At 43.1% G+C, this 69948-nt stretch overlaps 3 protein-coding genes across 8 annotated transcripts in view; all 3 read right to left on the reverse strand.

Annotated features, from left to right (window-relative positions):
* The window catches only part of PDC (phosducin), a 100961-nt gene extending 97861 nt beyond the window's left edge, over positions 1 to 3100 (reverse strand). For 5 of the 6 annotated variants that reach the window (XM_035123987.2, XM_060276664.1, XM_060276662.1 and 2 more), the window contains exon 1: positions 2952 to 3096. The gene's annotated coding sequence lies outside the window, so the exon portion shown is untranslated. Of the gene's footprint in view, positions 1 to 2951 lie in introns of all 6 variants that reach the window. The other variant, XM_060276665.1, reaches the window with a different exon arrangement.
* A 20191-nt stretch (positions 3101 to 23291) lies between these two features.
* On the reverse strand, positions 23292 to 36368 carry LOC118089145 (prostaglandin G/H synthase 2-like). The gene is made up of 9 exons (XM_035123561.1): positions 36257 to 36368; positions 32526 to 32669; positions 31040 to 31183; positions 30307 to 30488; positions 28870 to 28953; positions 28269 to 28515; positions 27042 to 27328; positions 25210 to 25357; positions 23292 to 23695 (listed from the first exon to the last, which is right to left on the reverse strand). Exons 1-9 carry the CDS (start codon positions 36327 to 36329, stop codon positions 23292 to 23294), a joined length of 1713 nt encoding a protein of 570 aa, XP_034979452.1. The 5' UTR covers positions 36330 to 36368.
* An 11454-nt stretch (positions 36369 to 47822) lies between these two features.
* LOC118089253 (prostaglandin G/H synthase 2) lies at positions 47823 to 59302 on the reverse strand. Its single transcript, XM_035123754.2, has 10 exons — positions 59059 to 59302; positions 56802 to 56918; positions 56567 to 56710; positions 55654 to 55797; positions 54746 to 54927; positions 53986 to 54069; positions 53391 to 53637; positions 52301 to 52587; positions 51827 to 51974; positions 47823 to 50930 (listed from the first exon to the last, which is right to left on the reverse strand). Exons 1-10 carry the CDS (start codon positions 59108 to 59110, stop codon positions 50527 to 50529), a joined length of 1809 nt encoding a protein of 602 aa, XP_034979645.1. The 5' UTR covers positions 59111 to 59302; the 3' UTR covers positions 47823 to 50526.
* Positions 59303 to 69948: the final 10646 nt, after the last annotated feature.

Raw genomic sequence — 69948 nt, forward strand, 5'->3', positions numbered from 1 at the left:
GGGACAGATTAGATCACACCTATTAGATGATAGTACCAGCAACTACAAAAAGCTAACTAATCCAGTGATCGGTAGCTGCATATAAAATTATATGTCACAGCCACTTGCAGTGTAGAAGAAACAGAAACAGAGTTCAGATATATTCATTGTGTCCCTGCTCACAAGGAAGGCTCCAACCTAATGTGATGGCACTAGCCAGGTTCAAAGGATCAACACGAAAGCCATGGAAGGGCTAGATTCAGATGCAGGCCCTAACTCTGGCCCTGCCAAGAGGACCCTGAGCAGGTATCAGTGAGACTACAACTCTGACACTCCCAAGGAACCAACCACTGCCTCCTCTAGGACCCTTTCCTGGAACATTGCTGGCACTGGCGAGAAGTAGGAGAGAAGTAATGGAGCGTAGATGCAGGGCTAGACTCCAAATAAGAAGGCTGGCTTTTTAAGCTCACCATTCTCAAGCGAAGAGAATGAGATGCGGTAATGTGGACTTAGAAGTATAGAATGATGCACGTGGGTTTCAGGCACTGTTGGAGCAAGTTGTGTCCAGGACAGCTGTCTATCAGCTCCATCTGGTACGCAGGCTGAGACCCTACCTGCCCGCAAACTGTCTTCCTGGAGTGGTGCATGCTCTGGTTATCTCCTACTTGGACTACTGCAATGCTCTCTACGTGGGGCTACCTTTGAAAGTGACCCAGAAACTACAATTAATCCAGAATGCGGCAGCTAGACTGGTGACTGGGAGTGGCCGTTGAGACCATATAACACCAGGCCTGAAAGACCTACAATTCAAAGTGTCGGTGCTGACCTTTAAAGCCCTAAATGGCCTGGGCCCAGTATACCTGAATGTGTTTGCTGTCATGTTGCCCACAGCAAGTGTTGATAACATAAAAACATATGCACAGATCTTGAGCTACTCATCTATATTTGTATGGGCACCCCACGCCTATTCATTTTCCAGATACTTTTACACTAATGACATTTTAAGAAGCAGATATGCACATGATATGTTACTTGTACTCTATACAGGGCCGGCTCTAGGTAGACCCCCGGTGGCGCGGTGTGCCAGGGCGCTGGGCCGGTAGGCTGGGTGCCGCGTGGCGAAGCCGCGCGGAAACCATGCTGCGCCCTGCGAGGGCGGGGGCACCGAAGCGATCTCCACCCCTCAGCACCAGGGCGGCCGACCTGCTCGAGACTGCCCTGCCTCTATATGTTTGCTGTAGTGGTGTTAAAATAAATGTTTACTATGTATAGTGTGAAGCTGTGCCCAATGTGCTCTTCAATGGCCCATTGGTTTTGCAGTTCTGTCATTCTGATGGCCTGTGTGCCAGAAGATGCCCAGAACATCTGCTGACCTCTCATTCACCCCTAGAGAAGGGAACCCCACCTTGGAAAACCCTACCCCCGCCCATGGCTCTTTCACAATCCATGATCTGAGCATTTCACTCCTTTTCCTAATCTTTTTTTTTCACTCTTAAAATAAATAAATAGCCTCGTTACTGTTTAAAATAACACACGAGACTGTTGTGTAGCAGCAACAGACTCTGGAATGTTTGATTAATGGGGCTTGTATTCAGGGTTTAGGCACTTGTGCAAATTACAAACGTGTAACTTGACGAATTAATGATTGGCAATGTTGACGTCAATTGCTGCTTGAGGGGGTGGGTTGGGGGGAATCCAGCCAAGAAATGTAGTGATTCAGGCAGTAATCATGACTTGAGAAAGTTAAGAGGCGTTCCTCCTAAGTCTGTAAAGTCTCTAAGAGGTGACATCCTTTCCTTGAGCTGAAACCTTTCTAGGGTAGATCTAATTAGTGCACATTCCAATAAGGTGTAATCCAAACAATCCAATGTAAACTGACACTTACACTATGGAATGTGTGTTGGCTCCTGTTCTTTGTCTTGGGCTCACACTTCCAAGAACCGTTCCAGGGAGAACTTGGTTTTTAATGACCTGCAGAATGACTTCCATGCAACCTTTCACTAGGTCAGCTATATTTGTCTCTGCCTTGTACCAAGTTAAACCATTCAACCTCCCAGGTCACTTGTTTGCATCAGAGCCCAGTGACGGAAGCCTGAAGCTGTATTGAGGCAGCACCAGGTGTTGAAATCTTGTGCCCCTAACAAAGAAGAAGAAGAAGAAGAAGAAGAAGAAGAAGAAGAAGAAGAAGAAGAAGAAGAAGAAGAAGAAGAAGAAGAAGAAGAATTTATTACCTACACCCCGCCCATTTGGCCGGGCCTCCCTAGCCACTCTGGGCGGCTTCCAACAGGATATTAAAAGCACAAGAAAAGGTCAAACATTAAAAACTCCCCTAAACCGCCCTTGTGTCTCGCATGCTATGCCACTGCTTCCCATGACTGTTCTATAATCATTCCCTTAATAATACGTAAGATTCAACAAAACTGTCCCTTTATCATCCATTTTCTTCTCTTTTTCTTTTGGGTTTGTTGAATGATTGGCATGAAAGGTGGGGTGGTATTAAAGGTACAATTTGAGCTATCACAAACCAAAATGAGAAGAGTGTCCCTCTTTATGTGTTCAAAGACTGATGTCAAAAGACAGTGTTAATGACCATCAACTTTCAATATTTCCAGAATTGTTTTATGAAAAATATCTGAAAAGAAGCAGTGGTGTTTCCACTATTACAAAGAATTCTGGAGAAATACACCCAGGAAAAAAAAATCTCTTTCAAGGGTGAAGAACACAATCACTTGCTACTTATGCCTGTCAAAAAACTAAATATGAGGAAGGACTTTGCAGGGCTAAGGCTGTGGTTCTGGAAGGCACCAAAATTTTTCCCCTCCCTGCAAAACCCCCTACCTCTCTTTAAAACAAATATTGGTTGAGCGCTTCCCTTCCCAGCAATGAAAGTCAGCATTGCCGCAGGAAATTCAATATGAAACAACCTAGTTAGAAGGTTCAACGGATTTTTCAATAAATGAGTAAATGCTGACCTGCATTTGCTCCATGAACACGTTGCCTCCAAAAATAATATCCCGTTACTGAAATCTCAGTTTTGTTTCCTGGCATCCCACAGCAGCAGAAGTTACCATTGCATCAGTGAGCGAAACACAGGAAACTCCGACGGTGGTTGTAGGAACAGAGTGCCACAGAATATAATGAATGATGCATTGTTTTGTATGGAGGAGGGAAAGCTACGGCGCTCTTCTTGCTTGTAAAAAACCTGTCCTTTAAGAAATTAACCCATCCAGATCACCTCCTTCAAAAACACTAGCTTTGGTGGGACATACCCTAGACCAGGCAGACGCAAACTCAGCCCTCCGGATGTTTTGGGACTACAGTTCCCATCATCCCTGACCACTGGTCCTGCTAGCTAGGGATGACACATGAAAGCAGTGCTATTTTTCTAGAAAAAGAGGTGCCAGAACTCACCATGAACCATGTTCTCTTATAATGGCAGAGGCGCCCACCTGAGAGGTGCCGGAACTGAAAAAAGAAAAAAAAACCTGGATGAAAGGTAGTGTGTTTAATTTTTTAAATAATTAAACAAAAAACAAATGCTTTTGGTTTTGCTTTTTTGTAAAGGCATCTTAAATGTTTGGTCTTTGCGCACAGGGAGGTAGACTATCCATTTTAAAAGCAAAAGCAAGAATGAACGAATTCTTGAGATTAATGTAGATTTTACAGCGCTTTCTATTTGGTACTTGTATGAATATTTGCCTAAAGAGCATCTTGACTTTTTATTTATGCTGAATACCTCAACCCACTAAGATTATTTAACAGCAGTATTCACTGAACAGTTAAGGTCCAAAGAGCATACATCATTACTGAATTATGAAAAGCTAATGTTTCTGATGAGGGACGCGGGTGGCGCTGTGGTCTAAACCACTGAGCCAAGAGCTTGCCGATCAGAAGGTTGGCGGTTTGAATCCTCGCAACGGGGCAAGCTCCTGTTTTCCGGTCCCAGCTCCTGCCAACCTAGCAGTTCGAAAGCACATCAAAGTGCAAGTAGATAAATAGGTACCACTCCAGCGGGAAGGTAAACGGCGTTTCCGTGTGCTGCTTTGGTTTGCCAGAAGTGGCTTAGTCATGCTGGACACATGATCTGGAAGCTGTCTGCGGACAAACGCTGGCTCCCTCACCCTTTAAAGTGAGATGAGCACCGCAACCCTTTACCTTTACTAATGTTTCTGATACTTCCTTTTCAGTTGCACAGTAAGCCCAGCAGAACATTTGCCGCTGGATAATAAGAATGCGAGATTTTACTTTCTTGGGCTCCTTGATCACTGCAGATGGTGACAGCAGTCACGAAATTAAAAGACGCCTGCTTCTTGGGAGAAAAGCAATGACAAACCTAGACAGCATCTTAAAAAGCAGAGACATCACCTTGCCGACAAAGGTCCGTATAGTCAAAGCTATGGTTTTCCCAGTAGTGATGTATGGAAGTGAGAGCTGGACCATAAAGAAGGCTGATCGCCGAAGAATTGATGCTTTTGAATTATGGTGCTGGAGGAGACTCTTGAGAGTCCCATGGACTGCTAGAAGATCAAACCTATCCATTCTTAAGGAAATCAACCCTGAGTGCTCCCTGGAAGGACAGATCGTGAAGCTGAGGCTCCAATACTTTGGCCACCTCATGAGAAGAGAAGAATCCTTGGAAAAGACCCTGATGTTGGGAAAGATTGAGGGCACTAGGAGAAGGGGACGACAGAGGACAAGATGGTTGGACAGTGTTCTCGAAGCTACCAGCATGAGTTTGACCAAACTGCGGGAGGCAGTGGAAGACAGGAGTGCCTGGCATGCTATGGTCCATGGGGTCACGAAGAGTCGGACACGACTAAACGACTAAACAACAACAACAACAATAAGAATGCGAGTGTGAATCGGAGCAATGAAAATATGGATGAAGTGGGAAGGGGTCACTGACGACAAACCTAACACAAAGGGGCAGAGATTTGTACACTTTATTGAGGAAGACATTCATCTTTCCATACAGCTGTCTAAATTCCACAGGTGATATTTGTGTCCCTGAGTTACACATTAATAGTTGAGAACTGATCGCCTCCCTGATATTTGCAACAGCTACACATGAGTAGTTTTAATGAATGAAGACTGTAGTGATAAACGCTTAGCTGACGCAGGCTCAGGCAGCTCCATTAAGTTTCTGTGCAAAAGTTTCCAGTAGCGTTTTCTGGGAGCCCGGTTGCAGGGAGAGAGGGGAAACTGAACATACCTGTTCTGGTTGGTGCATTCTGGTTCGTTCCCTCCACATATTAAGCTTCCCTGCCAGGCAATGGTTAACAGAGAGGTGCAAGGAAGCTGGTGCTGAACTGCAAGTCACCGCTGTCACGTCAGTATCCCAGGTGCTGCTACAACCCTCCTACCTCTTTCTTTAGGCATTATGGGGTGTCTAGATTTTTTGCATCCCATGCCTTATGCTGCACCGTCTTGCTCTTAAAGGAGGAGTGGCTGATTGGCTTGGTCTGAGAGCCACATTTGCCCTTGGCCAGACCTCCAGGGGCCACATACTGGTACTAGGCATGATCACAGGGATGCGGGTGGTGCTGTGGTCTAAACCACTGAGCCTCTTGGGCTTGCTGATCGGAAGGTCGGCAGTTCGAATCCCTGCAATGGAGTGAGCTCCCGTTGCTCTGTCCCAGCTCCTGCCAACCTAGCCATTCGAAAGCACATCAAAGTGCAAGTAGATAAAGAGGTACTGCTGTGGCAGGAAGATAAATGGTGTTTCTGTGTGCTCTGCTTTCTGTCACAGTGTTCCATTGCGCCTGGAGCAGTTTAGTCCTGCTGGCCACATGACCCAGAAAGCTGTCTGTGGACAAACGCCAGCTCCCTCGGCCTGAAAGTGAAATGAGCACTGCAACCCCATCATCGCCTTTGACTGGACTTAACCGTCCAGGGGTCCATTACCTTTTTAAAAAAATCTATGTTCCCAGAACCAAACCAGCCAGGCACCCTCTGCTGGAGTCCCTGGATTTGTTTAACTCTCCCTGTCAAAAGGTGGAAACACCTCCTCAACCTGTTGAGGAACCCCACTTCTCTCCACTGAGAGTAATTATAAAGTGATTAGCTGTCCAGGGGTCCTTTAACTTTACCTTTAGGCACACAGACTTGCATGTGCGCACATGAACACACACACACACACACACACACACACACACACACACACACACACACACATTAACGGTGCAGCGCACACACTAGCACCGGATTTAAGGTGGCATGGGTGGCACAGGGCACTGAGGCAGGGGGCATCATCATCATCATACCTGGATGAGCCTGGATAGCTCAGCATGGTGCTGATAACACAAAAGGCTCAATCACCATCTAGGAGAGCTGCATATTCCTGCATTGCAAGGATTTGGACTTGATGATCATCAGGACCCTTTCCTGGGAATGTAAGACAGTGAAAAGCTTCTGGGAAATGATATATAATGAAATGAAAAAAGATGTTAAAATATACATTTATTAAAACAAACAAACCAGGAGCTTTTCTACTTGGTATTATAGGAGAGGATGTTAATAGACAAGATAAAAAAATGTTTTTATATGCAACAACAGCAGCACGAGTACTATTGGCACAGAAATGGAAGCAAGAAGAATTAACGACGATGGAAGAATGGCAGATGAAGTTAATGGACTACACAGAATTGGGTAAGATGATAGGGAGAATTCAAAACCGACGGGACCAGAAGTTCTTGAAAGAATGGAGTAAATTTGAGAAATATTTGAATGACAATTGTAAACAACAAATTTTGCTTGTAGGTAGGTTTGCAAGAAGTTTTGTAAGGAGAACTCTATGAAATATTACAGAGAAAATTTAGGAGAATTAAAATTGGTTATTGGTTATAAAAAGTAATAGTAAAGTATGGAATACAAGAAGAAATTAGGAAGATTGGAAATCTTTAGACGTGGTTGATGGAAGTCCAAAAATATTGTCATAGCTGCCAAGTTTTCCCTTTTCTTGCGAGGAAGCCTATTCAGCATAAGGGAAAATCCCTTTAAAAAAGGGATAACTTGGCAGCTATGATATTGTATAAGATATGAATGTTAAAATATGTGTTAAATTTTTTATGCAAAAACATATATATATATGTATGGATCATCAGGGTCTTTTCCAGCTCTGCAGTTCTATGTTTCTATATTTATACGGGTACCTATGGAGAAGATACATTAAAAAAGCAACTGTATCAAAACGAATTATTGTGAAAATAAGAAATATTTTTCCTACTATAATAATTTCCCCTTATATAATGCATTTTTGTATTTTATTTTCACCAACATATGCATTGTTTCTCACAATGTGCACATTTGTTAAAGTAATATTTTTATTGTTTTCCATTTTGTAATATTTAAATACATCCTTATGGTTATCTTAATTTTTTGCTCATGTGAATATAAAAAGGCAATAATCATTAACTTTACAAGTCTTTTAAAATCAACCCTGCTAGTGTTGTTAATTGTTTAGAATTGTCCTTCAAATATTATTATGTGCACATTTTGGTGTGTGTGTGTGTGTGTGTGTGTGTGTGTGTGTGTGTGTGTGTGTTGGAGCACTGATTTGAAAAATTCATAAAGCGCAAATTTCAAAGAATGGCTGCATGTCCGCATATTGATTCAGGAAGTACAAATTAGATTGGTTCACTGTAGCCGCATTTCTCAATCATATTTCTATTAGTGTGCTCTGCTAGTCACAACTTGACTACTGCCAGTTTAAGGGGTAAATAAGGACTGGCACATAGGGCAAAGCAGCATGGAGACTCAGGTGTAGAGCATCGTCTGTTTCTACTGAGTTGTTGTTGTTTAGTCGTTTAGTCATGTCCGACTCTTCGTGACCCCATGGACCATAGCATGCCAGGCACTCCTGTCTTCCACTGCCTCCCACAGTTTGGTCAAACTCATGTTTGTCGCTTCCAGAACACTGTCCAGCCATCTCGTCCTCTGTCGTCCCCTTCTCCTTGTGCCCTCAATCTTTCCCAACATCAGGGTCTTTTCCAGGGAGTCTTCTCTTCTCATGAGGTGGCCAAAGTATTGGAGCCTCAGCTTCAGGATCTGTCCTTCCAATGAGCACTGTCAGGGCTGATTTCCTTCAGAATGGATAGGTTTGATCTTCTTGCAGTCCGTGGGGCTCTCAAGAGTCTCCTCCAGCACCAGAATTCAAAAGCATCAATTCTTCGGTGATAAGCCTTCTTTATGGTCCAGCTCTCACTTCCATACATCACTACTGGGAAAACCATAGCTTTAACTATACGGACCTTTGTTGGCAAGGTGATGTCTCTGCTTTTGAAGATGCTGTCTAGGTTTGCCATTGCTTTTCTCCCAAGAAGCAGGCGTCTTTTAATTTCGTGACTGCTGTCACCATCTACAGTGATCAAGGAGCCCAGGAAAGTAAAATCTCTCACTGCCTCCATTTCTTCCTCTTCTATTTGCCAGGAGGTGATGGGAGCAGTGACCACGATCTTGGGGTTTTTTTATGTTGAGCTTCAGACCATATTTTGCGCTTTCCTCTTTCACCCTCATTAAAAGGTTCTTTAATTCCTCCTCACTTTCTGCCATCAAGGTTGTGTCATCTGCATATCTGAGGTTGTTGATATTTCTTCCGGCAATCTTAATTCCGGTTTGGGATTGTACTGGGTACCTGCTCCATAAATGGCTGTTTCAACTGGAAGTCAGAAGAGGGCTAAATGTCATTCTTAGCTCTTTGTGTGCAATTTACTGGCCACGGGGTAACTTTGTCATGACACCAACATACAGGAGATTCCTCTGTGGCTACTATGCCCCCAGATTACCATTAGAATAGACCTTGAGTCATGTTTGATATAATCCTAGTGGTCTAGAAGAGAAATCTCACAGCCATATATAGCAACTAAAGACATTATTTTGTAACACCGCTAATGCTTGCTCATCCTTTGAAGTTTCATAATCAAAGGTTATCCTCTTGGCTGTTGTTTCAACAGAATACCTGTTCAAATCACCTAGAAAAAGACTGTGTTAAATCTTAAGGCCCTGTAAAAACCCTAAACCACCAATATGACATTTCCCCTCTAGGCTTTTGCACTCTGACATGGATGGGTTGAAGCAGTGGTTGACAGCTCAGAATGTTGATTTTCCTGGGTTTTATTTTTTTTTAAATGGCTGGTTTATAGTTTATAGCAGAATTATGTAAATGTCTGGAAGTTGGAGCTACCCCACCACCCAATTTATCTCGTTCAAACATCACTAGCATTGCTTAAAATGGTGTTAGAGAGAGAGAGAGAGAGAGAGAGAGAGAGAGAGAGAGAGAGAGAGAGAGAGAGAGAGAGAGAGAGAGGGTACCATTGGTAAAGAAAAAAAGGTTCTTTGCTTACATTTCCTTCATATTTACAAGGATGGCTTCGGAATCTAAGCCTGCATGATGGAAGCTTTTTTCATGGCTGCCTCAAGCAGGAGAGTGAGATGAGAGAGAGAGAGAGCAATGTTTAGTAGTAGTAGTAGTAGTAGTAGTAATAATAATAATAATAATAATAATAATAATAATAATAATAATAATTTATTATTTATACCCCGCCCATCTGGCCGGGTTCCCCCAGCCACTCTGGGCGGCTTCCAACAAAATATTAAAATACATAAATCCATCAAACATTAAAAGCTTCCCTAAACAGGGCTGCCTTAAGATGCCTTCTAAAGGTCTGGTAATTGTTATTCTCTTTGACCTCTGGTGGGAGGGCATTCCACAGGGTGGGCGCCACAACCGAGAAGGCCCTCTGCCTGGTTCCCTGTAACTTGGCTTCTCGTAGCGAGGGAACCGCCAGAAGGCCCTCGGCGCTGGACCTCAGTGTCCGGGCAGAACAATGGGGGTGGAGATGCTCCAGGTATACTGGACCGAGGCCATTTAGGGCTTTAAAGGTCAGCACCAACAAGGCGTATTATTATTATTATTATTATTATTATTATTATTATTATTTAAATCTGTATACCAGGCTTCTTCAAACTCGCCCCTCCAGATGTGTTGAGACTACAGTTCCCATCATCCCTGACCACTGTTCCTGCTAGCTAGGGAACATGGGAGTTGTAGGCCAAAAACATCTGGAGGGCCGAGATTGAGGAAGCCTGCTGTATACTATCCATCATCGGGAAATTTCAGGATGGTTCATCACATAAAAGTATAAAACACATAATAAAAACAAGTTATCCCCCCGACTATCTAGAGATGCCAGGGATTGAACCTGGAACCTTTTGCATGCGAAGCAAATTCTCTGCTTCTGAGCTATGGCGCTTCCAGTAACAGGCCAGCACAACTTTTGATTCATCAAGCCCAATGCAACCCATTGAACCTGTATGGTGGACCACCAGGATCTCCACCGCCTTGCATGGCATTGCAGAATCATGGAGCTGCCAAGCATTTGGGAAGCTACATTGCATGACTAGTTGGGTGCATTGTGCTTGGTGAGCAGGCCTGGTCTAGTACAACTTGCCTCATGTTCTAACATCATGATTCTGGGTGTTTCCCTGCTCCCGCAATGGTTGGTACTCTCAATGAAATGAGGTCAGTGCATGGGACGCGCTGTCCTAGATATTATGGGATAGGGAGATTCGGCATGGGGCTGCTTGTGTTATTTACTTGTGCTCTAACATAAAATTTAAGGAGCCAGGAGGAATTCATTTTTAGGTTTCAAATATACTAGTCCCCTCTATATAGGGTGATTATAAAGCTCCACCTGGTACGCAGGCTGAGACCCTACCTGCCCGCAGACTGTCTCGCCAGAGTGGTGCATGCTCTAGTTATCTCCCTCTTGGACTACTGCAATGCGCTCTACGTGGGGCTACCTTTGAAGGTGACCCAGAAACTACAACTAATCCAGAAGGCGGCAGCTAGACTGGTGACTGGGAGCGGCCGCCGGGACCACATAACACCGGTCCTGAAAGACCTACATTGGCTCCCAGTATGTTTCCGAACACAATTCAAAGTGTTGGTGCTGACCTTTAAAGCCCTAAACGGCCTTGGCCCAGTATACCTGAAGGAACGTCTCCACCTCCATCGTTCTGCCCAGACACTGAAGTCCAGCTCCAAAGGTCTTCTGGCGGTTCCTTCACTGTGAGTAGCAAAGTTGCAGGGAACCAGGCAGAGGGCCTTCTCGGTAGTGGCACCCGCCCTGTGGAACGCCCTCCCATCAGATGTCAAATAAATAAATGATTACCTGACTTTTAGAAGACACCTAAAGGCAGCCCTGATTAGGGAAGCTTTTAGTATTTGATGAATCATTGTGTTATAATATTCTGTTGTAAGCCTCCCAGAGTGGCTGAGGAAACCTACCCAGATGGGCGGGGTATAAATAACAAATTATCATCATCATCATCATCAAAGGTAACGCAAATCACTTGCTACCCTCACAGGGACAGAAACGCTCTACTGTATTGCAAAAAGGCGATAGGCAGGGTGGAGAATGCCTAGTGCTAGAGAATAGAGTGATTTTGCCAACGAAAGCATATCTCTCCCACACCCTTCCAGGTGCAGCGGAACAAACAGCAATGGGTGAAGGGGGAAATGGGGAATTAAGGATGAAATTCAAAATGAAAACGCATAACCTTGCCTGGATTCCTAACATTGTAATTCACTATATACCTACTTAATACTTGTGGGGGAGGGCTTTAGATCACAGTAGAGCATCTACAGAACCCTACCTGAAACCTCCAAGAGCTGCTCTCACTACTCCCCCCCCCCCAAGACCCTTATGTTCCAGCCTAACCATTTCTTTAGAATATACAGTGGTACCTCGGGTTACAAGCACCTCGGGTTACAAACACTTCGGATTACAGGCTCTGCTATCCTGGAAGTAGTACCTCGGGTTAATTACATTACCTCAGGATGAGAACGGAAATCGCGTGCTGACGGCACAGTGGCAGCGGGAGGCTCCATTAGCTAAAGTGGTACCTCAGGTTAAGAACGGTTTCAGGTTAAGAACGGACCTCTGGAATGAATTAAGTTCGCAACCAGAGGTACCACTGTATATTCGGTTGTTGACCAACACATGTCTTACTTCAAACTCAACATGCGGAATGTGGAGTTGATGAAACAGGAGAGCCCTTAAAATAGTTGCTAGGAAGAAGACGCAGAAAGTAAACAAAGAAGGAACCTTCCTTTGAAGAGAAACATGCTTTGGCAATTAAAGTTAAGCTCCTTATGAGAGGGGGCCAGGAAGTGAAAAGGGGGCATTTTGCCACTGAGGAAAGGGGGGGGGGATGAAGTCTAGCTAGATCATAACTAAATCAAGAGATCTGCTGTGAAAAAAAGGTCTGCTTAACCATTCTTAAACCGAGGCACGCTCATAGCTGCCAAGTTATCCCTTTTTTTAAGGGATTTTCCCTTATGCTGAATAGGCTTCCTCGCAAGAAAAGGGAAAACTTGGCAGCTATGGGCACGCTTTCCCTAATGAGGCCTCCCGCCACCAGTGCCTTTCTACCGTTTGGATTCCATTCTTAGACCAAGGTAAAGTTCTCAAACCAAGACACTATTTCCAGTTTTGCAGAGTTTGTAAACCAAAACGTTCTTAAACCAGACTGTTCTTAAACCGGGGTACCACTGTAGTTAGGAGAGCCGTATTATACGTGTCTTACTTCCAAGTAGTGCATTCTGCATAGATATACCCTTGTAGATAGCCTGGAGCTCTGGCACATGCGGAATGTGACACCTGAGTGTTGATCAAATTAGCCAATCTTAACCATATTTTGAGGTCTACATTGGTTGCCTGTACACTCCCAAGTCCAATTCAAGGCGTTGCTGCTGAACATTTCAAGCCCTAGATCAGGGGTTCCCAACAAAATTTTCTCGAGGACCCCTCATCGAGCCGCTATTGTGACAAGGACCCCCATTAATTCCTAATCCTAAAATTAAAAAGTGAGAGCCAAATTAAGAGTCTTTTATATTTTATATTTATACGTTTTTTACAGTTACAACAGAGTACTCCATCAGTATACAGTTAGTTTTAATTTTCAGTTCTTAATGAGATGAGTTAAATCTGTCCTTTGAGTCCATTATTTCTGAAATATTAGGTTCCAAACTTGAAACTTTCACTCTGAAATCCGACCCCATGTCGAGCCGATTCCTATATTTGTTTTTCATGAAACACATGGAAGAAAATGCTTGCTCACACCGATATGTGGTTGCAAATGGAAGGATCTTTTTCATTGCCTTATCTCCAAGTTTCTTGTAGTCCTTGCGGCATACAGCAGAACTACTGCCTCTATCTAATTCTAGTTTTGCGCTAGACTCTGCTCATGCAGGAAGCGGCCAAAACAAAAAATCTGTTATCATACGAAATATATTTAATATATTTTTTATTCTAATACCATCTTGCGGACCCCTCTGGCATAGCTCGCGGACCCCTGGGGGTCCCCGGACCACCTGTTGGAAACCACTGCCCTAGATAACTTGGGATTCAAATACTAGGAGGAGTGCTTCTTCCTATATCAACCTATATCAAGGTTAGATTACCCTATACGTATGGCTGCCTCTGAAGACGGTTCAGAAACTTCAGCCAGTGCAGAATTCAGAGGCCAGGTTGCTCACCAGAGCAAGACAGTCTGAGCATATTACACCGATCCTGGTCTGACTGCACTGGCTACCAATTAGTTTCCAGGCCCAATTCAAAGTGCTGGTTTTGACCTATGAAGCCTTAAAAGACCTTAAAAGGACCGCAATACCTCAAGGACTGCCTCTTTCCATATGAACCTACCAGGACCCTGAGATCATCTTCTGAGGCCCTCCTTCATGTGCCTCCTCCTCAAGAGGTCCAGAGGATGGCAACATGAGAATGGGGCCTTCTCTGCAGTGGCTCCCTGTCTGTGGAATGCTCTCCTCGGGGAAGTTCACCTGGCACCTTCATTATACATCTTTAGACGCCAGGCAAAAACGTTCCTTTTTAACCAGGCCGTTGGTTGATCTGATCTACATCTCATGCCTTTTTAAAATGTGTTTTTTGTTTGGGGGGTGCTATTGGGTTGTTGTTTTTATTTTTATTACAGTGGTACCCCTACTTACGAATTTAATGCGTTCCGAACACACATTTGTAAGTCAAAAAAAATTGTAAGTCGAATCCCATAGGAATGCATTGGGAGAAAAAATTCGTAAGTCGAAGCAACCCTATCTAAAAATTTGTAAGTAGAAAAAATCCTATCTAAACCGCATTCAAGATGGCGGACGGAGCTCCATTCGTAAGTAGAAAAATTCGTAAGTAGAGTTATTCGTAAGTAGAGGTACCACTGTATGTATTTTGTGGTTCTATATCTTGATTTTATTCTATGAACTGCCCTGAGACACACACACCCCGGGTATAGGGCAGTATATATAAATTAAAAACAACAACAACAACAACAACAACAACAACAACAACAACAACAACCTGCCCAAGCACTGAAATCTCCTTGAGAGGTCATTCCAGTAACTTGAGACAGGTCGTTTTCTGTAGTGGCACCTCAGAAGCTCTACCATACATTATGGTTTGGCCATGTGGACTAGGAGCTTAAAAACAAAATGTTCAAAAGTTAAGATTCCCAGGAAGCTGAATGTCAAGACAATACAAGATCTAGTGCAGAAGTGGAGAAATCCAGCGTAGTTTTGTTGACTTCTGAAGAAATATAGGTCATCTGGGGCCACTTTATGCATTACCTGTCTTACCGCTATGACTTTTTCCTGTGTCCTACTTGTAACATCTGGAAGCTGACTAAATGACTCCTTCCCACCCAATTGCCACCTGTCCGTATGTGAGGTGCCTACGGGAGTGGTTCCAGCCACGTGGCTATGGAGCTTCAAACATTAGCTTAGTGGTGTGGGACAAACCTACAGGAAAGCAGGTCTTGCACTGCTATGGTGATATATGAAAGGGCCCTTGGGCTGTTAAGAAATAGGAGTGGTTCACTGTAATTAAGAAAGGAGCATTTAGCAGCCACATAAAGGGTTAATGGATGGAGTCATTACATCGTTGTTGTATTTTTTTTATTAAAAAAGTAGTCCTATGTTTGAGTCACATTGTTGCTAGACTGAGCAAACCACTAAGATTATACAAACCGGTATAATCCTGACTCCATGGGAGGATGAAACATATGACACAACCCACCCCTTCCTAATTTCTGAACCCACAAATGATTTCAGCACTTCTGTTTGAAAAACAAAGACCTGAAGACTGAGAATATATAACAGGAAGTAAAAATGGCCCATAAAGTATGAGATAGAATTTGATTCCAGCACTGTGAATGGGTGGCCCTCGTTTGCTCTGCTCTAGAGAGCAGTGCAATTTTGTAGTTCAGATTTTTCCAAGCTTCTGGAAGGCATGCCAATCTCTTATTTCAGATGCCGTCGACCTGGCTCATCCCGCAAACTTGCTTAACCAAAGGGATTCTGGTCAGGTTTGGAAGCTTCAGCAATGGCGTCTGCACCTGAGCATTTGCGCAGAGGTCTGTCCTGATGCGACAAAAATCGTGACGCCCCACAGCCTCCAACATCGGAGGTGTTTTCCAGACTGTGGCCAAATTGTGTTGGATCCCGACATGTCCTCTATCTGGCAAGGTTCCACCGCGAGAAGACCTGTAAACGTCTCTGAATTTCCTTTATAAAAATATAATTAGACAGTGTCTTTCATGAGCACTTAAGCAAATTGCATATGACTCCTGACCTGCAGCACTGCTCTTAAAATTATGTGTATCATAGTTGTATGCAATTAACCTAAATATAACATAAAAGGTTATTACATAACAAACACATGTGGATTTGGTGGACTTCCACTTTACAGAATATTGGCCTAAAGAACTAGTTCTCAAACTCTACCCCCCACCATGGACCACTTGAAAATTGCTGCTGGTATTGGCAGACCACCTGGTATTTTTCTGCTTTTTACAGCAATTGTAATGCAGTGTGCTGCATGCTGTATGATTTGCCGTTGTACTTTTGTTGCTTCTTTTCTTTCTTATATTGTCTTTTATTGCATCACAGTTTGCATTCCCCAGAATCCAAATAGTAATGCAATATGAGATAGAAAAAGAGAAAAATACATTTATTTGTCCGTTTTCATTTCATAAAATGTATATGCCACTTGGTAGAGATAAAACAATAAAATCAAGAAAGAGTGACAATGCTTCAGAACATAGGGAAAGTTAAAATACTAAAACATTAAAATTCATCTGAATGACACGCTATTGGTGGTCCACTGACCACAGTCTGGGAACCCCTTGGCCTTTTCTTCTCCCGAAGATATCCTGCAAGGCAGAGGAGGCCTAGGATCAGAGTTTTCCTTCTCCTAGATTGGCAACCTTCCCAGGTTGATGAACCTCATCTGCCCCTCACCTCCCTCTACAGCACATGCAGAAAACACCTTCTCAACCTCTGGACCCACTATTGGTCTCATGTGCAGGGGAAGCCCCTGTTCTGCCACCACTTTCTCCTTAATTCAGAGGAAGTCTGCTCCCCCCCTCCCACTTGCTGGAAGAGCTTCGTAGTATTGGCCACAATGTCTGATGGAAGTCGTAGTCCAGAATCTGGAGAGCCACAAATTCACCATCCTGTAAAACATATTTTCCCTGAATGAATGTGAAGTATACACTTTGAAATAATTACAACTGAAAATGAGTGGTTACTCCATTTCTGGTTGGCACGGTATACGAAGAACTAATATTTCATAGCAAAATAAAAAAAATCCTTCAGTAGCGGCTTAAAGACCAACTAAGTTTTTATTTTGGTATGAGCTTTCGTGTGCATGCACACTTCGTCAGATACACAAGTGTGCATGCACACGAAAGCTCATACCAAAATAAAAACTTAGTTGGTCTTTAAGGTGCTACTGAAGGATTTTTTTTTTATTTTGCTTCGACTCAGACCAACACAGCTACCTACCTGTAACAAATATTTCATAGTTCTCTTATATTTATTTCAAAGACCTCTGAATTGTATTGTTGGATAATTCAGTTTTATGAAAGGACTAGAATTTTATTAGCAGAACATTGTATAATTATGTGTCTTAATTAATTACTCATGTCCAGACATTTAGCAACTCTCGTTTTTATTGCTAAGCAGAGGAAGTTAGTGTTGCCTCAGTAACAGGAAACACAGTTCTTAATTACATGTTAGAACCAGAAGCAAAAGAACAGCTTCTTAACAGGGTGGTTAAAACAGTAAAATGGTAAATGCAACTGCAAAGTGATGCACATGGGGGGGGGATTACATTTCACATATATGCTCATGGTCCACTGACCATGGTTAACTCATATTGGCTGTCCAGGAATGAGACCTTGAGCTTGTAGTGGATAGCATGTGGCAGCTGTGAAATGGGTGAATGCCATACTAGGAATCCTTAGGACATAGATTGAGAATAACCCTGCCAATACCACAATGCTATTAATACAAACCTATGGTGTGATTATGGGTCGCAGGTGGCACTGTGGTCTAAACCACTGAGCCCCTTGGGCTTGCCGATCAGAAGGTCGGCAGTTCGAATCCCCGTGACAGGGTGAGCTCCCGTTGCATTGCTCGGTCCCAGCTCCTGTGAACCTATCAGTTCAAAAGCACGTCAAAGTGCAAGTAGATAAATAGGTACCGCTCTGGCGGGAAGGTAAACGGTAAACGTCCCAGGTCTCTTGGGTTACTTGCCCAATAATGGAAAGAAGAAGTCCCAGGGAAAGAAGAATGATTCCAAATGTTATGGAATATGCAGAAGTGGCGGAACTTACTGGAAGAATAAGATACCAAGATAACAAACTGTTTATAAAAGAATGGAAATGGGTTATCGAATATTTACAGATAAATTGTAAACAGATAAAAACATTGGCAGGATTATTGTAATAACCTGCAGTTTCATACGAGTATATATTTACAGTAGATAATTAAATGAGCAAGTTAAATGAACTTGGATTTGCAGATGATCTAAAAAAAAAAATTAGGAACCGCAGAAAGAGGGGGAAGGAAGTCAAATTTTGAAATGTTAAATTGATTGTAAAACTAATGGAATGTTAAATTTTGAAAAGTATAAATAAAAAAGAAAGAAAGATGGACCCTTGACCTGAACCAGCAGGGCGATTCTTATGTTCTTATTAACTGGAGCACATTTAAACATTCAGAACAGGAATCACAAAATCGTAGAATTGAAGAGTTGGAAGGGACCCCTGCAATGCAGGATTTTTTTTTTAACCCAAAGTGGGGCTTGAAGTCACAACCCTGAGATCAAGAGTCTCCTTCTCTATCCACGGTGCATTCGCAGCAGAGGAAGACCTTAAAAAGAACATCTGCATTCAGAGAAGGGGTTCCAAAACTTCTTAGCTGTGTCCCCTGACCCCAATGGCTGTTCACTTAAATGCTTGTTCCCTAAGGGGCAAACACACTGTTGTCCTGGGAATGTTAACATGCATTTCGTTTCAACAGCTGCCTCCTTCTGCTTGATTCAGTTTCTAGAGGGGCAAGCATGTCAGTCGGCTGCAAGAGACAAGCCTGAGGTGGAGCGGCAAAGGGCACTGCCCGCCTGTCCCGTCCAGTGTGGAATTGTGGCAAGATGAGGGCTCCATAAATCGCTCAGAGGTAAGGTATCAGGCTGAAGTCACCTTTCACTTTTGCAAGTCGCTGCTCGGAACGTTGATTCCCCTGCAGTGGTGGGGAAAGGGTGGGGCATTAGCTGCACTCTTAAAGGAATGCGAAAAAACCCCCACAATAAAATGAAAATGAATGGGTGTTAAAAATGATTAGCTTGCAGGACAGGTCTGAACAAAGAAGACACACCTATGATCCTGTCTCCTTATGTCCAAAATAAAGGTATACACCTGGTTACCAGGAGAACTCACAAGAAAAACAAAGAGAAAACACCTCTGGGCTAGGCAAGGCTAGGCTCTATTCACATAAGGAGGGTTTTTTTTGGAGGAGTTGTAGCTTTTTGGTGGAGTGCAGAAGAGGTTCCCGATTCAGCTTCCAGTTAAAAGGATCTCATAGAGATTCTTCAAAATATGTCTACTTGACACTGCTTACTACAACTCTTGGCAGCAGTTTTGAGGATGACACAGGGTGTGGTGGGGAGAGAAGTCCAGCTGCACAAGCCAACGTCATTCTGCTGGCACATTCATTTCGTTGAATGCCACCCAAAATGTTATTTTACATGCAAGTTAACATCAAGGATCATACCTCCTCACTGGTTGCTAAGCAATGCTCCCAAATAACCCTCTTGGTTGGCTGTCTTTAACTCCAACAGGGTTAACTCTTACATTGCAAACTGAATGATTGTTGCTGTTGCACTTCCACAAAAATTGCATCCTTCCCTCTGTGTCCTGCATGGCAAAACAACACAACAACAGCTTCAAGGGGAAATGGAGGTTGTGAGAAGGATTAAAGCTCCTTTCTCCCAGATCTGTATGTATGTGTCTGTCTGTCTGTCTGTCTGTCCATCCATCCATCCATCCATCCATGGCAATCTTCTTCAAAAACTTCCATACCAAATATATCCTGACTCTAGCTTGACCATTAATCCTGAATTGAACAGTCCCTGAATTGAACAGTAAAGGAGCAATTGTGACTTCCATTGTCATTTGTTCATTCCCAGCCAGATGCAACTCATGTTGGGGCATAAACAGAACTGATTGCATGAAGAATGGTAAAAGCCAGCCTCGCTTTACCTGCCGTACCCACAGATAAAATCTAAATCTGCAATAATTCATCTTGCACTGGCCAAAAGAGAGACTGATGAGCTACATGAGTCAGTAGATCAGACATGATCCAGTATGACAGTTCTTATTGAGGGGGAAAGTTGGGGTGCAGTTTCCTCATTGGCAATGCACAATTATGCACTTGTGTTTACAGTCTGGCTCCCAATGTTTGGCTTTGAAGTCCCACCTCACCCTCTGGCTTCATGATACATCACTTTCTCGCAGTACGATTGCATCAAACCATGGCCTGACCCTCATGTTGACACAACGTCTGAGTTGTAATCATAACTGGTGTATAAGGTATGTTTCTTGGGCTTGCAATGGGCACATTCTTGCCCCATTGCATCATTCCAGGCCTGCCTATGCCCAAAGGGAAGGCGGGTCCCTTCAACAGCATCTCCATTCATCATTCTGAGAATGCGCCAGAAATGCAAGGAAGTGAACCCCCCCCCATCTCCAAGCCTCTTTCTCCGTTACCCAGATCTGAGTTTGTAAGCAGCATCTGTTAGGGCTACAGAGAATTGATATGATTCCAGCAACTGTGGCTTGTGTGGACCATAATCATTCTTTAAGACAGGGTATTGCAGGGGTAATGTCTATTTATTTTATTTTATTTTGCTGCAGTGGGGGATTTCATAGAATCATAGAGTTGGAAGGGACAGTGAGGGTCATCTAATCAAAGATCGTGCAATGCAGGAATCTTTCAACCAACGTGCGGCTCAAACCCATGACCATGGGATTAAAAGTCTCATGCTTTACCAACTGATTTATTCAGGGTTTTTCATTTCCCCAATGCTGCCTTGCTGCTCTAAAAAAATGTTGTGTTAATTAGAAGTTTTAGAAAGATCAACAACCATGACAACCTTCTAATACAAATGAAAGTCTTTGTGTTGTTGAAGAGCATTTCTTTTTTAAAAAATTACCCCATATGAAAAGAGGGAAGCAAACATCAAGCAAGGTACATGGCGTGCCTTTCGCAATTTACCTTCCTGAATCAACAATTCATGCACAATCGTCACCTCTCACACTGTTCTGCGCCCATTCATCATGCGTTCAGTGTGAGGTTTCGGGTCACCTTCCTACTAATGCACACATAGATGTAGAGGAAAATGAACAGAGGTTCTGTTGGTGTGAAGCTGGGAGGAATCAGGCAACAAAAGGCAAATGGGTAGGGGAAAGCGGGTTTGGGAGTGGGCTGGAGACTGGATGGATAGTTGAATGAACACCAACCATCTGCTGAGCCACGTCATAGGGGTGGAGCACACAGGTGACCACTTAGAGGGAAACCTCAGGCACCCAGGACCATTCCCATTAATAGGGTTTTTGCAGACAGGTCAAGAAGGTGGTTTCTGCATGTTCTGGAGAGGAAGTGAGGTGCCCCTGGGAAGGCAGCCCATCTAGGAGAAGGAAAACTGTGATCCTAAATCTCCTTTGCCTTGGAGAAGAAAAGGCTAAGGAGTAAACCCTACACAAATCCAGAGTGGAGTCCCAAATATGGTTGACTGTGGCTTATATGCCTTTTTCTGGCAACTCCTGAAGCCAAGCTGGTGCCTAGCCTATTGCTCTGCTTTCCTTTGGACCACATCAACAAGGCCAAGAGGGGGGTCTTGTTGTCTGGGTAGCCCAGGACCTCCAGACACATTGTGAGAAGAAGAGGCTGGGGTAGATGGGCCATTGGACTTATATCCAGAAGGCTCTTCTAGTATCTCATGCCTCTCAAGTGTTTTTTTGCTTGGCAAGAAGGTGCCGTGGAACTGTAATAAAGTCTCTTCGTTGCCTAGATAAAGGAGATTGGACCATTGCTATGTGCTACAGGGTAGTAACCCCACTAGAGAGTTGCGACTGCAAGTATGATAGGAATTGACACAGATGCAGGAGCATGAATGTCTGTAGAAAGGGGGTGATTGCCTCCTCAATATGAGTTATGATCCCCAGATCCCCAGTTTTCTTCATCTTCTTTTTTACTTCCACTGTTTTCGAGGCTCATGGTCCTTCAGATGTGAGCAAAGGGAATGAGGCTTATGACCCTTCTGGTGCCTTGCTCTCCCAATTTCAGCCTTCCAGGATCCCAGTCCCAGCTAGCCCTAGGGGTCGTCCTAGGAGTATGGGTGCCATGATGCAGCGTGCCTTCCAGTCTGGACTGCCTCGTTTGCAGTTGGCACCCCTGAGGCCTGGGAGTTCAGGGCCTCAGTTTGCACAGCATGTGTGTGTGTGGGGGGGGGGTCTTCTTCCCAGCCAAGCTCCTCACATGTTTTTAGTTCTGTGCAGGTTTGGTCGGGCCCTTCGAGGGAGGCGCTCAGCAGTCTTTGGAGGAGGGTCTCCTGGTGCCTAGAGTCCCTTTATCTGGCAGCAAGCGGCAGAGGAGTCGTCGCTCCAAACACAGGGCCAAGAGGCGCAAAGATGGCATTTCCTCCTCTACTACTGGTACGTCTTCTCAGACCTCTGATGACGATTCAGACGTGGCTCTGGGTCTGTATTGGGGTCACGGTGAGGGGGCTTCGGGGCTTCCCAAGTGGGTGTGGCAGCATAGAGCCAACACACACAGGGCCAGGTACGGCCTTCCTCTGGAATGAGTGGTTGGTGGTGAGCGCGAGCGCTTGTGTGGTGGATAGGCGGTAGGGATCAGGTGATACGGATGGGAGAATGCTCTCGCCATCTCTATGTGAAGGGTATTCCGTTAAAGGAATCCAGGGACTCAAATGGTTTGGTCAACCCCTGAGAGGGGGTTGTGCCCGTGCCTGAGTCCAGAGGGACATCTGGGTGGCGGACATAATTTTTCTGCCAAAAACCAAACTAAAATTTGAGTCAAGTGTGAATTTATTTAGCGGGGAGGTCTCTGGGTCTGAACACACAACTCTACTTCTCACAACTGAAAAGAGGAAGCATAAGTCCCTCACCACTTGCAACAGCTGAAGCTTCAAAAAGTGGCCATTTGGATATTAGATCTCATTTCAAACTGCATAGTTAATAAGGAATGGTTTTAGCATGATTTAATAACAGGATTGATTGTTCCATAAAATATCAGTTCTATACACCTAAAATGGTTCCATAGTTAGGGTCCTCTTGTCAGGTTTAAGAGGCAGAATTATCATTTATGCTCATGTTTAAGCAGCGTATCTCATTCCCCTGATCCATTTTGGAATACATCTTTCTGGTACAGTAAAGGTAAAGGTAAAGGGACCCTTGACCATTAGGTCCAGTTGTGACCGACTCTGGGGTTGCGGCACTCATCTCACTCTATTGGCCGAGGGAGCAGGCATACAGCTTCCAGGGCATGTGGTCAGCATGACTAAGCCGCTTCTGGTGAACCAGAGCAGCACACAGAAACACCGTTTACCTTCCCGTTGTAGGATCCGCTACTTGCACTTTGATGTGCTTTTGAACTGCTAGGTTGGCAGGAGCTGGGACCGAGCAATGGGAGCTCACCCTGTTGCGGGGATTCGAACCGCCGACCTTCTGATTGGCAAGCCCTAGGTTCTGTGGTTTATTCTTAAAACCCAAAAGATTCAGTCCTGCACATCTAAGCAGAACATGCCTTTAGAGTGGTTTTTGTGAACTGAGATGCCAAGGCAAAGAAAAATCAGTGGTGATTTTTTTCTAAATTGTAAGCAGCAGCAGCAGCAGCAACAGCAACAATGATATAAATAAACAAATGTGCAAACAACTGTTCCCTATAGTTCAGCAAATTGTTCTTTTGATCGTACTGGTTGGCCAGTCTCGACTCTTGCTGTGCTGGAGGTGCTGGTGTTATTTGTTGCTGCTGTTGCTGGGTTTATGACGTGGAAAGCCACGAGAGGACAGCCCTCCACATTGTTGCAGATAAGGTTCTGGATGGAGGCTGTGTTCACTATGTCAAAGCCAACTTTGCCCCCAAAGGTGCTGGGCTTCCAGTACTCTGGTGAGCAGATGAAATTTCCCATGAGACCTTTCAAGGAGAACGGTGCCCCAATTTCTATCATGTTCTCACCAAATATACCTCCAGGATATGGTTTTTCTACAAGAAGGGCTGGGTAAAACTCCATAGCATCAATATCCCCATAGAGTTCTTCAAGTTCTGCGGCCATTTCTTTTTCTCCTGTATTAAAAGGAGACAAAACCATTGTTAAGCAGGGCATCTCCAACAGTTGGGGGGGGGGATAGTTTTGTATATCATTGTAAATCATTAGCGGGTTCTTCTATGAGGCTCTGAGAATAAGAAAGGAAGTTACCTTACAAAGGAGGACAGGGAGAGACCCTGACTCATTGCTGTTGCAAAAGCTGCCATGAAATAGAAATAGTATGGTGGGGAAGCCAAGCTCTAGAATCCTAAAGAAATTTAGCATCAACAGGGAGAAAGTCAATGCAGCGAGAGAAGAACGAATGAATCATATCATATTACAAATCTTTGCAAGGAAAGTTACAGGTAGGTAGCCGTGTTGGTCTGAGTAGAAGCAAAATAAAAAAATTCCTTCAGTAGCACCTTAAAGACCAACTAAGTTTTTATTTTGGTATGAGCTTTCGTGTGCATGCACACTTCTTCAGATACACTTGAAACAGAAGAGTCAGACCCTTATGTATATACAGAGGGTGGTGGGGGTGGGTGGGAATGGGTGATGGGCTGATGGGCTTATCTCATTATGCATGATCTAGCTTTCTTTAGCGCCTCAGCCCTTGCTCCCCCCCCCCCGCAGGACCAATTGCAGTCATCAGCAGTCGGTAACAGCCATCTACAGGTTTACCACTCCCATCAGCCCATCACCCATTCCCACCCACCCCCACCACCCTCTGTATATACATAAGGGTCTGACTCTTCTGTTTCAAGTGTATCTGAAGAAGTGTGCATGCACACGAAAGCTCATACCAAAATAAAAAACTTAGTTGGTCTTTAAGGTGCTACTGAAGGAATTTTTTTATTTTGCAAGGAAAGTTATGGTTGACACAGAATAGTCTTATGGAAAACTATCATCTAGAAGGTTTCCCCACAGCCTCTGATTTCTTCCTTTTCATCCTTAGAACATGCAGTTTCCCTTTTGAGCATCTTTCATTACAGCTTGAAAAGACAGTGCAGGTTCTCGGCAGAGCGCTGGAACTACCCAATCTCCAATAAAAGACAACAGAGCTTTTCCACAGGAACTCAACACTTTTTAAAAAACAACATGTTCTCGATACACTGAGTAATTCATTTATTGGTTATATTGCTTGAATCTTGGATTTGGATTTGAACATTTGAGCGCCAACTTGAGGGCCTTTTGGGATGAGAGGTAGCATAAAACTGAACTATGACCTAGTCTAACTCAACCCATTGGAACATCTAGCCTTTAGCTGCCTACACAATCCTGGATCTGCTAATTGCTTTCCTTTAATTCTTTTTTTTAAAGCCAGAGAGCACCCGTGGAGTATCGAACTGCCGTTAAGCAATTGGTGATTCTGCAAAGATAGATTCGAAGTAAACACTAGACTAAGCTGGCCCATTGCTTTCCCTTAATTGGAGATGCGAAGAATTGGACCCAAAACATCCCCATACAAAGCAGAGGTTTGATTTCTAAGTTGCACAGCCTTGCCCATAAAAGAGAAGCTTCTGTTTTTCTATACGTAGAGGACAAGTCTTACCTGTGAGCTCTTCAAATGACTGAAAGGGCTTCAGCATAAAGTGCTTCCGATACTCATTCAAGGAGTGGAATCTCATCTGCCTGCTTCGATCAATGGAGGCTTTAGCTACTGTCTGCATCGCGGTAGGGACATTCCGCCCACCAGCTACCTGTTATCAAATAAATGGAGTAATGTGAGTAACAAAATGGAGTTTAAATCATAGAATCATAGAGTTGGAAGAGACCACAAGGGCCATCCAGTCCAAACCCCTGCCAAGCAGGAAACACCATCAAAGCATTCTTGACATATGGCTGTCAAGCCTCTGCTTAAAGACCTCCAAAGAAGGAGACTCTACCACACTCCTTGGCAGCAAATTCCACTGTCGAACAGCTCTTACTGGCAGGAAGTTCTTCCTATTGTTTAGGTGGAATATCCTTTCTTGTAGTTTGAATCCATTGCTCCATGTCCGCTTCTCTGGAGCAGCAGAAAACAACCTTTCACCCTCCTCTATATGACATCCTTTTATATATTTGAACATGGCTATCATATCACCCCTTAACCTTCTCTTCTCCAGGCTAAACATACCCAGCTCCCTAAGCCGTTCCTCATAAGGCATTGTTTCCAGGCCTTTGACCATTTTGGTTCCCCTCCTCTGGACACGTTCCAGCTTGTCAGTATCCTTCTTGAACTGTGGTGCCCAGAACTGGACACAGTACTCCAGGTGAGGTCTGACCAGGGCAGAATACAGTGGTACTATTACTTCCCTTGATCTAGACGCTATACTCCTATTGATGCAGCCCAGAATTGCATTGGCTTTTTTAGCTGCTGCATCACACTGTTGACTCATGTCAAGTTTGTGGTCTACCAAGACTCCTAGATCCTTTTCACATGTACTGCTCTCAAGCCAGGTGTCTCCTATCCTGTATTTGTGCCTTTCATTTTTTTTTGCCCAAGTGTACTGCTTTACATTTCTCCTTGTTAAAATTCATCTTGTTTGCTTTGGCCCAGTTGTCTAATCTGTTAAGGTCATTCTGAAGTGCATATGCTGCATATTTTGGCACAAGTATGGCATGGCGTTCCATAATACCTACAAGCCTTGCCACCATGGTTCCAAAAACAGGAATATGAGCTTTTGGAGTTGGCCTTCCTTTGGGTAGAATGGAGAAGTAGAGAAAACACAGGCGACTGCATTAAACTTGGTTAGTTCAGACAGAGCTGTAAGTTCTCACTGAGACTATACTCAGAGTCCAGTTCTCACATAGAAAAAAAACCAACAGGAAAAAAAAAGACCAGACTTGAATTCTTCTCCACAACTTCTAGTTTTGTATATGGAAGGAACATTTTTTTAGAGAGAAAATTGAGGAACATTCCATCATACAAGTTCCTTCAAGCAGTATAGTGAACAGGTTTGCCACTTCAGTGATAAAAGCTACTTTTCGACAAGTGTAGGTAGAGAAATGGCCCTAACTAATCCTGTCTGTTGTGCATTTGTTGCATTATAAACTGATCAAATGGAATACTAGGTCATCAGAACTTCTGGCCCCTTTGAAATCAACCGGACTTCAAGTGTAAAAGACTGAACGCTCATCTCTTGATTTCCGATGTAAAACTGCTCGTGCTATTCAGCCTTCTGCAGAAAATGCAACAACGGGAGATCAATAAAAGCTGCAGCCGCAGAGAAAGCTGCAGATACTGCAAAACGGTTCCCCAAATCTCAGAATGCCCCTTTGATAAACATCTTACATTTAAAACCTTTTCAGACACAAGGGTGACTTACAATACAGGAGGACAGTTGTATCATGTTGCCTCAAGATGAAGGCTTTGCAATTTCTTAGCAGAAAATATATTCTTACCCTTCCAGCCCTTTGCTTGGAGAAGGATTCCACCATGTGGGAAAGACCATGTTCTAACATGATGGAGTTGTTATAAATGAGCTGCTGGTATGTGTACTCTTGGTCATGAATCTGGAAGGTATCAGGGAGGAGAGGGTGCCAGTGGTAAAGGGTGTTGAATTCTGCCGCTATTCTGTTCTGATACTGGAATCTCTGGTTGAAGAGCAGCTCTGGGTCAAACTTCAACTTGAAGTGGTAGCCACTCAGGTGCTGAACGTAGTCTTCAATCACAATCTTGATGGTCTCTCCTGTTTCCCCACAGAAAACAAAATTCAGTCTTTTCATTTCCTAAACAATAAAAGGGTAAAGGACCCCTGGACGGTTAAGTCCAGCCAAAGGCGATTATGGGGTGAGACACTCATCTCTCTTTCAGGCCGTAGTCTTCAATCACAATCTTGATGGTCGCTCCTGTTTTCCCACCATAAAGTCAAACCTTTTTGTTTTGTTTCTGGAACAATGTTAAGTCCCTAACAAAATTTGCAGCAGGCCAACCAAAATCCAGCAGGCAAACAGAAAGTGAAACTCGTCTGCTGTGAAATGCCATGCTCCCAGTTAGAAGTCACAGCAACATTGAATAATGACCGCTTCCCACATCAAAGGGGGGGGGAGACTTTTGTGTGGTCGCGCGCAGCCCCCTGGATCCCAGTGCGGCACCTGGTAGTTCAGGACTGGCTTCATCCTCCCCAGGCAAGATACCTGGGGTCTCTGCCTACCTCAGTCAACCACCCAATCCGGCCTGGGGAGGGGCGGGCTCTCTGCTTGAACGTATGTTCTCCAGAGCCAGCCCAAACCCCACACATTCTGGATAACCCTGAAGTCTCCCAGATCCCTGGCTGGGGACTGGGAAGGATAAATGTCCAATGCCTGAGCCAAGGTCTCCCTACATCTGAATCTTAATAAAGTTGTGGCCAATTTTAATCCCATAGCAAGTTGTCTCGAGTCATTATTCCGCTCAGGGGTTGCCTGGGGTTTGGGGGACTCCGCTTGTCCACGCAATGAAAGAACAGTTCTCTTGGATCAATCCAAGGATCCATCTTGTCTGGCATTACATTTCCAACGGCGCCCACAAAATGTCCCTGAGATGCTCAGATTCAACAATAGTCAACAAACAGTGATAGATCAGACTTCTGGTTGAGCGTGTCGCCAAGAGCAGTCGGAGGTCCGTTCAGTGTAATTTGTAAGAATTACCTGTTAAGATCAGGCGTGCAGTTTGGAACAGCTGCTCATCATCCCATTCCGGATGCTCACCCTTCAGAATGTCACAGACCCGGTTGTGTTCCCGGAGCCATAACGTGGCGTACATCATCAGCCCCGGAACCAAACCAAAGACCTCTTGCCCTACAGAAAATTTCAGGTGCTCAGGGACATGTGGTGGGTAGATCATTTCTGCCTGAGTTTCTTTCACTGTGGGCGGGTACACCTCTCCATTGATCACCTGTAATTAAAAAAATAAATAAATAAATGAGCATGGCAACACATAGAATCTTCTATCATACTGGATTTCAGCCAAGAATACTAAAATCCAGTGCAAATATAATATGCTTATACTTGTCAATTTCCAATGGATTTCAAGAACAGAGATTTATGTGAGATTGTGGCATTGTGATAGTCTATACTCCTTAAATAGTTATCTAGTAAGAATAGGGTGACTGGTGCAGTTACTGAAATGTCTGTGGGACTTCTCTGCATCAGAGGGAACACACCTCTCTTCCAAGTAAATACTTTAACATAAACACCATCTCTCTGTTTCTCAACACACTGAGTGTTTTCAGAAAAAGTCCAAACCAACCTGAAATTTCAGCTTCCCATCCTTAAACAGTCTGAGTTTCATCTGCCTATCCAAATTATTTCCATAGATATGATTTAGATCAACCTGTCAAAATGATAGGAACATGAACGGCCGATTTTTAATTTGACAGATGAGACAGAGAAACAAATAGATTCAGGGTGAAGCCCTTAAAAAATAGACAGAATGTTACTTAAATATACTAGTTGCCGCCCAAAGAAAGTTGAACACGTCATAAATGTCCAGTAAAATTAGTCATCTCCCTCTAAAAATTTCACAACAATATATGCTGCAGTGAGGGTGCAATGGAGGAGAGAGTTTGGTCAGTCCTCAAAATATGTGGTGATTTGAATATTCTTAATTTATAGATGAATTGTTTTGCTATTGCATGCCTCTATTGGGGTTAAATATAGAATGAGCCCTGGCATATAAAACTGGTTTTTTTTCTGATACACAACTCAGGGTAGCGGTGATACATATCATTGTAATCGTGGTTGTTAAGAAGGGCTCCTGCTTTCTGAAGGAACTAATAGAAATTGTGTTGCATGCCACCCCAATCTCCAGCGGTACAAGATTCCAGGCTCTTAACCAGGGTCCATATTTTCTTTTGGAAATGAGGCTGAGCAGAGACTGTGGCATCTTTATGATATAAGGCTTATTTACAAATATATACAACATGAGCCTACGATGGAGGGTCTCACATGATTAACACCCCAAAAGGGTCTTGCTTCTCCCATAGGCATAGCTTTCAATTCAGACAGACGTCAGACATCATGCTTTGCCTTCTACTTGTGTCTTGGTCACACAACTCCTAACTCTTACCACTCTAAACCTACTCTTTGAACCTTGTTTTCTTAGAAGAAGAAAAAGAAGAGTTTGGATTTGATATCCCGCTTTATCACTACCCGAAGGAGTCTCAAAGCAGCTAACATTCTCCTTTCCCTTCCTCCACCACAACAAACACTCTGTGAGGTGAGTGGGGCTGAGAGACTTCAGAGAAGTGTGACTAGCCCAAGGTCACCCAGCAGCTGCATGTGGAGGAGCGGGGACGCGAACCCGGTCCACCAGATTACAAGTCTACCGCTCTTAACCACTACACCACACTGGCTCTCTCTTAATGGCACATCTCCCAGGCTTTTACCTTGACCCAGGAGGCTAGCCTGGCTTGATTATCTTTTAACACTTGCTGATTCCAGGGGATTAAAAGCATCTAGCATATGGAGATGCAATGAGGCTGAGAGTACGTTCTATCATATGTGGTAGACCTGTAAAAGCGTAAAAGAACATTGGGAAATAATTCATACTGAATGGAGAGAAATGCTTAAAAGTACTTTCCCCAAAAAAACCAGAGTCCTCTTGGTTTGGTCCAGCACTCTCAAATGCATAACAGTTCTACTTTGTAATAGCTAACCAGTCGAAGTCATGACTCTTCCAGCTTACCCCATGTCCAACAGCTTTTGTGAAGGCTGGCCCTTTGTCCTTTTCTGTACTGAGGTACTGGTGGTTGAAGTGCTGAGCGAAGAACACAAACATGATATTTGTGCCTTGAGGGGAGGGAATAAATTTTCTCCTAAGCAGAACTTTCTCCACAACGAGCTTAGACTCTGGAAGTTCCTTCTTGCCTGGGATGTAAAATAATCGTTTATTTTTCTGACACGTGTAAGTACTGGAAACAGAATAGCTCCTGCAGTTTCCTTTTTCCTACAGGAATTTGACAGGGAAAATGTAAATGTGTAAAACTCCAAATGTACAGCGTGTTAAACTCCAAATGTACAATGTTGATAGCTTCTTTGTGTTTTAGAACTAGTCTAAAGTAGTACGCTGAATATAGTTCTGGTTTAAACCAGTTTGTTATTAGTTTGGTTGCCAGTATATGCCCAAATGCACCACTTGCTAGCATCCACTAAAAGCCTAACCTCTTCTTATTTGACAAAGTAAGACAAAACCTTCCAATGTGAAGATTTACGATGTAGCAAATGCTCGATATATTGTGTTTCTCCTTCTGACACATTTTCTAATAATGTTCCAGCCCTTCTGAGATATTCACTGAACATGATTGACCAATGCATTGAGGGGGGAGACCAGGGTTGCCCCCACTGGCCTTGTGTATACAGGAGGAATAATATTTCATCTTCTCTTATCTTCACATATTCAACCCTCCCTTTCTTCTTACCTTTCACACCCATAGGGGTAGGGCAGTTGTGGTCTACCGGCGGAAGTACTCTGGTATAGTAAGAAAGGTTTGAATAGGCTTCCCAGCTTTTGTAACCATAACGGCTGTTATACGTTGGTGGGCTCTCTATTAAATGGGACCTTGCTAGATGGGCAAGGGATGAATAAAAGAAATTATGTCCATGGCAAGCAATTAATGACTGTGTGACCTAAGCAGTGATAACTCATATACAGCCTGCTTTCACAGAGGAGCTAAACCAGGCATAGGCAAACTCCGGCCCTCCAGATGTTTGGGACTACAATTCCCATCATCCCTAGCTAACAGGACCAGTGGCCAGGGATGATGGGAATTGTAGTCCCAAACATCTGGAGGGCCGGAGTTTGCCTATGCCTGATCTAAACCTCACCAATTAATGATCTGACCACGGCAAGGCAAATTTCAGAAGTGATGTGAGATGATAAGCCCATTCTCAATTTTATACTCTTTGCATTTGTATCTTGGGGGCCATAACAACTCTAAAAAATTATGGCACTAAAAACCTCTTGTCAAGGCAGGGGAGTCAGCCGGGCAGGCCACAATTAAACCACCCCCAGGGGAATGTCTGTCCAAGATCTGCTGGCATTGGACAATAGCCGGCAGCCAGGCGATCTGGCCTGTCATTTGCTGGATCACTTGTGTGGCCTGAGGCCTGGCCGTGATACTGCCCACTGAGGAAAGTGAGCGGACATACCACTGTCAAGCCCTGTGGAGAATCCTGAAATTTGTAATCACATGAGGGTGCTCAAAACCCTTTGAGAAAGATCTCCAACTCCCCTTGCAGAAGTACAGACACCCATACAGACCACAAAACTCATTTTAAATGTGTGTTGTACAAAAAGGGGAATTTCAAGGGGAATTTGCACTTTTGCTGTCATCTTCCATAAGAAACAAATTGCACCTAAGGTATGAAAAGGAAGACTCATGACTCAGCCATTGCTTTCCATAACGCCATTTATTAGAAAGCTTAGAGGGTAGAATTCAGTTACTGCATTAGGCCAATATGTACAGCAATGACAACTATTGTAGTCAACATATGGTACCTCAAAGAGCTCAGATATATATAGCTGACCTCCTGTTCCAAGCCTATATTCATTCACCTGGGAATAAGGCCCATGGAACTCAATGAGACTTACTTCTCAAGGAGTAGACATGTATAGGTAAATACCTGTCCCCACTATTAAGCCTCTAATCCAGGTATCCCCAAACTGCGGCCCTCCAGATGTTTTGGCCTACAACTCCCATGATCCCTAGCTAACAGGACCAGCGGTTAGGGATGATGGGAATTGTAGTCCAAAACATCTGGAGGGCCGAAGTTTGGGGGTGCCTGCTCTAATCCAATACTCATTGACCTGGCAGCAAGCTCCATTGAACTCGATGAGACTTACTTCTGAGTAGATGTGCATAGGACTATCCTGTAAAAACAGCATTGAAAGGTATGGTTACTTACTTATCAGGAGATATCTCATGATGGTGTTCTGGAGGAAAGGGGTGTTGTTTATTACATCCCAGACTGCTTTGAAGTGAGTGAGTAGGTAGTGGACTGTGGCTGGAGCGGGTTTCAGAGTCGCTCTCAGCCAAGTAAAGAATTCCGCTGCAAGGAATGAAGTGCAATGAAAATTAGGGAAAACATTCATGGAAAAATTGCAAATAAGAACTGAAGAAAACTGGACTGCCATATGTCCAGGGAGAATTTGTGAAAGGTGGAGGTTTGTCCTGGATATTAGGCAAGTAAATTAAAAAAAATAATCTTTTTTTTTTTTGCTTTTCTGTGTGTGTGTGTGGGGGGGGGGTGCAACAACTTTGAGATTTGTCTAAAAAAACCTCAACAATTTTCGGGGTGTCCTGGTTTGAAAAATGGCAACCCTTTATTTGAAACCTTTGATGATACCTTAAACTAAGGCATCTCCAGCTGTTTTTGGACTACAGCTCTCATCAGCCCTAGGCAGCAGGACCAGTGGTCAGGATTGATGGGAAATGTAGTCCAACAATGACTGGAGACCCAAGTCTGTGAAACTCTGCTCTAGATGAGGCATCCCCAAATTGCGGCCCTCCAGATGTTTTGGCCTACAACTCCCATGATCCCTAGCTAAGAGGACCAGTGGTCAGGGATGATGGGAATTGTAGTCCAAAACATCTGGAGGGCCGAAGTTTGGGGGTGCCTGCTCTAGATAAACAGTAATATCTTCACTGACTAGTGGCCTCTCTCCATGGCTTCAAACAGGAGTCTTTCCCTACCTTACCTGGTGCACCAGAGATTGAACCTGGAACCAGCTATTTGTGGGATACCCAGCCTCATATAACTAACATGCTTAAGTCTAATTAATGCATGAATGTGTTAATACCATAGAGCAAGCTGTCCTGCCAGGCTTAGCTATGTCCACTTCCCCTCACTTTGGGAGGAACTAGGTAATCAAGCCTTTGTTCACCCTCTGTCTACTTGAGAAGTTCAGTGTGTGAGGATGCCTGAGCTGGTTGCTCCTGTTCAGACCACATGGCTCACAGAAACCACTATTGAGTTCCTATACCAATTAGTTCAACTGGTTAGCTATTACAAAGCTGAACTTATATGAGTTTGAGGGTGCCAGACCACTACAATAGGAACCTTCATCACTTTGTGACTAAGCCAAGTTTTATTGCCTGTGCAATTTTCTGAAACTCATGAATCTGACCTTTGGAGAGTTTGTAAGTAAACCATTTTTAACTTACCAAAAAACGTGTGGTCTTTTCCTATGCTGCGGGAAAAGCGGAACTTTTGAAGGAACTTGAAAGGGCATATTTTAAAGGTCCAACAGCCTATATTTCCATGCTTACTTTGCTACATACTTTGTGATTTTAAATCTTTACTGGGGTTCCCTCACCAAAGAGTACTTGCCCCAGGGGCTTCCGTTCCGTCGCGCTGGTGGAGTAGGACGCAGGGACTTCGCGCTCTGAAGTCCCTGGCTTCGTGGAGGGGGGGGGGAAGTCCGCAGAGCGAGCGGACTCCCCGAAAAAACACCGGGTAGAGAGTCCCGGTGACATAGCGCCCAGCTGCCTGCTCCAGACGTGATTCCTCCGCTGCCCGAGAGCTCCGTAGAGCGATCGAGAGCCAGCGGAGTGGAGTCGCGGGAGCCATTTTTGGGTTTCATCTTACCTCCTTGAAGTGAAGCTCCGAGTCCTCAGGCTGCAAGCGGCGGATTCTTCCAAGAAAATAAAAGACTTGTACAAAGTAAGTCAAATCTCTATTCGGACTTCAAAAATTTTAAATTTGAAGATAGGAAGAGATTCTAAAGCAACGGAAGCCGATCTCTTCCAAATGGTTAATCGGGAGGCGTATTAAATATCCCTAAGCCGAAAGGGGAAAAGTTCTTTTCCAGATTGTGGACCCGAGAGAAAGAAAGACTTTTCCAAACCTTCCCAGCCCCCGGTGTCGATACCCCTTGAGGTTCAGCAGCAACAAGGGGGAGGACGTTTTGACAGCTGTCAAAAGCTGTCAAATTGCTACAGGATTAAGAAAATTGATTTTACTGTTGTGGACTGTAAAAACTGATTGAAGAGGATTCAGAATATAATTTAAGCGGAATTTAAATTTGAAATGTAATGAAGTTAAAGACAAAGGATAAGATCAGCCAAGATGGAGCCGACAACGTGGTAGAGAGGAATTTTCCAGCACTCTTTGGCCCTTATCTCTGGTCTGCCTGCGGTTAAGTGAACTATGAAAACAAAGTTTTCTCGAGCCTTCCAGGAGGCTGTGTTGAACTATCTACAAACATGGGAAGATATTTACAAGGAACGGCAATGTTTGAATCCAACAGAAATGGAGAATGAGGTGCAAGATCAAGATTTAGAGGACAATTTTGATGCTGAGACTGCGTGTGAGGAGCAACAATTTGAGGATAACTTGGAGACTGATTTGGACCAAAAAAAATATGTGTTGGATGATGAAAAACAAAAATCTGAACAAGGAGATGAGGCCGATAAGGAGAAGCAAAGTGAAGAGAAGATTGATGGAAATGGAAATCCTGGAAAGACTGAAATGTGGAGTGGTGTTAGTGAAGGGAGGGATAGGCAGGAAGAGGGGGGTGCAAAGGTCTGGAAGTGGATGTGGGAAAGGACAGGTGTGGGGTGAAAATTTTAGTTTAAGGTGTTTTTTTTTTTGCCTGATGAATAACGGTGTCTGAATCTTGGCCTGCTAAAGGATATGCTGATCCAAGGGGGGGAAGGGACATTGGGAGGGGGGAGGGAGAGATTTTTAAAAGTTTAGGGTTAAGAGTTTTCTGGAGGGGCAGAAGAATGGCTGGGGAAACATGTTAAAGTTTGTTTTTAATGTTTTTGGTGATTAGAGAGGTGTTTGGGTAGAGAACTGCCTGTCTCCCTTTCTTTACTCTTGGCATCCAGTGGCAGGGGGTGTCTGGAGGGGAGAGGGAGGGGTGGAAGGAAACCCAGACACAAAAATGGAACCTTTTGACTGCTGAACCCCTCGGGTTACCCTAGTGGCAGGAGGGGACTCGGAGGGGGGCAGCATGAAGAAGGAGGAGGATTAAGTTAATATAATAAGAATAAGATTTTGAATTAGATTAGAAAACCCGCCAAAATTAATTAAAGAAGTTAGGAAATCCATGAGGAAGAGAATCGTGGAAGCCGCAAACAAACTGTTAAGAAAATAAGATTTGGAATTTAGATGTTCTTGTTTTTTCTTTTTCTTCTTTTTTCCTTTTTCCATGTTTTTTCTTCTTTCTTTTTTTTCTATTTGTAGTTTTGTTGTTGAATTATAATGAAGAATTAGCTGGGGGATAAGCCAAACCTCAGAGCTCCTCCGCCTCTGTCCTCTCAGTGGCAGGGGGGGGGGAGGAGGGGGGAGGAGGGAGGGGGGAGGTCAAACTCAGCTTAAAAATGGACCCCTTTGTTTCTCAATGCCCATGGGTATCACTGGTGGCAGAAGTGGTCTTGTGGGTGGAGGGAAAATGAAGGGACAGAGTTTATTGTATATGTTGTGTATGTTTTGTCTTTATAAAGAAAAAATCAATAAAAATTATTATAAAAAAAAGAGTACTTGCCCCAAACGTGCCCTGGAATTTCTCCTTTTATACCTATTTTTAACTTGAACCAACACTGTGCAAAATGATGTGCTCTTTACATCACTGGACTATGGCTTTTCTCCCAAATGTTAATTGTGCAAGTGTAACCTTCTGGAATACATACGTGTAGTGCAGTTTTCCCCATGATAACCAGTCCGCGTACAGTCACATTCATAATGGTCAAATCCTGTTGTCATGCAGATTCCTCTGTTTTGGCATGGATTTGAGCAGCAAGGATTAACTAAAAGGGAATCAAGAGACGTGCAGTTCAGTGAGATCTAGAGCAGTGGTGTCCAAACTTTTTTCAAAGAGGGCCAGATTTGATGAAGTGAAGGGCTGCGGGGGCCGACCAAAGGGCCAGCCAAAGTTGTTGACCTGTTGACCCTTTTTTAGGGTTGGAGTTGTTGAGCTTTTTAAAGAATTGAAGTTGTTGAGGGTTTTTTAAGGATTTTACCCCGGAAATAAACTGTCACAGGGGCTGGATTAAACCGGCCAGTGGGCCAAATTAGGCCCCTGAAACGGACTTTGGACATGGCTGATCTAGAGTCTCATAAAAATTCATGAACTAGTGCTAATGAATTAGATCTCAATAGTTTAACTGTTGTTTGATACCATTAGATTATATTTGCTCTCACATTACATTCAGCCTTTTTAATTTGATACTGCATCCTTCACATGTTATGGTATGGCTGTAGGAGGATGGGAAGGAAGCAGTGGGCACGTCCTTTGCCTACAAGATCCCAGCAGCTTCAATGGTGCCCTGGACAGTCTTTATTTTGTGTGCCTTCCCTTCTTTTCCATTTTTTTTTGCTGTGCTTCAGCATAGTTTTCTGCAATTCCTTCCATGATGCTTTTCGGCCAGTAAAGCAAGGCGAGTGCCGCAACCCCAGAGTCGTCCACAACTGGACCTAATGGTTACCTTTACCTTTACTATTGGCAAAGATGAAGGAAAATGTGATGGCTTTCTTCATGCAAATCTTACACAATGGATTTCATTAGTCCAAATATTCAAATCCTTGGATAAGAGTCATTCTGAATGATTTACTGTATTTTTCCGTGTATAAGACTACGCTTTTAAACCAAAAAATTAGGTTTAAAATTGGGGCTCGTCTTATACATGGGTAGTGCTGAGGGGTGTTTTCTAAATTTGGAGTCCCCAAATATAGGGCGTGTCTTATACATGGGGCGTCTTATACATGGAAAAATATGGTATAATCTTAACTAAAACCTACAGGTAGATATTACTATCATTTGCAAAAGCAATATAGCTTTCATTCAGCTTAGTCATCTTTATGCTACTTGCTTGCCAAAATCGTTTCCAAGACATTTAAAACTATAAAACAAATTATAAATGCTATGCAAAAATAAAACAGATCCGCCAAAGCATTAAAACATTCTTAATTAAAATACACACTGAAAGAAGCCACTTCAAAAGCATAGTGATTTAAACAGTTAACGGCAATTAAAACAGTAAGATCAGAAAGTCAAGTTTATCCTGCTCTGTGCAATCCCATTCCACCGTAACCAAAGCAAGCTCCATTGGGTCCATGTATAAACTTGTGCACCTGAAAGAGAATTTAATTATTTCAGCAGGTTTTAATCTGATCCTATTACTTCCTACATCTTTGCTGCCCCAGTATGGCATTTGAGGCTTGCAATATGGTCTCAGAGACTCAAAGTATAAGTGACATTGCGGTTTCTGCCTCCCGTCCCGCCTCGCCCCCCACGGAACGTGGCTCTAAAAGTTTATCATCTCTTAAAAGGATAATCAGCGATAAGCGCTTCGAGAACCACTGGAAATCATTTACCTGCTTTTGCCTCTGCAGCACAGACTGTTCACATATAAATGCAAAAAAGAGACAATGCATACAGTCGTTTAAAAACAAAATCAAAATCAAATGCCTCTCCCCATTTCTCAGACTACACAAATGATGTAGAGGGGGAAAGGCTGTTATTAGCTCCAAGATCAGACCCTTTTAAAGCTTTCTACCCCTTGCTCTCCCTTATATATCATTTCCTTCCCAATGAGAAAATCAGCCAGAGATACTGAGGAAAGCGGGCATAATATTTAGTTAGTGCTTCATTAATCTTTTCAGAATGAGTGCACAGAAGGCAGAATACTGGCATTTTCCTCTACATTTGCCTTTTGTTAAAGGAAATTAAGCCTAATTCAGATAGGGTTGCCAGACTCAATAGAGGACAGGACTTCTGTGCCTTTAATTGCCCTGCTCTCTTTTGAGTGTGGAAACCTTAGAGAAACCAGCAGACCCTTTGTTTCATTTTCAAGCAAAGGGTCTGCTGGTTTCTCTTTAAGGTTTTCAGACTCAAAAGAGAGCAGGGCAATTAAAGGCACAGAAGTCCTGTCCTCTATTGAGTCTGGCAACCCTAAATTCAGACAACACAGGTATTGAGGAGACAAAGCCAGAAATAATTATATTCAGTTAAAATATATTCATAGATACAAGGATAAACTCTTATCTATACAGCTCCTGCTAAGTCTTCTTCTCCCCTTCAACTTCATTGTCCACCTAACCTGTCCATAAAATGCCTCTTAGGGACAGCTGTGTGAGACTTAACCTCGTTGGCTCCAATATTCCTTTATATCTGATCCATATTTTGTATAATAATGATTTCCTTATCACATGGCTCAAAAATCCCCTGTGGACCTTCACTTTATCGTATACCAAATAGGCGTGCCACCCATACCTGTTATCATGACCTTCTAGATCTAACACATCAGTTTCTTTTAATGTAATCCAGTATTTTATCCAATTCAGTCCTGCAGCCGTGTGGCATAATTCCAAATCTGGCAGTGCAAATCCTCCTCGTTCCCTTTCATCTCAATAGAAGGTGTATAATTCTCGGCTTCTTCCCACTCCATGTACTTTTTCCATTCCTTGAAACAGTTCATTCCTCTTAATATGGGTATTGTTTTGAAATAGAAAGATCATTTTAGGGAGGGTATTCTTTTTTACTACCGAGATTCTTCCCCATAGGGTAAGATGGAGTTTATTCCATGTTTCCATTTTTTTTTTAAAAAAAATCCTTCCACGTCTTAATATAATTATCCTCATATAGGTTTGTATTTCTGTTTGAAATCCTTATCCCTAAATATTTTACTTTATTTTTTAATTTCTAAACCTGTTTTTTCTTGGAGTTCTTTTTTCTCTTCCTGGGTTAAGTTTTTGGTCAGTAGTTTAGGTTTTTGATAATTTATCTTCAGCCCCATTAATTCTTCCATATCTTCTGATTGAATTTATGGCTGCTGGTATACTTTGCTTCGGGTCTTGTGTTGTTATAATCAAGTCATCGGCAAATGCTCTAATTTTGTAGGTTTTCTCCCCTAGCCTTATTCCCTTTATATTTTCATCTTTTCTAATATCACAGAGAAGTGGTTCTAATGCTAATATGAATAACAATGGTGACAGGGGACATCCCTGTCTAGTCCCTTTTGTAATGAGAATGTTGTCCATGGGGTTGCCATTTATTCAGAGTCTAGCTGTCTGTTGCTCATATATTGCTTCTATTCCCCTCCTAAACTGTGTTCCCATTTCCATTATTTCTAGCTGTTTTTTCATGTAGAGCCAAGAGACGTTGTCAAACGCCTTTTCAGCGTCTAATAATAATAAAGCTGCTTTTTTGTCGCTATTGGCTTCTAGGTATTCTAAAATATCTATGATATTTCTTGTATTCCCCTTCATGGATCAATGCCTTGTCGTGGCGAAGGGGCTTGAATAACTCAGAGAAGCTATGAGCTATGCCATGCAGGGCCACCCAAGATGGACAGGTCATAGTGGAGAGTTTTGACTAAACGTGATCCACCTGGAGAAGGAACTGGCAAGCCACTCCAGTATCCCTGCCAAGAAAACTCCATGGACAAAGACAACAGGCATATAAAAGTTATGACGCTGGAAGATGAGCCCCTCAGGTCGGAAGGCGTCCAACATGCTACTGAGGAAGAGCGGAGGACAAGTACAAGTAGATTCAGAGCTGATGAAGCGGCTGGGCCAAAGCCGAAAGGACGCTCAGTTGCGGATATGCCTGGAAGCGAAAGGAAAGTCCGATGCTGTAAAGAAAAATATTGCATAGGAACCTGGAATGTAAGAACCATGAATAGAGGTAAGCTGGATGTGGTCAAAAATGAGATGACAAGAATAAATATCAACATCCTGGGCATCAGTGAACTAAAATGGAAGGGAATGGGCGAATTCAGTTCGGATGACTATCATATCTACTACTGTGGGCAAGAATCCTGTAGCAGAAATGGAGTGGCCCTCATAGTCAACAAAAGAGTGGCAAAAGCTGTAATGGGATGCAATCTCAAAAATGACAGAATGATCTCGATACGAATCCAAGGCAGACCTTTTAACATCACAGTAATCCAAGTTTATGCACCAACTACCGGTGCTGAAGAAAGTGAAATTGACCAATTCTATGAAGACCTACAACACCTTCTAGAAATGACACCAAAGAAGGATGTTCTTCTCATTACAGGGGACTGGAATGCTAAAGTAGGGAATCAAGAGATAAAAGGAACAACTGGCAAGTTTGGCCTTGGAGTTCAAAATGAAGCAGGGCAAAGGCTAATAGAGTTCTGTCAAGAGAACAAGCTGGTCATCACAAACACTCTATTCCAACAACACAAGAGACGACTCTACACATGGATATCACCAAATGGACAGCATCAAAATCAGATTGATTATATTCTCTGCAGCCAAAGATGGAGAAGCTCTATACAGTCAGCAAAAACAAGACCTGGAGCTGACTGTAACTCAGATCATCAGCTTCTTATAGCAAAATTCCAGCTTAAACTGAAGAAAGTAGGAAAAACCACTGGGCCAGTAAGATACAATCTGAATCAAATCCCTTATGAATACACAGTGGAAGTGAGGAACAGGTTTAAGGATTTAGATTTGGTGGACAGAGTGCCTGAAGAACTATGGATGGAGGCTCGTAACATTATACAGGAGGCAGCAATGAAAACCATCCCAAGGAAAAGGAAATGCAAGAAAGCAAAATGGCTGTCCAACGAGGCCTTACAAATAGCGGAGGAGAGGAGGCAAGCAAAATGCAAGGGAGATAGGGAAAGATACAGGAAACTGAATGCAGATTTCCAAAAAACAGCAAGGAGAGACAAGAGGGTCTTCTTAAATGAGCAATGCAAAGAAATAGAGGAAAACAATAGAATGGGGAAAACCAGAGATCTGTTCAAGAAAATTGGAGATATGAAAGGAACATTTCGTACAAAGATTACCATAATCAAGGACAAAAGTGGTAAGGACCTAACAGAAGCAGAAGACATCAAGAAGAGGTGGCAAGAATACACAGAGGAATTATACCAGAAAGATATGGAGATCTCGTACACCTCAGGTAGTGTGGTTGCTGACCTTGAGCCAGACATCTTGGAGAGTGAAGTCAAATGGGCCTTAGAAAGCATTGCTAATAACAAGGCCAGTGGAAGTGATGATATTCCAGCTGAACTGTTTAAAATTTTAAAAGATGATGCTGTTAAGGTGCTACACCCAATATGCCAGCAAGTTTGGAAAACTCAGCAATGGCCAGAGGATTGGAGAAGATCAGTCTACATCCCAATTCCAAAGAAGGGCAGTGCCAAAGAATGCTGCAACTACCGCACAATTGCGCTCATTTCACACGCTAGCAAGGTTATGCTTAAAATTCTACAAGGCAGGCTTAGGCAGTATGTGGACCGAGAACTCCCAGAAGTGCAAGCTGGATTTCGAAAGGGCAGAGGAACCAGAGACCAAATAGCAAACATGCGCTGGATTATGGAGAAAGCTAGAGAGTTCCAGAAAAACGTCTACTTTTGCTTCATTGACTATGCAAAAGCCTTTGACTGTGTCGACCACAGCAAACTATGGCAAGTTCTTAAAGAAATGGGAGTGCCTGATCACCTCATCTGTCTCCTGAGAAATCTCTATGTGGGACAAGAAGCTACAGTTAGAACTGGATATGGAACAACTGATTGGTTCAAAATTGGGAAAGGAGTACGACAAGGTTGTATATTGTCTCCCTGCTTATTTAACTTATATGCAGAATTCATCATGCGAAAGGCTGGACTAGATGAATCCCAAGCCGGAATTAAGATTGCCGGAAGAAATATCAACAACCTCAGATATGCAGATGACACAACCTTGATGGCAGAAAGCGAGGAGGAATTAAAGAACCTTTTAATGAGGGTGAAAGAGGAGAGCGCAAAATATGGTCTGAAGCTCAACATCAAAAAAACCAAGATCATGGCCACTGGTCCCATCACCTCCTGGCAAATAGAAGGGGAAGAAATGGAGGCAGTGAGAGATTTTACTTTCTTGGGCTCCTTGATCACTGCAGATGGTGACAGCAGTCACGAAATTAAAAGACGCCTGCTTCTTGGGAGAAAAGCAATGACAAACCTAGACAGCATCTTAAAAAGCAGAGACATCACCTTGCCGACAAAGGTCCGTATAGTTAAAGCTATGGTTTTCCCAGTAGTGATGTATGGAAGTGAGAGTTGGACCATAAAGAAGGCTGATCGCCGAAGAATTGATGCTTTTGAATTATGGTGCTGGAGGAGACTCTTGAGAGTCCCATGGACTGCAAGAAGATCAAACCTATCCATTCTTAAGGAAATCAGCCCTGAGTGCTCCCTGGAAGGACAGATCGTGAAGCTGAGGCTCCAATACTTTGGCCACCTCATGAGAAGAGAAGAATCCTTGGAAAAGACCCTGATGTTGGGAAAGATTGAGGGCACTAGGAGAAGGGGACGACAGAGGACAAGATGGTTGGACAGTGTTCTCGAAGCTACCAACATGAGTTTGACCAAACTGCGGGAGGCAGTGCAAGACAGGAGTGCCTGGCGTGCTCTGGTCCATGGGGTCACGAAGAGTCGGACACGACTAAACGACTAAACAACAACAACATTTCTTGTATTCTCCAAAATCTGTCTTCCTGGGAGGAATCCAGCTTGATTCTGATGAATGACATCTTTAATGGCCTCTTTAAGTCTACTTGCCATAATATTGGCAAATATTTTATAATCACAATTTAGGAGTGATATTGGCCTATAATTGGATATTGACTCTGGATCCCCTCCCTGTTTAGATATAAGGGTTATGTATGCTTATTTCCAAGACTCCAGTATTTTACCATGATTGAAGATGTTATTCATTATTTCAAAACAAAATAAAAAATCCTTCCAGTAGCACCTTAGAGACCAACTAAGTTTGTCATAGGTATGAGCTTTTGTGAAGTGTGCATGCACCCGAAAGCTCATACCTATGACAAACTTAGTTGGTCTCTAAGGTGCTACTGGAAGGATTTTTTTATTTTGTTTTGACTGCGTCAGACCAACAGGGCTACCTACCTGTAACCATTCATTATTTCAGTTAGTGGTGTTATTATTATTGCTTCCAGCTTTTTATAATATTCTGCAGGAAGACATCTGGGCCAGGTGTTTTTCCTGTTTTAATTTTCTGAATGGCTTTTTTAGTTTCTGCCTCCGATATCGGAGCATTTAACTTTTGGAGATCCTCTTTCTTAATCTTTGGGATTTTTTGTTGTCGTAGATAATATTCCATTTCCCTTCCTATGTCTGCATCTTTTTAAAATAAATCTCCATTGTATTTCAGAAATTTTTGTATTCTTGTCTTTCAGTCGTCTATATATTTCTCACCAATCTTTATTCTGTTTACCCCTGTGGACCTCACCTACAGAAGCCATGGCAGTCAAAAAAAAAGAAATATAAAAGGGGAATGGCCAACATACGGATCAGTCCTGGAAGTGGAGAAGGACAAGCCAACATTGAAGAAATATGAGGAGATTTAAAAACTCATTAACAGACTGGCTACAATATTTTCAGTTACACCAAAGATTAGTTATAGATTCAAAACAAGGAATTGCAAAGGAAACATCTAGATTTGGAAGAGAATTAATATTGAACAAAAAGAAAAATATCTCACGAGTATATGATTATCTTCTGGAATGGGAAACAAAAGAAGAACAAGTTAAAGTAGTTATGGTTAAATGGCCACAGGACATCGGGCATAGTATACTTATGGAGCAATGGGAGAGATTATGGACAACAGATATTAAATTTACAGCATGTTATAATCTCAGGGAGAATACCATGAAGATGGTATATAGATGGCATCTTACCCCTAAAAAGTTAGCTAAAATGTATAAAGGGGAAACACCAACCTGTTGGAGAGGTAAAAAAAGAGGAGGGGTCATACTATCATATGTGATGGACTTGTATAGTTGTTGGCAAGTACTGGAATGAGTTTAAGAAATTATTTAAAATCACCTTTAATCCCCCCCTCCTTGAGATTTTCCTACTGTACTTGGTATACTACCACTAGAAATTAAAAAAAGATATAAGATCATTGTTTATGTATGGCATAACAGCAGCTAGAACCCTAATAGCAAGGAAGTGGAAGAATGAAATAATACCAGAGATTACAGATTGGCAGATCCTCGTTAGACTATTTACAATTAGCGAAACTGACAGGATCAGTCAGAGGAATAATGATACAGAAAACATCTAGAGAATGGACAATATTTAAAACTATTTAAAACTTTATTGTGCAAACAATTCCATACTAGCAGAAACTGAGTGATATTTGTAAAGAAAAAGGATCAAATGAATGCATATAAAGGAGAAAGAAGTGTTACTATATAATATATATCTGTGTAAAAAAGAATGATATATCAAACAGTATAACGAGAACGATTGAAAGGATGGTGCTGGTGGATACTTTTACTATGTAAATAATTTTTCCTTTTCCTTTTGTTATTTTTCTTACTTTGTAATTTCTTTACTTCTTCTTTCGTTTCCCCAAATTTTCTTTTTCCATACACTTTTCTTTCGTTCCTATCTATTAAGTGATACCAAGTGATATTATATAATGTTCGTATAAGTATGCAATTTTTAACCAATAAAGAGCAATAAAAAAAATAGAAGTTAACCTCTTATTTCAGGATTACTTAAACATTTCCAAACACCATCCGTTGTAACCCCAAATCGTTCTTAAATACCCAAGGAACTCCAGGAAGAGACTACAATGAGAAACATCTTGGGAGTGCATTTTAAAAGCCCAATCCCATCCTTACTCAGAAGTAAGTCCTGTTGCACTCAGGGGGACTTAGGTTGAAGTAAGCGGTCACGCAACTGCAGCACAACAAAGCGCTGGCTTTTGTAGGTGGTTATAACTAATTTAAATGGGTCAACAGAGAAGGAGGGAAAGGAACCACGATGCTCACCTGCTTGGCTGACGGCCGAGAGAGAAAACAGAACAATGCAGGACACAATCATTTCCTAACTTTGAGGAGAAAGTAGAAGACTCAGCTTCTGATATTTAGTATATAATATGATGATATGATATGATAAATATTGCTATAATATAATGTAATATAATATAATATAATGATAAATTCCTGAGGAGTTGTGGCACAATGACCCCCACTCCTTGTTTACCCCTGCAGGATTAACAAGTTCTGCTCTTGGTGCTAATTTTGTGTCTGGAGTAGGTCCAGCAGATCTTCTGCCTTTGTGGACCAAACAAAATAAAAAAATATTCCTTCCAGTAGCACCTTAGAGACCAACTAAGTTTGTCGTTGGTATGAGCTTTCGTGTGCATGCACACTTCTTCAGATACACTGAAACAGAAGTCACCAGACCCTTATATATAGTGAGAGGGTGGGGAGGGGTATTACTCAGAAGGGTGGGAGGAATGGGTGATTGGCTGATAGGTATGGTAAACCTGTAGACGACTGTTAACGACTGCAATTGGTTTTACAGGAAAAAGCAAGGGGTGAAATGGCTAAAAATAGCTTTATCATGTATAATGAGATAATAATCCAATTTCTCTATTCAGACAAAGTCTCTCCATGGTTTTAAGTTTGGTAATAAGTTGAAATTCAGCAACTTCTCTTTCCCGTCTATTTCTGAAATTCTTTTGTAATAAGACAACTACTTTGAGCTCTTGTATATAATGCCCTGGGAGATTGAAGTGTTCTCCTACTGGTTTCTCTGTCTTGTGATTCCTGATGTCAGATTTATGTCCATTTATCCTTTGGCATAGGGTTTGGCCTGTTTGAATCTGGATTCCAAATCTCCAGCACAGCCAAGTGGCCAGGAATGATGGGAACTGTAGTTCAGCATCACCTTGAGGGCACCAGGTTCCCTATCCTCTTGGTTCCTCCTCAGCCACCCCCACCTGCCCTGCTCGTGCTCACCTCTCACACCTTCTTTATGGACCAGTTAACGATGACTTATAAACCCGAAGCAAGCAGACTCCAAAGTTGGAATAGATGATCCTCGTGTTCCCTTTCAACTCTATGATTATTTCTCCATAAACAGTTGTATTGGAGCTTTCCATTTCTTATTTATCCATCCTGGTGTGGTGTAGTGGTTAAGAGCAGTAGACTCGTAATCTGGTGAACCGGGTTCACATCTCTGCTCCTCCACATGCAGCTGCTGGGTAACCTTGGGCTAGTCACACTTCTCTGAAGTCTCTCAGCCCCACTCACCTCACAGAGTGTTTGTTGTGGGGGAGGAAGGGAAAGGAGAATGTTAACCGCTTTGAGACTCCTTCGGGTAGTGATAAAGTGGGATATCAGATCCTTCTCTTTGTGACCTCCACTTCACTGCATTTTTCAAAGTCTACCTAGCCTAGAGATGGTAGACCTGTTCAAGTTGGACGGTGTCTACCCCGCTCCCCCAGGTGTGTTTCACAGCACTTTCAAACCTTGGCTAGAGACAAATGAGGAACAGCTTAAGGATTCCAATAGGTGTGATGCCCATTTGAGAAACAATGCATCAGACAGTAGGACTGACCACCAAAGTGTAGAATGCAGATCTCCTTTGCGTGTTAAGCTCCCCAGGAGCGTCCGAATAAATAAAGATACGATTGATACGGAATTTAGTTTTAAATTATTGGCATAATTTTGGCCACAACATTATTGATTACAGATAGTGAGTGGTTTGTTTAGGCATTGGTTCCTGACTAGCTGCACCTGACCTTAGCAGGGCAGCACTGGTGACTGGGCCCCATCATATCGCCATCACAGGTAAACATCGTGGGGGAGCAATGGTCCAGGATCACTCAAGCTCACTCCAAATGCTCCCAGAGACTCTTGCGTGGTCCTACCCCCCCGAAAGGGGTCAACAAAAGCATGGCAGATCCCTGGATTCCTTTAACGGAATACCTTTGCGCATTGGAGGGGACAGGTGCTCCAACCCCCACCCCCTCCAGACCACCATTGAACTAATGCCTAACCGCCAAACCTTGCAAAGTTGCGATGATTTGCTACGCGGCAGGCGAAACCCAAGTGGCACCAGCCAATCAGCCAAATGGGAAAATTCCTACTGGGCCCCTGTCTCAAGGACAGATGACCCATGGCGTCATAGCAAGACCCTAAATATAGGGAGGGTGGGCAGGTGATCAAGTGCACAAAGCGAAAGAGAAAGCTCTACGCAATGTGCTGTGGTATATAAAGGTCCCTCAGTTAATACACTAAATTCCCCATTGGCCAGATCTGTCCAGCAACCGAGGGACCACCAATCGGGTTGTTGTGGCTATCCAATCGCTCCCACCCACACAAACAGTGAGGTCAGTCCTGACGATCTCACAGCAACAAGTGCCCTCTGTGAGGAGGACTCGGGGATTTTAAAAAATGCAGCAGACACCAAATAATTAGCTTTCAAATAATTTATTTGTAGAAGGACACTTTGCACACCATGGAACGTTAAAAAACAACAACAACACCAAACAGTTTTAAAAACCATAGTAATAAATAAGGCCGCAATCCAGAGAATATGCTTAAATCCCATCGATGTTAACAACAACACAAATGTGACTTAACTTTATCTGGGTTGCGGTCACTACAAAATTCTTCCCTGTGCATAATCTGGCAACATTCTAAACACCCAACCAAAACCAGCAGGCTGGAATAAATAATACTTTGGTTTTTTGTTTCTTTTTTTTAAAAAAATGGAAATATTACAGGAACAAAATGAGGCTGTGTGATGCATGTCCAGTGAACTTAAAGCAGAGGAAGACATAATTCCATTAAAAATGGCACCATACAGTGAACAACAGCTATTTAGAACACACACATGGCACTTGCAAGTAATGTGCAAAAAATGTATTTTTATTCTTTTTAAAGACAGGTTCCAAGAAAAAACAGGCTCACAATCTAATAATTAAAAGGGACATGGAAGAGGAGAAAGCACTGAGTAGGTTGTAAAAGCTCGTGGGGAAAGAACAGAGAACGGGAAGTTCAGGAAGTGGCAGGACTAGTGTCCTAACTTCAAAGAGGAAGATAACTTAAAAGGGAGAAGTGATAGGCATCAGAAAGAGATGAGGTAACATCTAGGCCTGAACTAATCAAAAGAACAAAGAGGAATGGAATAGTGTGTTCTCAAAAAGGACAATTAGCCCTATAATCTGTGGGCAGAATCCACCAGAAGTTCTCCCGAGCAACCCCCACTGAATGCTACAAAAACACAAACAGATATCATGGCGTTTTTTCAGGAGTTTCCTGGTGACTTTTGTCCATATTTCCTTGGGTTACACCAATATTTCCTTTTCCAGTGATTTTTTTTTTCCTTTAGCACTTTGGTTTTAAAAGATAATCATTATATCAATTTCCAGAGTACAAACAACAGAGGGTTTTTCAACCAAGAAGGCCAGTAATGTACGGGCTTCAGAACCATACTATTAAACATGCATTTCTTAAGCAATATGAAAGGTTTAATACCTGCACTATGAGAATAAGGTTGCATTTCCCAAGTTACCAGTCCATTAATTATCATCTAATTGAATGTGTAAAATTGGCAATGCCCAAGTTATTAATTGGAGCACCTATTTGGTTTCCTTGAGGAATTGTGTTTATTAGCCAACTTGAAAAGTGGAATAGAATTTTTTTAAAAAAACATAATAATATTAACAGAAATGCAGTGTCAGTATCCAAAAATTGAAATGGCCTTTGTATACATAAAGTGCTGTGTTAAAATGGGGCTTGGGAACCTACAGTACTGGTCTATATCTCAAGTCATATCGACTTGAGTCCTAAATGATATCCGAAACTCCAATTCTTACTTATGGGAGACATGTATATCACCCATTACATTACACAGGTGTCTCAAAAGAGGCAGCTCCTCGCTGGAGTTTCAAACACCTGAATGCACTTTAGGGTTCAGAAAGAATGGGTATAGTGTTATAGTCTACAACAGAGGTTGTCCACCCTTGTTCTGTATAGAGCCTTTGAGTCTCTGCAAGGAGATTAAAATGATATGGATCCACTCTTTATAATTGAAAACTATTAATTTGGGAGTAAAAAGAAAGGACCGGTCTTTCTTTTTTCTTTTTCTTTTTTAACATCTTTTTACTTATAATGAAAGAGGAATCTACAGTCCCAAGCCTTTGTTTGGAGCATTGAAACCTAAGAATAAAATTTCATCTTCCAGTCCCCTATTACATAGAGCTAGGGGAAAACTTTCCATTAAAAAGCAATTGAGATTCTGCAGAGACTACAAGCTCCTATACATTTCAAGGGGAATTACATGTGAATGGTTTCACTGGATTGCGTCCTACACAGTTGTGGTTTTACTCTTAGAAGAGGAAGGAACTATGTGTGCAATAAAAGGGAAGTGCAGTTATGGACACACACAAAACAAAGATCAGTCCGTTATCAAAACCTATTGCTGTGTCACATGGGAGAGGTAGTGAAAATAAATTTTCCTTTCCCCCAAATTTGCATCCGTGCTCCCTCTCAGTTAAAGTGTTTGTGCACCCTACCAAGTTCACTATGTTGTTGTTTGTTGTTTAGTCGTTTAGTCGTGTCCGACTCTTCGTGACCCCATTAAGTTCACTATAAGGGGGTAAAAATCCTTAACTTTGGCTAAACCATAAGGATTCTTTTTGTCCTACATTCATTTTGTAAAGTACAAAGATTTCTGTAAAAGGACAGTTTTCATGAGCACAGATTTCGAGAATTGTTCTGGATTTTTTGGCTTTGTTGTGTTTGTGTGTTTTTTTATTAAAAAAATTGAGCACTTCCAGACTCTCAGATAACAGCACGTAACATGGTTTTGTATTTAGGATCATACCTGTCAAGTTTAAGAGGCAGAACTATTGTTTATGTTCAAGTTTAAGCAGCAAATCTAATGCCCTGATCCATTTTGGAATACATCTTTCTGGTACAGAAGATAGTCTTAAAAACCAAGGGATCCAGTCCTACAAATCTTAAGTAGAACTCCCCCTTTAAGTCTGGCATCGTGGGTTAGATGCCAAGGCACAGAAAAAAATCCATGGTGTTTTGCCTGAACTATAAATAACAACAAAAACAACAATATAATAGATATCATAAATAAATAAATATGCAAACAGCCGTTCCCTATAGTTCAGCGGAGCGCTCTTTTAGCAACACAGCTCGGCCGATCTCGTCTCTTGCTGTGCTGGAGGTGCTGACATTATTTGTCGCTGCTGTTGCTGGGTTTATGACGTGGAAAGCCACGAGAGGACAGCCCTCCACATTGTTGCAGATAAGGTTCTGGATGGAGGCTGTGTTCACTATGTCAAAGCCAACTTTGCCTCCAAAGGTGCTGGGCTTCCAGTACTCTGGTGAGCAGATGACATTTCCCATGAGACCTTTCAAGGAGAACGGTGCGCCAAGTTCTATCATGGTCTCACCAAAGATGGCTCCAGGACGTGGTTTTTCTACAAGGAGGGCTGGGTAGAGCTCCATTGCATCAATATCCCCATAGAGTTCTTCAAGTTCTGCAGCCATTTCTTTTTCTCCTGTAATAGAGAGACAAAAAAACATAGTTGTAAAACTTCAGCCTTTTCCTCCCCAGTTTTGTATTCAGTTCTAAATCACTTAGTAATCATTCTATAAGATTATGAAAAGGAGAATGGGAATTGCCTTATACAGGAGGACAGTGAGAGGCTGCTAGTTGTTGCAAAAGCTGTGATGAAAGTAATACAGAAGAAAATAATAGGAGAGAGGGGGAGAGAGAGAGAGAAATCCAAGTCTGTAATTTGAGAGAAAGTTGCATCAGCAGAGAAAGAGAAAAAATCAATGCACTTAGAGAAGAATGAATGAACGAATTAAAGAACTCTGTAAGACATCTTCACAAGGACTTTGACTGACACAGAATTTTCTTCATGAAAACTAACGTAGAAGCCCCCCCCCCATGGAGTCTGTTTTCTTCCTTTTCATCCTTAGAACATGTAGTTTTCCTTTTGAACATCTCTCATTGCAGATTGAAATGAGAGTGAGGGATCTTGGCAGAGCTGCAACTACCCAATCTCCAATAAAAGGCAGAGCTTTTCTAAAAGAACTCAACACCTTTTTCAAACAACATATTCTTGATATACTGAGTAATTCATTTATTGGTTATATTGCTTGAATCTTGGATTTGGATTTGAACATTTGAGCGCCAACTTGAGGGCCTTTTGGGATGAGAGGAAGCATAGAACTGAACTATGACCTAGTCTAACCCAACCCATTGGAGCATCTAGCCTTTAGCTGCCTACACAATCCTGGATCTGCTAACCGCAGTCCCTTAAGTGCTGATGCCAAGAATTGGACCCGAGACATCCCCATGCAAAGCAGAGGTTTGATCTCTAAGCTGCGCAGCCTTGCCCATAAAAGAGAAGCTTCTGTTTTTCTATACATAGAGAACAAGTCTTACCTGTGAGCTCTTCAAATGACTGAAAGGGCTTCAGCATGAAGTGCTTCCGATACTCATTCAAGGAGCGGTATCTCATCTTCCGGCTTTGATCAATGGAGGCTTTAGCTACTGTCTGCACCGCAGCAGGGACGTTCCGCCCACCAGCTACCTGTTATCAAAGAAATGGAGTAATATGAGAAACCACATGGAGATCAGAACTTCAAGCCCCTTTGAAATCAGATGGACCTCAAACATTTATCCATCTCTTGGATTTACAGTGAGAAACTTGTTCATGCTATTCACTCTTCTGTCTGAAATACGACAGAGAGAGCTGCAGGCAGTCTAAAACTGTGCCACAAATTTCCCCTTTCCCTAATCATTCTTCCCGTGCTTAAAACATTTTCAGATATTGGAGTGACTTAACAGGAGGACAGGTGTACCCTGTTGCCTCAAGATGAAGGCTATGCAATTTCTTAGTAGAAAATATATTCTTACCCTTCCAGCCCTTTGCCTAGAGAAGGATTCCACCATGTGGGAAAGACCATGTTCTAACATGATGGAGTTGTTATAGATGAATTGCTGGTATGTGTACTCTTGGTCATGAATCTGGAAGGTATCAGGGAGGAGAGGGTGCCAGTGGTAAAGGGTGTTGAATTCTGCCGCTATTCTGTTCTGATACTGGAATCTCTGGTTGAAGAGCAGCTCTGGGTCAAACTTCAACTTGAAGTGGTAGCCACTCAGGTGCTGAACGTAGTCTTCAATCACAATCTTGATGGTCTCTCCTGTTTCCCCACAGAAAACAAAAGTCAGTCAGTCTTTTCATTTCCTAAACAATAAGCGGGTAAAGCACTCCTCGATGGTTAAGTCCAGTCAAAGGCGACTATGGGGTGAGGCACTCATCTCGCTTCAGGCCAAGGGAGCCGGCGTTTGTCTACAAACAGCTTTCTGGGTCGTGTGGCCAGCATGACTAAACCGCTTCTGGTGCAAAGGAACACTGTGACGGAAAATAGAGTGCATGGAAACACCATTTACCTTCCTGCTGCAGTGGTACCTATTTTTCTACTTGCACTGGCGTGCTTTCAAACTGCTAGGTTGGCAGGAGCTGGGACAGAGCAACAGGAGCTCACTCTGTCGCGGGGATTCGAACCGCCGACCTTCCGATCGGCAAGCCGAAGAGGCTCAGTGGTTTAGACCACAGCCCCTCCTGTTCCCTTATATTTCCTAAATAATACTGAATGCTGAAGAATACAAGAACGGCCTTCCTTATTCAGACCAAGAATGCATTTTGACTGCCAACACATTTCCAACGGTGGCCAACAAAATGTCCCATAGGAAGCTCAGAATGAAGGCAAAAGGGTAATAAGCCATTCTTTCAGGTTCTTCTTCAACATCCAGTATCCATACAACCTATTGCCTCTATACATGGATGTTCAGCTTAGACAACATAGGCACCAGATGATGTTGCGTCGCGATTTTGTTGCAACCCATTTAAAGCCATCTTAGGTGATGGCTATCGCCATATCTAGCAGCAGCAAAAATTTCATCGGGTAATTGCGTGTTAACTGTGAGCATTTGTAAGAATTACCTGTTAAGATCAGGCGTGCAGTTTGGAACAGCTGCTCATCATCCCATTCCGGATGCTCACCCTTCAGAATGTCACAGACCCGGTTGTGTTCCCGGAGCCATAACGTGGCGTACATCATCAGCCCCGGAACCAAACCAAAGACCTCTTGCCCTACAGAAAATTTCAGGTGCTCAGGGACATGTGGTGGGTAGATCATTTCTGCCTGAGTTTCTTTCACTGTGGGCGGGTACATCTCACCATCGATCATCTGTAATTAAATAAATAAATAAATGAGCATGGCAACACATAGCGTCTTCTATCATACTGGATTTCAGCCAAGAATACTAAAATCCAGTGCAAATATAATATGCTTATACTTGTCAATTTCCAGTGGATTTCAAGTACAGAGGTTTGTTGTAAATTGTAGCACTGATCTAGGTGCACATAGTTATCTAGTAAGAATAGGGTGTCTGATGCAGTTAATGAAATGCCTGTGGGCCTTCTCTGCTTCAGAGGAAACACTGAAGCTCCTCTCTTCCTGGTAAAGTTGTTAATACAAGTGATGCTCTCATTTTCTCAGCACACTGCAGGAATTTCAGAAGGAATCCAAACTAACCTGAAATTTCAGCTTCCCGTCCTTAAAGAGTCTGAGTTTCATCTGCCTGTCCAAAGTTTCTCCATAGATATGATTTAGATCAACCTGTTGAAATAATAGGAACATCAAAGTCTAAGTTTAATTTGTCAGATGAGACAGAAAACAATTAGATTCTCTCTCTAAATGTTTCAGAACATAATACGTTGCAGTGACATTCCAATGGAAGAGAGAGTTCTCTCCACTCATTAAAAGTGTTGGAAAACAATGTTATTTCTCAAATGTCATTACTGATAAAATTTGGGAAGCGCAGCTCTTTCAGGTTTTTGCACTAGCTTCCCTCAATGACAACTTCAAAAAGCAGGAGCCCTGTAAACAACCACTATTACAATAGTATAAATCACCACCACCCTTGCTTAAAGTGTTATCTTAGAAAGTTGTGTTGCAGACAAAACCGGTTTATAAACAGGGACACCGACTGCATTTTTCACCCCAAACTCAGGGATGCAATAGTTATTTTTCCATAAATTGAGGAGAACCTAATTGCAATGTATTTTAGAGACTGACCAAATAAAGTCAAATGGTTCTCCCACACAGTGGGCACATAAGATTGTGGGAACAGGCTATTCTGTGGTTATGCCAGAGAGATTTGCTGTACAGTGTGCCTATCACAATATTGATGCAACTCCTTTGTGGGTGGCAAGATATCCCTCTCACCGCAGAAGTTGATAAGAGGTTTGTTTGTAATAACTCATCAGTTCAAGTCACAGTTTTGCCATCTTACCCCATGTCCAAGAGCTTTGGTGAAGGCTGGTCCTTTGTGATGATCTGTCTTGAAGAACTGGTGGGTGAAATGCTGGGCAAAGAACGTGAACATGATATTCGTGCCTTGTGGGTCAGGAATAAATTTTCTCCGCAGTAGAAATTTCTCTACAATGAGCTTGGAATCGGGAAGCTCCTTCTTACCTGGAATGCAAAGCAATCATTTATTTTTCTGACACCCAAAGGGACTAGAGCAGGGGTCAGCAAACTTTTTCAGCGGGGGGTTGGTCCACTGTCCCTCAGACCTTGTGGGGGGCCAGATTATATGGGGGGGGATGAACGAATTCCTATGCCCCACAAATAACCCAGAGATGCATTTTAAATAAAAACACACATTCTAATCATGTAAAAACACGCTGATTCCCAGAAGGCGATTGGGCCGGATCCGGCCCCTGGCCCTTAGTTTGCCTACCCATGAAGTAGAGACTGAATAACTGCAGCCATTTCCTTTCTGTTCTGCAGGAGTTTGACAAGAAGACTTTAAAATGTCAAACCCCAGTTTAATGCATGTTGATAGCTTCTTTGCAGTTTGGAACCTGTCCGATTGTTAAATATAGTTGTCTTGGTTTAAACCTGTTAGTTATTCAATTGGTTGCCAATATACACACAACTTGTTGGCTGATTTACAACCGCAGCAAGTTTTCTGTTCCTTTGACAAAGGAAGACAGAATGTTTCACTGGAAAAATATATGCTGCAACGCACACTCAATATCTTGTGTTTCTCCTTCAGACATATTTTCTAATGTTTAAGCCATTTTCAGGCATTCACTGGACATAACTAACCATTGCATTGAGAAAGGAGGTCAGGGTTGAAGAATATTCCATTTTGTCTTACATTCACTTGCGCAGATTCCCCCCCCCCCTTCTTACCTTTCACACCCATAGGGGTTGGGCAGTTGTGGTCTACCGGCGGAAGAGCTCTAGTATAGTAAGAAAGGTTCGAATAAGCTTCCCAGCTTTTGTAACCATAATGGCTGTTATACGTTGGTGGGCTCTCTATTAAATGGGATCTTGCTGGAAAGGGAGAGAAAGAACCAGAAAAAATTATGACCATGCTAAATGACCACAGTATGGAGACAGAGAACTTTCCCAACAAGACTTCCCACATAGTCTAATTTCACAGTCTAAGCCCCACAGGGGCAGGGGGTAAGCATGTGACCTTGAAAAGTCCATTTTCAGACGTGACGTGGAATGTAAAAATCCATTTTCAATTTTACTCTCTTTGCATTTTTGTCTCTTGGGTCACAGCTACGCTGAAAGATTCTTACACTTGAAATGCCCATCAATGGTTTCTTTCAGATTCCCAAGAACTAGAGTTTGGCGAGGGTGCTCAAAACTCTTTGACAGAGATTTCCCACCCCTGTCACAGAACTACAGTATCCCATAGAGAGGACATTACTGCTAAACCTATTTTCAATGTGTGCTATACATGGACTTTGAAGAGAGGTTTGAACTTTTGCTCGTATCTTCAAAAAGAGGCAGATTGCTCCCAAAGAAGAAGCTTGAATTAGCCATTGCTTTGCCTAAGGCCATTTATTAGAAGGCTAAGTGTCTAGAATGTGGTTACTGCATTAGACCAAAATAAACAGCAAGGCCTATTGCAACCAACATATAGCATTTCAAAGTGCTTGGGTAAAGATCTCTCCCCAAGATTAAGCCTCCAGTCCAATACTCATTTACCTGAGAGCAAGTGCCAATGAACTCAACAAGACTTACTTCTGAGTAGATGCATATGGGACTGCACTGTAAAAGTAGCATTAAGAGATATGGATGCTGTACTTACACATCAATACGTATCTCATGATGGTGTTGTGGAGGAAAGGGAAGTTGTTGATTACATCCCAGACTGCTTTGAAGTGAGTGAGCATGTAGTGGACTGTGGATGGAGCAGGTTTCAGCGTCACTTTCAGCCAAGTAAAAAATTCCGCTGTAAGGAACGAAGCGCAATGAACATTAGCAAAAACTGTTAATTGCTCCTAAATGCTAGTTGTGCAAGCGTAACTTTCTGGAATACGTACGTGTCGTGCAGTTTTCCCCGTAATAACCAGTCCGCGTACAGTCACATTCATAGCGGTCAAATCCTGCTGTCATGCAGACGCCTCTGTTTTGGCATGGATTTGAGCAGCAAGGATTAACTGAAAGGGAATCGAGAGGTGTGCTGTCAAAGCGAGATCTGGAGTCTTATAAAGGCCCTTGGACCAGTGCTAATTAATTAGTTCCCTAGAGACCAACTGCCACTTGATACCATCATATTATATCCACCCTCAGAATGCACCCAGCCTTTCTAGTTTGTTAGTGCATCACGCACATGAGGTTATGGTATAGCTGTTGGGAGCATGAAGAAGCAGCAGGAGGCAGATCTAACTTTCTTGGGTGGGAAGCACCCCAATTCTGGAAAATAGTTCTAAATGCAGCTGCCTACAGCATCACCACTAGTATTGTTGCAGGGGAAATGATTGCAGCAGTAGCTGCCACATCTGGAGACACACTAACACCAAAGAGTCATTTCATAGGAACTTTCAGCTGGAGAAAAACTTCTCTCAAAATTGATGGGGAGTCCACTCTAGGCAAAGATGGAGGAGAAGGCGATTGCCTACTCCATACGAACCTTGAAGAATGGATTTCACTAGTCGTGATATTTAAATTCTTGGGCAATAGTCTTTCTTTTGAAATATGCACAACTTTTACTAGGAGAAATTAGTACCACTGGCAGGAACAAAGGCAGACCATCCCTGAAATATAATAAAGCTTTCATCTATGACATTATATTGTGTTTCTATGGCTACAACCCCTATATCTGTGAACAAGTTCCAATTAGGCTTCCTCCTCTTATTAGACATTTATAGGTTTGTAGAAACTTAAGTTCACTTTCAAGTGAATATAATGATACCAGCAGCTACTAATAAAGACTCAGAGTGCTACCAGCATTGATATCTACTCCTTCCTCTATGCCACTGTGCCCCCCCCCAGTGGTTCTAAAAGTTTCCGACCATCTCCTAAGAAGATATGTAGCAAGATGCGCTTCTGAAAATCACTAGTAACCATTTACATACATTTGACTCTGCAGCATGGATTACAGGTACAGGGACCCCTGACCATTAGGTCCAGTCGTGACCGACTCTGGGGTTGCGCGCTCATCTCGCATTATTGGCCGAGGAAGCCAGCGTATAGCTTCCAGGTCATGTGGCCAGCATGACAAAGCCGCTTCTGGCAAACCAGAGCAGCACATGGAAACGCCGTTTACCTTCCCGCTATAGCAGTTCCTATTTATCTACTTGCATTTTGACGTGCTTTCGAACTGCTAGGTTGGCAGGAGCTGGGACCGAGCAACGGGAGCTCACCCCGCCACAGGGATTCAAACCGCTGACCTTCTGATCAGCAAGCCCTAGGCTCAGTGGTTTAACCCACAGAGCCACCTGGGTCCCACAGGTACACTAGTTTGAAAACAGAAGTTACAATGCCTCTCCCCGTTTTACAGGCTAGGCAAATGACGTACAGAAAAAGGCTGTCCTGAGCACCAGCATCAAACACTTTTGATGTAACTTTTCCTTGCCAAGGAAGAAGAAAGGGTATGAATGGGGGGGGAGGGGGGACACACAATATTGAATTACTGTTTCATTAATCTTTTCAGAATGAGTGCACAGAAGGCAGAATAGTGGCATTTTCCTCTACATTTGCCTTTTGTTAAAGGAAATTAACCCTAATTCAGACAAAATAGGTTGCCGAGGAGACAAAGCCAGAAATAATTATATTCAGTTAAAATGCAGCCATAGATACAAGGATAAAACCATTCATGTTCTTACAGTCCAAAAGGAGTCCTCTAAATACTTTTATCTATAGCCCTAACTAAGACATGACATTTTCCCCCTAACCTAAGCTGACCCAAAAAATGCTTTTGGGGGGACCGCTGTGTGAGACACCCTCAACTGTCAGCACTTTTACAAGTTAACCTCTCATTTCAGGGTTACTTAAACATTTCCAGGCTCCTTCAAAGTTCAAGCCTGCATATATTGCAACAAAACAGCATCGGTGGTCTTCGGTTTTTTTAATCGCCACTTTGAATGGTAAGTGTAGCCAGGGACCTTTCTTTAAAAACCCAAAGTGCGCCAGGAAGAGAATAAAACGAGAAAGCAACGCGCAACCCTAGGAAGTCTATAAGATTTGCACTGAAGTTAAGTGGCCCCGCCATCCCAGCACAACACAGCGCGGGATTTTTATTTTTTATTTTTTTGTAGATAGCAAAGACTTAATTTTAAAAAGATCAGCAACACTCACCTGCTTGGCTGATGGCCAAGATAGAAAACAAGACAACGCAGGGTGCAATCATTTTCGGCGCAGAAAATAGCAGGCTCAGCTTCCGAAATCGCAGATATGATAAAATAAATAATAATATATTATTATTATATAAATAGATATTCCCGAGGAGGAGCTTTCACTAGCTGCCCAGCGCCGTTCAGAATCCGCAGCTTGTGCTCTTGAAGAGCTCTCCGAGTCTGGAGCAGTGCCGCGGACCTGGTGCCTTTATGCGCAGCCGGAGTGACTCACGATTGCGCGCAGGAAGCGAGCAGGATCCGCCCCCGGAGACGCAACGGGGGGTGGCGCGGATACAAGCAACGTTTGGCACTGACTTTTTCCCCGCAGGTTCGCACGGATTCTCACCGCCCCAAAGCTGGGCGATGCGATCCCCTTCCTTTCCTTCCGCTTTGAAATCCCCTTCCTTTCCTTCCGCTTTGAAATCGAAGCGAAGTGGATCATCTAGCCCCACTCCCTGCAAGGCAGGACTTTTTCTTGCCCAACGTGGGACTCGAACCCAAGACCCTGAGATTCAGAGTCTCCTTCTGCTCTGCTGTTCTCTGAGCGATCTCAGAGGCGGAGCCTGCGCGTAAAGAGTCGCCAGGTGGGGCCATGAAGTGAGAGCCAGAAGCAGATCCGCAAATGCCGATTCTTGCTAGGTTTAATAAAAAAATTCCTTCAGTAGCACCTTAAAGACCAACTAAGTTTTTATTTTGGTATGAGCTTTCGTGTGCATGCACACTTCTTCAGATACAGTGAAATGGAAGTTTCCAGGCACTTATGTAGAGAAGGGGTGGGGAGGGGTGGGGATGGGGAGGGGGGATCACTCAGAAGGGTGGTGGAAATGGGTGATTGACTGACTGATAGCTGTTGATGACCGCAAACGACTGCAAATGGTTTTGCATGAAAAAGCAAGGGTTGAGATGGCTGAAGATCGCTTATCATGTATAATGAGATAAGAACCCGATATCTCTGTTCAAACCAGGTCCCTCCATGGTTTTGAGCTTGGTGATAAGTTGCAATTCAGCAACTTCTCTTTCCAGTCTATTTCTGAAATTCTTTTGTAGTAAGACAGCTACTTTGAGATCTTGTATAGAATGTCCTGGGAGATTGAAGTGTTCTCCTACTGGTTTTTCTGTCTTCTGGTTCCTGATGTCAGATTTATGTCCATTTATCCTTTGGCGTAGGGTTTGGCCTGTTTGTCCAATATAGAGAGCTGAAGGGCACTGTTGGCATTTGATGGCATACACAATGTTAGAGGATGAGCAATTAAATAGTCCTGAGATGGTATGTTGGATGTTGTTGGGGCCAGTAATGGTGTTGTCTGGGTGTATGTGGCAGCAAAGTTGGCATCTGGGTTTATTGCAGGCTCTGGTACCAGTGTCCATGTTAAGTCTGGTGGTTGTATTATTGTGGGTGAGGAGTTGTTTAAGATTGGGTGGCTGTCTGTAGGCAATGAAAGGTCTTCCTCCCAGAGCTTGAGAAAGGGAGCGGTCATTGTCCAGGAGAGGCTGTAGATCTCTGATGATGCGTTGTACTGTTTTAGCTTGGGAGCTGTATGTGATGACTAGTGGTGTTCTGTTATTTTCTTTTTGGGGTCTGTCTTGCAGCAGGTTCTCTCTAGGTATCTGTCTGGCTCTGTTGATCTGTTGTTTAACTTCATCAGGTGGATATTTTAGTTCTAAAAAGGTTTGCTGTAGATCTCTTAGGTGAGATTCTCTGTCTGTAGAGTTGGAACAGATGCGGTTGTAACGTAAGGCCTGGCTGTATACGATGGATTGTTTGGTATGTTTGGGATGGTAGCTAGAAGCATGTAGATATGTTTGTCGGTCAGTTGGTTTTCTGTATAAGGTGGTGTCTATACGTCCATCCTGTATTTTTATAGTAGTGTCCAAAAAATGTATTTCTTGCATAGATTGGTTCATTGTTAGGTTGATGGTGGGGTGAAAGTCATTGAATGTCTGGTGGAAGGTTTCCAGGGTCTGTTTTTTTATTTTTATTTTTTATTTTACTTCGATCCAGACCAACACGGCTACCTACCTGTAACCTTGCTAGGTTTAAGTTAGTCGACTTCTTGCTGTGAATCGCAAACCTGCGGAGGATCACTGTGAGGAAGGCCAGTGCCTTCCCACAAGATCTTCGCGTTTTGGCCTGCTCACCTGCTACAGGTGTTGAAGAAATGATTCTTCCGGCAGGCAGTGTCTGGGTTGGCTTCCAGCGCAGACGCTTCCTCGCCACCACGCTCCTTTCTGACATTCTTAACTCGGATTCTGAAGGCATGCTCCGGGCTGGCTCCAAAATCTCTCCAAAGCCCTCCTATGAGTCCGCCCTCCCCCAAAAAATTACACACAGAAGGCACACACACACTTTATTGGTGACCCAGTCCCCACTTCCGATTCACAAACTGGATCCCTGGGAGTGAGGCTCAGTCAGAAAAGTTCGGATATCATGAAAGGACAGCAAATGGTTAGAATAGATGGTTATTGTTACATTTTTGCAGCCAGGGAGGGGTGACTTGCTGTCCCAAGTATATATAGCCTTGGATGCCACATGATTTGGGTTGGATACCATTTGTTACACAATGTATTATTTTCTGGGTCCTATGGAAGGGACCCAGGTGGCGCTGTGGGTTATACCACAGAGTCTAGGGCTTGCTGATCAGAAGGTCGGCGGTTCGAATCCCTGCAATGGGTTGAGCACCCGTTGCTCGGTCCCAGCTCCTGCCCACCTAGCAGTTTGAAAGCACATCAAAGTGCAAGTAGATAAATAGGGACCGCTCTGGCGGGAAGGTAAACGGTGTTTCTGTGCGCTGCTCTGGTTTGCCAGAAGTGGCTTTGTCATGCTGGCCACATGACCCAGAAGCTGTCTGCAGACAAATGCTGGCTCCCTTGGCCTATAGAGCGAGATGAGTGCCGCAACCCCAGAGTCGGACACGACTGGACCTGATGGTCAGGGGCCCCTTTACTTTTACCTTACAATTTGTTACACAATGTATTATTTTCTGGGTCCTATGGAAGGATAAGAACAGGGGTCAGCAAACTTTTTCAGCAGGGGGCCGGTCCACTGTCCCTCAGGCCTTGTGGGGGGCCGGACTATATTTTGAAAAAAATATGAATGAATTCCTATGCCCCACAAATAACCCAGAGTGCATTTTAAATAAAAGGACACATTCTACTCATGTAAAAACACCAGGCAGGCCCCACAAATAACCCAGAGATGCATTTTAAATAAAAGAACACATTCTACTCATGTAAAAACATGCTGATTCCCAGACCATCTGCTGGCCGGATTTGGAAGGTGATTGGGCCGCATCCGGCCCCCGGGCTTTAGTTTGGGGAACCCTGGATAAGAATGAGGGTGATGTTCATGTGCCATATTTTTTTCGTGTATAACATGACCCCTATTCTTTGGGACTCCAAAATAACAAATTGGGGGGGAGACATTAAGCTTTTTTGGGGGAGGGGGATTGCCCAGAGTTGTTCAGCTTTTTATGGGGGTGGGGGTGGCCGTCAATCGCTCAACCGCCTGACCGCAGCTGCCAATCGCACGTCTCGTAGAAGGCACCAATAGTCAGACCGAACGCAGCCACAAATTGCCTGACCAATTGCCACAACAAATCCCAACCACACTTGGCCACATACACCAATCACACACCACTATATATCTCCTACTCATGCCTACCCTCTGCACCACCCGTGTATAAGACGACTCCCAATTTTTTTAACATTACTTTTTGGATAAAAAGCAATCGCCAAAAAACCAGAAGCCTTCTTACTTGGGATAACGGGGGATGACATACCTAGGAAGGCTGTTACCTTCTTTTTGTATGCCACAACAGCAGCAAGAATTCTACTTGCAAAGAATTGGAAGAATGAAGAAATACCAACAGTGGATGAATGGCAGAAGAAGTTGATAGAATATATGGAACTCTCTGAGCTGACCGGGAGACTCTGGGATCGAAGTGAAGCAGAAGTGGAAGAAGATTGGAAGAAATTTAAAATTTATTTAAAGAATACAGTGGAACCTCTACTTACGAATTTAATCCGTTCCGAATGCACATTCGTAAGTAGAAACATTCGTAAGTCGAAACGATGTTTCCCATAGGAATGCATTGGGAATGGATTAATTCGTTCCGGGGCCTTTAAAAAAAGGAACTTTAAAGGCTGGCAGGAGGCAGCGATGGGCCAGATCCGGCCCTATGGCTGGATCGGCAGCTGGGGGGGGCAGTGGGAGGCCGGTGGCGGTGGCTGGAGGGGCTGCGGGAGGTAGCGGGAGTGGCGGGAGGCCAGCGAGGGAGTGCAGGACCGGGCCCTCGCCGGCTCCGCTACCACCGCTGCTGCGAGCCCTGAATTGGGGCACGGTGGGGGCTTTTCGCCGTTTGCCTTCCCCTTGATTCGGGGAAGGCAAACGGCGAAAAACCCCCGCTGCGCCGCATTCGGCTCCATTCCCACAGGCACTTTGTCTTGGGGAAGCAGGCAGGGAGACGGCAAAAGCCGGAAAAGCTGCGGGCTGTTGCCGTCTCCCTGCCTGCTTCGCCGAGCCGTAGCGCATCGGGGACAGAGCCGAAGATCGGCGGGCGCTCCTTACCGGGCTTGACAAGCCCAGCAAGCAGCGCCCGCTGATCTTCGGCTCTGCGCTGTGTGAGAGCCGGGGGTGGGGGGAAAGCGGAGGCTCCTTCCTTCCTCCGCTTTCCCCCCACCCCCGCCTGTCACACGAAGATCAGTAGCAGGAGGCCGGCCTCGCAGCGGCGGTGGCAGCGGAGCCGGCGGCCCGATCCCAAGCGGGGCTGGCACACATTCGATTGTAAGTCGAATAAATTCGTAAGCCCACCCCCATTTTTCCCTTCGTAACTTGAAAAATTTGTATGTCGAGTCATTCGTATGTCGAGGTGCCACTGTAAGCATATAATAGACTAGAATTAGTGGAAGTGAGGGAGATAAAATAGAGGTTGTAGATAATACAATGGTGTGAAATAAGCATTGTAAATGATAATTTAATTAAGAAGTAAGATTTGGACAGAGTAGAAAAGGATAAGATGTAAAAGATAGAGAAATAAGACAATATTAAAGTAATAATTAGAAATTATATAAGATTTAGAGTTTACTACGGATGATATGTAAAGAATCGCAGAAGGAGGAGGAATGAGGAAGTCAATGGATTGATAATAAGGGTCATAAGTTAGATTTTTTGTTTTTTGTGTTTTTTTCTTGCATTGTTGTATCTTCTTTTGTATTTTGTATTCTCTTTTTGTGTTCTGTATTTTTTGTATGTTTTGCTGTCTGAGAAAATCCTTAATAAATATATCTATATATATTTTTTTAAAAGCAATCGTCTTATACACAGAAAAATGCGGTATTTAATTCACCTGCGTTATCACTGCAAGAACCTTGTAAGGTTGACCTTACAGTAGGTAGGTATCTTCCCTTTATCTGATCTTCCCTTTCTTGGTTTTGCTTGTTCATTTATTTATTAGAGAACTAGATGCAGTGAGCAGCCGTTTGCCCTGATCACATGGGGGGGGGGGAAAGGGCAGGGGCATCACATAGCTTAGTGGCCAAACATTTGCCTTGTGTGTGCAAGGGCCTGGGTTTCATCTCCGCTTAAAAGGGGCAGCACATTGGCAGAAGCTGGCAGAAGGTAGACCTGGATTTGCTGACAGGTCTCTGGGGATCAGCAAGGGTCACCAATTGCTTAACAATCCCAACAGCAAAATGGCTTTCCCCCAACCAGTGTGGATTTGATTTAAATAAAATCTATTTAAATCACTAGTCAGTAAGCCTTGATTTAAATCACTAGTCAGTAAGCCTTGATTTAAATCATTTTTTTTATAGAAAGCTTCAATCTTGCTGGCATCCTCTTAATATTTACAACCAGAGAAATGTTTCATTTTTGGAACAATAAATTTTCAGAGATGTTTTTACAGTTACATCAAAAAATTACTGATCTGGTTATACTATCAGAAATACATAGACAGATAATTATGGAATTATTGTTTATATTTGGACAACTTTCCTGCTATAATTTATTGGAAGGAGAAAAATAATCATTTTATTAAGAACAATTTAAACCATTTATTTAACTAAAACAATAACATTATAGCATATGTATCCATGTTTGTTAACCGATGTGGTAAACCAATTTTTATTTTTATTTAAAAAAACTTAGACTGAGTTTTTAGTACACATGAAAAACTTAAAACAAATCCTTATTTCCTGATGAATAGCCTTTGGACTATAATGTAACTTAAATAGAAAACTATCTTTAGAAAGATTTTTTCCTCCAAAAGCATTTTATTTAAAAAATCTGATTTTTTAAAAAATCCAATTTAATTTTTTTAAAAATCTGATTTTTTAAAATTATTTTAAAAAAATCATTGATTTTTATCCACCCTGCCCCCAACTACATTAGGCTGCTGAAATGAAGAAAGTTAGGAGCAGGCCTTTGTGCGAAAGGTCTGTGGTCTCAGTTCAGTATTGGTGCTGAAAAGAAATTCCTACGCTCAAAATGTGCTCACTCATTTTTGCACTCGGCTCAAGTTAGCAGAGCTAAACAATACCAGGCAAAATGGACAAATACCCTGACATGTTAACTACCTCCTTTCTTTCCTTCTCTCATCTCCTCAAAACCTGTCCCCGTCAGCTTGCTGTTCCTCTAAAGCACTTTTCTCCCAGCCCAGCTCCAATAACTTAAAGGGGGCAAGGTGAAGAAAATGTTTTTGAAGCAATGGAATGCAGCCAGGTAAGGTGAGAGCAGGTAGGAAGGGAGCTGAGATTAGATTCCCTTATCTGCATGTATCTTTGGTGGGTTTAAAAAACGAGAGCTGCTGCCTAATATCTGCATTTCATTTCCCTCCCTTCTCATGATTAACATTTCTCTCTCTCTCCTTTAGATGTTATCCTCCTTTCACCTCCCTAATTAATGTATGTGATGGACTGCAGTCTGGTCTATGAAAGTTTATGATGTAGCAATGTGTTAGCCTTTGAGGCGCTTTTAAAAATAATAACTTTTTTTTTTTAAGTGCTCACTGTAGACGGGGAGTAAATCCATAGTAGGATTCCTTCACGCAGCTCGCTCTGCAGCTGAGGAATTTCCTTGTGCAATATTTTTTTATTAGTTTTCAATTACAACAACCCAATAAAAGCCTTATTGTCACAATACCAAATTATAATACAATCAATAATGCCAATTGTTCAATGCCAATTTATATTATTTTGTTTGCCCCCCGCGTGATGGTTTGATTTACTTTAACTCTGCATTCCAAAAAAATTATAAATTCCAATTACACACCAGTCAGAATAACCAGCTGGGGAATTTTCAAGACATGCTTGAACTTTCCAAGATGGGAGTGAGGGCAGTGCTAAACTGTGCCGCCCTGAATTTCCCGTGGTTTGGGGAAAATTTGAGAAAGTGCATACACATCCTTCTGAGTATAGTGTGTCTCCAGTTTGAATCCAGGAAGAAAAAAAACGTGGATGGGATAATAATAATAATAATAATAATAATAATAATAATAATAATAATAGGAAAATATTGGAGACTGAGTTGCCTCAGTAAGGGTATCCTGTAAAGGGGTTCGGGCTGTGAATCCTGTCTGAAGCCTGGACAAGGGCTAAGGTCATGTCACAGCCCCTACGGGGACACTTCGGGGTGCCTCTATTTGATGTACGGTAAGTCATCGGGCGCCCCCTATAGGTGGTTTTCCCTTAAGTGGACTCTCTGCAGATGAGCAGGAGTCAAGACATAGCCTGGCTTCACCCCAATGCCTAAGCCAAACCGCTCACATCTGTAACCAGTAAAGTTGTGGCCTGTTTGAACCCATAAACCAAAATCCTTCGTGTCGGTGTGTTTTATTGTTCTGCTAGGAACTTTGTGGCTCAGGTGCCTTGGCACATAATTCTTTGAGGGGAAAGAATGTGCTCCAAATGAGCTTTAAGGATAGAGTGTATGTACTGTACACAATCTGTTTTGTCCAAACTGGGTATCCACTCTCCTCTGTTCCTACAGAAGAGAAACCCATGTCTTCCTCACACATTATCACATGCAGCTAAATTCTCTGTTGGCATGCAGGGGATCGTACATCTATTGCAGAGTGTTTCAGTACACCCCCCCCCCCCGAGGTAGATGCATACTTCCTGCCAAACATTAAATAGCCATGACTGCTGACCAATGGCCAGAATGAGAGAATCCCCTCTCCCAGTGCCGGATTTATGCATAGGCTAAGTAGGCTGAAGCCTAGGGCCTCTAAATCTAGAGGGCCTTGCCAGCTCTCCCGCTCCCCAGCGGGCAGTCTCCCCTCTCCCAAAATTGCAAACCCAAGACTTCATGCAAGGGCAGGGCAACTCAGGCCCAGCAACTATTAGAATCAGGGCTAGCCAGTGGGGCCCAAATTTGAAGCAGTAGGGTGCAACTTGAATATTTTTTTGTAGGGCCCCCGTTCACAGTCAAAGTCTGCATAGATATAAATATAGATATAAATAAAATCCACCTGGATTGCCCTGGTGTAGGGGCCCCCTCAGGAGCAGCCCACGGGCCCAATTTGGCTCAATTGCTCCAATTGCCTTAAGGTCAACCCTGATGAGACTGTGCAGGAGTTGGACCGACAAGCCCTGCACCTTCTAGGTCCCTGGTGTCACCATTCAGAGTACAGACTCAAGGACTTGTTATGGAAATAAAGGGGGGCACTTATTGGAAATCAGTTTTGTCACCTTCCCCCCCCAAACCCCTAGACAATGAGCCCAGTCACCTTTTATTCACAGTTGCATAAACACTACAATACAGCCACAAACCTGTACGTTAAACCACTGAAATATACACCCAATATGTAGCAATGGAGCTTTATGTTACTGCTTTATGAATGGACACTGTATTTTGTGAATTACCTAAGAGCCACCAATAGGGAGCTCTAGAATCTGACAGCTAACCAATTGGGTACTACCAAACAGCGATCCCTATTGCTGAAAGCAGGTAACCAGCAGGAAATGCTTCGGCTCAGCCCTTGCACTGTTGACTGAACACCCCCTGCTGTGCAGATAATGGAGAGAGCTCATAAATTGTATCCCTTCTGGCATCCTGGCCACCTCTATTATTATAAACCCTGGTGCACCAGAAGCACAGAATAGCACCAAATAAAATCCGCTCATACGTCAGCAACTGATAAGACTTGTCAACCAGTTCTTCCAAAGTCTTCCTAAATTATAAAGCTCCAAAATACAAGCCAAAAGAGAGCAGTTCTGGGAAGAGCGAGGCATACACTGGGCACCACCAGTGAAAAGGCCCTGCTCCATGTAACTCCTGCCTTGTCATTTGATAGAGTGCCCACTTTCCCTCCTTCCTGACATGGAATGCTCTCTATTGGAGTCTCCAGGTCCAGTACAAAGACCATAAGAAGGGAGATCACCCGCGGATCACAAATTCAGCAAAAATTGGACGTTATCCAATTCACTCAAAAATGGTGCCAAACTGTTGCAAATTGTGCCCTGCAAGGTTTGGCAGTGCAAAAAACATGTTTTATCATAAACCAAAAAAAAAATCAGCCTTCGGTGCCTTAAACCACGGAAAAACATGTTTTTGAAAAAAATCCCTAACCCGTGTGGTCACAATTTCACCAAAAACTTGATGTTATCCAATTCACTCAAAAATGGTGCCAGACTGTTGCAAATTGTACCCTGCAAGGTTTGGCAGTGGAAACAGAAGGCTTTTCATCATAGGCCAAAAAACAGGCCCTCAGCGCCTCACAATTACAGGGGTCCCCCTTTCTTTTTTTCATTTTACTTCCTCACTGTAGTCTATATCTGTCTGTCTGTCTGTCTGTCTGTCTGTCTGTCTGTCTGTCTGTCTGTCTATCATTTGCGTGTTCAAACCTTTAAACCTCCCCCTTAAATAAATTCACACAGACTCAAATTTTGGTTTGTTTTTTGGAAGAATTTAGGCCACAACTTTATTGATTACAGCAAGTGAGTGGTTGCATAGGCTCTGGTTCGACTGGTTCCCTGCACCGTTGCAGGTAGCGCTGACCCAGGGCACCAGCCTAGGTCAGCCTAGGGTGAACACCTGGATAGGCAGAAAGCCGGGAACAAGCTATGTCTACCACCCAGATGTCCCCCTGGACTCAGGCACAGGCACAACCCCTCTCAGGGTTGACAAAACCGTAGAGTCCCTGGATTCCTTTAATAGAATACCCTTTGCATAGGGATGGCAAGAGTGTTCTCCCATCCCTATCACCTGAACCAGAGCCTATCTGCAACATTACAAGTTGTGACGATTTGCTACGTGGCAGGCGAACCCCAAATGGCACCAGCCAATCAGCCAAGTGGGGAAAATTCCTGCTGTGCCCCTGTCCCAACGACAGACGGCACACGATGGCATAGCGAGGCCAAGCGCACAAGCCCTAAAAGTAGGGAGAGGTGGACAGATGTTCCAATGCATGCACCGAAAGAGGAAGCTCTGGGTCATGTGCATAGGTATATATAGGTCCCTTGATCTGTTTAGCCTGCATCCCATTGGCCTGATTGAACCCTGCATCAAGGGACCTACCAATTAGGAGTTGTGGCTATCCAATCATACCCACCCACAACACAGGGTTTGGTTGCCAGGTCTCAAACTAACACGGCACGTGCCCTCTTTAAAGGAGGACCCGATCTATCTATCTATCTATCTATCTGATCTGCAAGTTGGACACCAGAATGAGAATATTCTCTCCCTAGTTTCCACCTGGTTTCTCTGTCACCCCCCCCCCCAAAAAAACCCCAACCCATCATGGGAATACAGTTTGCTGATTACAGAAGAAATAATACTGTCATCATTTTCTCTAGAAATGCTTCACTTCTCTAGAAAACCAGGAAGCAGACTTACTTCCAGGTAAATGAACTTTTT

This window comes from Zootoca vivipara, chromosome 7, assembly GCF_963506605.1.
Source record: "Zootoca vivipara chromosome 7, rZooViv1.1, whole genome shotgun sequence".
Lineage (NCBI taxonomy): Eukaryota > Metazoa > Chordata > Lepidosauria > Squamata > Lacertidae > Zootoca > Zootoca vivipara.

Bases quoted from the DNA above. Each gene is read 5' to 3' on its own strand.
- LOC118089145 (XM_035123561.1), bottom strand. From the start codon at position 36,329: ATGACAACAGGATTTGACCATTATGAATGTGACTGTACGCGGACTGGT. The intron at 28,516-28,869 runs GTTGGTTTGGAC...TTTTAATTACAG, and splicing joins ATGGGAAGCTGAAATTTCAG to GTGATCAATGGAGAGGTGTA. The intron at 27,329-28,268 runs GTAATTCTTACA...GTGGGGAAACAG, and splicing joins TGCACGCCTGATCTTAACAG to GAGAGACCATCAAGATTGTG.
- LOC118089253 (XM_035123754.2), bottom strand. From the start codon at position 59,110: ATGATTGCACCCTGCGTTGTCTTGTTTTCTATCTTGGCCATCAGCCAA. The intron at 56,919-59,058 runs GTGAGTGTTGCT...ATTCCCTTTCAG, and splicing joins CTTGGCCATCAGCCAAGCAG to TTAATCCTTGCTGCTCAAAT. The intron at 55,798-56,566 runs GTAAGTACAGCA...CTCCCTTTCCAG, and splicing joins CATGAGATACGTATTGATGT to CAAGATCCCATTTAATAGAG.